The following is a 65,775-nucleotide window of genomic DNA, read 5'->3' as shown; positions in this document are numbered from 1 at the left end:
TCTATCTCTTTCTCTCTCTCACTCCAATAACTGATGCACACCAAATCAATCTATCTATGAACAACCCCCATATAAACACAACACCCAATCCATTCATCTACTATGCCTACCTTGCAAAGTGCTGCTGTATTTGTCAATCTATATTCAATCCTGGAAGTATTTAGCTAGCGCCCTCAGTGGCATGTGTTGCAATTATGCGTTCAGTTGTTGTCGACGACGTTTTGCTGAAGTTATCTTTTTCATTGACAGTTAGTTTGATATCGAAAAAAGTCATATGACGGAAAATAAAAGGCAGAGAAGGCATTTGACCACGAACAGAATAAGCTTCTTCGGCTACCACAATGATACTAGGGAGAATTTTGAATTGTTAATAGGTTGGCGTTTTAATTGTTCTGAGTTCCCGAGTATTCAAGGATTTGAGGTAGAACTGCTGTAATTTTGAATTAAGAGTGAGCGACTATATTATAATGTGGCAATCTTTGGCATAATTAACTTTGTAGACTTACATTTGGCCGTGTTCGGATTTCTGCTATTGAGTTTTCACAGTACTATGTTTATCTCAAATAAAATTTACGCTTTGTTGTGTTTCGGTTGATTTTTTGTCATTAACACATTTTTATTTTGTTTGCATTTTGTAGGTGACGCCTAGGCACTTGTTTACACCACTTAATGCCGTGAAATCCGTCTTGTGTACTTCTTTGGTAACAACGGAAGTTGGCGGCATCCAAATTCCAGTGATTACCCAGACCTTTTTCTGCAAGTTCCCTCGAAATATATCCATGTTGTTTTCACTACATGCAGAGCGCCATGTTGAAAAGGTAAACTTTCACCGAGGTATCTGACGCAGAAGTGATCGCTTTTACAAATCTGCTGAACTTTAAAATAAAAAACACACTAATTACATGTTATTTATATTTTCCTTACGAGGGAAAGCAAATTTAAAATTGTTGTCATGATGCGAAGAATACGAAAAAAGTGAATTTCAGAAGTAAACATAGGAGAAGTTAGGTAACGGGGGATTTCCTTCCGAGGAAAGTTTAGGGGACGGGCATTGATTTAACAATGAATCACGATTGAATATTTTGTAATCGCATACACATGAATCCAAAACATCGCATACGACGTGTGTCGGCACAGATAATATTTTAAAGCCATTCTTGGCATGATATATCAAAATACTTTTAATTCAAAAACATGTACGTTTTATGTCGTCACTCAACCGTTGATACATACATGTATGGTGACGTTATCACTTTGTTTGCTACAAACAAATATGGCCCTGCCACGTATATATAGGTCACCACGTTGAACGTTAAATCATCGCTTTCCATTTAGACCCCGAATATTGAGACTTTGCTCTAACGTAACTTTCAAGCGAAATCAAGTAAACTCTTTATTATATATATATATATACCATAAAATTAGTAGAGTATGATAATTTTATTCATTTTTGTACCGTTCTGTTCGCATAGTGTTTGTTCATAACCTAGATAAGGTTGATCGACAGCGAGGGAGAATTAATTGTGGGTTGTGTCAACATCTACTGACCATGCGCACCTTTTACACTATTTACCGTGCTCCGATCGAATGATCAGGTAGTTGAAATACAACAGAGTTCCGCAAATTATCTCGAGAGCGGCAACTATAGAATAATAATTTAATCTTCCAAATGGCCATGTATACACGAAATATGTTACCCTGTTCTGATTAAAGCTCTTCGAGACAAGGAACATAATTAACCAAAAGGAGTGTTTAATGACATTATAGCACTGGGTGTAGCCGGGACTGCATATCGTTTCATATTTGTACATTACTGTACGTGTCCCTAGTAGACAACCCGGGATCGATTTAATAAGTTGGAACGATTTAATTTTTAACAAGAGAACGACAACATCTTGTTACGTGCAGAGAAAACGAACAAAAGGGTGAACTCAGCAGTTAACGTTTAAACAAAATTTATTACGAAAAAAAAACTAATTGCTAAGTCAGGGATAGAGTACAAGCTTTAAAAGTGTACAGACTACTTATCTCAGCTGGGACGGCAAAGCTCCAGTCTCAGAGTTGTAACAGTCAGTCGGATGAATGAACAGTCCTTTGGCTTGCAGGCTTGAAGCTGCACAAAGTCCACAGTATAAATCCAGCGTTGACAGTGAAGGTCTTGAAAAGTCTTGAGAATGACTACTGCTGGAGTTTAGTAACACACAAGAGACACGATCCCAAAAGTCTGACTGGAAGCTGTGCACGTCCCTTTTATAAAGGCATATAAGAACAATCTAGAACTTTTATTGACATGCTAATTACTGTTCTAAAATTATCTCCCTTACACAACTAATCAACTTTCCAGAACATTCCAAACATGACTAATTGAATTCAAGGTTGTGAGGTCATCAAGGGCAGTGACCTTGAGAATGTTCTAGACTAATTGAACTCAGGTCATGATGAGTGTGGGGTAAATGACCTACATAACACACCCCCTCTTCAAAAAAGAAAATTTTTCAAAGAAAAATCTTTCTTTTACAAATGTAATCTGAAAAGGATTTAAGTACTCAAATTTTGTTTTACTCTAAAGTAAAATTTCTTGAAAGTGAACAACAATAAAATTTCTTGAAAGTGAACAACAATAAACTCTAAATACAGAGAGACAGTCTGCAATTAAATTGTCTCTGCCTTTGATATGTCTAATGTCAAGATTAAACTCCTGTAACATTAAACTCCATCTTAGCAATCTCTGATTTTTGCCTTTAAATTTCTGCAGAAAAACAAGAGGGTTGTGATCAATATAAACCACTATTGGCTGATTTGAAGAAGTAACATAAACTTCAAAATGCTGTAAAGCTAATATCAAAGATAAACACTCTTTTTCAATTGTAGAGTAGTTTCTCTGGATTTGTTAAATTTGCGTGAAAATAGCAAACAGGATGATCTACACCATGACTATCCTCTTGCAATAAAACAGCACCAGCAGCCGTATCACTAGCATCTACAGCTAATTTGAATGGCAAAGTGAAATCTGGTGCAGACAACACTGGAGCACTTTGCAGTATGGCTTTAAGTGTATCAAATGCCTGTTGGCATTGCTCTGACCAAACAAACTTTACTTTCTTTTTAAGTAAGTTAGTCAAAGGCTCAGTAATTGTGGAGAAATTTGGACAGAATTTTCTGTAGTAACCAGCCATACCGAGAAAGCGCATCAGTTGTCGTTTGCAGTTTGGTATGGGAAAACTTGAAATGGCACTGATTTTGGCATCAACAGGTTTTACCTCACCCTGTCCTACAGTATGTCCGAGGTAAGTCACCCTCGCCCAACCAAACTCAGATTTGGCAAGGTTGACAGTCAACATTGCTTTAGCTCAGTCTCTCAAAGAACTTCCGCATGAGCTTGATGTGTTCCTCCCAGGTGTCACTATACAGGACGACGTCGTCAACGTAAGCTGCACACCCGTCTAGCCCGGATATGACGTCGTTGATCATCCGTTGGAACGTTGCCGGAGAGTTCTTCATTCCGAATGGCATCACCTTGTACTGGAACAATCCGTCTGGTGTAACAAAGGCGGATATTTCACGAGCACGATCCGTCAGAGGGACTTGCCAAAATCCCTTCAGTAGGTCAAATTTCGTCACATACTTGGCTTTTCCCACTCGGTCGATGCAGTCATCAATCCTCGGGATTGGGAAGTGTCTGTCTTTGTTAAAGTGTTGACCTTCCTAAAGTCCGTGCACATACGATAACTGTGATCTGATTTGGGAACAAGTATGCACGGCGAACTCCAGTTACTTTTACTGGGTTCAATAAAGTCATTGTCCAGCAGGTATTTGACTTCTTCCTGGAGATATTTCGCTTTTGTTGGATTCAGTCTGTATGGATGTTGTTTTACAGGCTTACTGTCCCCAACATCAACGTCGTGATAGATGACGTTTGTCCTCGTTGGAACATCTTGAAACAGGTGTTTATATTCGTGGAGCAGTTCTTTCACCTGTTGTTGTTGTTCTGGCTGGAGGTGTGCCAACTTTGTAGACTCCAGCTTCTCCAGGATTTCTGAGTTCTGAAGCTTGACCGAGCCCAGCTTTGAGTTTAGAGTATTTTCACTCAAGTCAGTTTCAGTATCACTATCTTCATAATGGCCAGAACTGACTGTACTGACAGGCTTTGTTTTAGTAGGATTATCCCTATCCAAATATGGCTTAAGCATATTTATGTGACATAGCTGTTTTTGTTTTCGCCTGTCAGGTGTTATTATGATGTAATTTAAATCACTCAATTTCTTATCAATTAGGTATGGCCCAAAGTAACGAGCATGGAGTGGTTTGCCAGGAATTGAAGTAGAACAAGAACTTTTGACCTGGTTCAAACTTCCGTTTTGAGGTGCTTTTATCATATTTGGTTTTCATTGACTGCTGAGATGACTCAAGATTTTCTCTGGCTAATTCACATGCTTTAGAGAGTTTTGTACGAAAATCTGACACATATTGCAAAATATTCAGACAATCATCATCGTCTGATAGGAATTTCTCTTTAACGAGCTTAAGTGGGCCACGGACTGTATGTCCAAATACAAGCTCAAATGGGCTAAAACCAAGAGACTCCTGAATTGACTCTCTAACAGCAAAGAGCAAAAAATGAATTCCTTCATCCCACTGCTTCTCTGTGTCAAAACAGTAGGTCCTAATCATGTTTTTCAAAGTTTGATGAAATCGCTCAAGAGCACCCTGACTTTCTGGATGATAGGCGGATGACCTATACTGTTTAATGCCTAGCTGATCCATTACTTGTTGAAAAATACCAGACATAAAGTTGGAGCCTTGATCGGACGGACACATTTAGGGAGGCCAAATAAAGTGAAAAATTTGACTAAAGCTCTCACTATAGTCTTTGTCTTTATATTTCTCAGTGGTATGGCTTCGGGGAACCGAGTTGATGTACACATTATTGTCAGCATGTACTCATTTCCTGATCTTGTTTTTGGTAGGGGCCCAACACAGTCTATTAGTATCCTACTAAATGGTTCTTGAAATGCAGGAATTGGCTGTAAAGGGGCCTTTGGAATGGTCTGATTTGGCTTTCCTACCATTTGACATGTGTGACAAGTTTTACAGAAATGTGCTACATCCTGCCTGAGATTAGGCCAATAAAAGTGACTGAGAATTTTATGATAAGTTTTCCTTACTCCCAAGTGACCAGCCCAGGGCGTTTCATGGGCCAGGCGCAATATTTCAGCACGGTAGGGCTTTGGAACCACAATTTGATGTTTTATAGCCCAATCGTCATCAACCAAAACATCTGGAGGTCTCCATTTACGCATGAGAATACCAGATTTGTATAATAGGAAACAGAGCTATCTGAAGTTTTACCTTCATCATCTACCCTGTCAAACAAAGACAAAATATCTGGGTCTTTGTGTTGTTCTGCAATGAGATTTGATCTAGAAAATGTCTGACTTTGGTCAGCAGAAGTTTTACTGGAAGTTTCAAATCCACGAGGGATAACGGAATGATCCGTGTCAAACACCTGACTGAGAAAGGTGTCATTTAAGTCAACATCTGTGACATTATTTTTGAGAGTATTTTGATTCTCGGAAGTTTTCTTTGACATGGCTCGAGTAATGGCACATGATGGGAAAAGGCCGGAATGTCTTCCTCTATTGGCTCTGGATTTTGATCTAAACTAGGATTATCAGTCACAAGTGGATTAGTAATGACCTTGTCCCCAGCAAGGTCGTTTCCAAGAAGAAGGTGAATCCCTTCAAAAGGCAAAAAAGGCCTAATACCTAAAGTCACAGGTCCAGAAACAAAGTCCGAAGACAAATAGACATTATGGAGAGGAACAGGAATGTAGTCATTGCAATCTACCCCCTTAATAAGAACTTTAGAACCTGAAAATGACTTTTCAGAAAACGGCAGGGTATCTGCCAACAAAAGAGACTGGGAAGCCCCGGTATCTCTTAAAATTTGACAGGGGTAGCGGAAGAGAAATCACTAGAAAGTGATATAAAACCATTATGAATAAATGGTTCGAAAATACCCATAATGCTATCTTGAGAAGAATTGACCTTGACCTCATTAATTGGGGATGAGAGGGGTTTAACCTCAGAAAATGTGTTACACACATTATTAGACTCTAATTGAGTTGATGAAGAAATAAAGCCGGTGGGCTTAGATCCACTTTGACCACTTTGACCTTCACGTTTTCTTTTCAATTTGAAACACTCTGACATTAAATGGCCGTCTTTCTTACAATAATTACAAGAAAGTGTACCGAACTGTTTGTCAGAAGGAGATTGAGACTTGGGATCTGATGATGTGGGAGTGTTACTTGAACTCTGTGAACTGTTGTCATTTGATTTTCTACTCTCCTTTGAAAAATTCTTGGATGAAAAGGAGGAGTTAAATTTACCTGCATTGTTTCTGTATGAAAAGGACTGGGATGGTTTGCTGAGAAATGAAGATTTGTGGGTCAATGAATAATCATCGGCCAAACGTGCAGCAACCTCAATGTATCTGCCTTTTGTTCATTGATAAATGTCTTGATGTCACTCCGATGCACCTTTTAAATTCCTCAATCAAAACAAGCTGTCGTAATTTGTCATAATTCTGACTGACCTTTTCAGAAGAGCACCAACGATCAAACAGTTGTTCTTTTGTTCGAGCAAATTCAACATAAGTTTGATCCTTCACCTTCTCACAATCCCTAAATTTCTGACGGTAAGCTTCAGGCACCAACTCATAGCCCTTGAGAATTAATTCCTTCACAGAATCATAATTTGAAGCCTGCTCTACTGACAACTGAATGTAAATTTCTCTGGCTTTACCCACCAAAGCACTCTGCAAAAGCATAGACCAGGACTCCTTAGGCCAATTCAGACTCTGAGCAATTTTCTCAAAATGAAGGAAATATTTATCAACATCCTTTTCTTGGAAAGGGGGAACTAACCTGAAATGCTTAGTGATGTCAAACTTGTCTGAAGGGAAGAATTTTCCTGACTGTCCAAGCTCTAAACGTTTTATTTCTACCTGTAATCGCTGTTCTTCTAATCGCAATTCTTTTTCTCTCTGTCTTTCTTCCATTTCTAATCTTTCTGCCTTTCTTTTTCTTTCTGTCTTTCTTCCATTTCTAACTGCATTCGTATTTTTTCTTTTTCTAATGCCTGTCTCTCTTTTTCCATTTGTAATTCTTTTTCTTTCTGTTCTTTCTTCTTCATTTGTAATTCTAGTTTCTTAATCTCCAAATTTGTCTGCATTTCTAATTCTAATTTTCTGAGTTCAGAGGAAGACTCAGGCTCATAATCTTTTAAGGCAGACTCCTCAAAATGGCCAGAATTAACTAAATGTTTTGCAATCTTGAACTGTATTTCTCGCTTGCGCATAGATCTTTTGACATCTACTTTAAGGAAATTGGCCAGTGCTATGAGGTTGTCTTTTCTGAGGGAATTAAATGTGTCCTGATCAAGGTCATCCATAAATTCGTCTGGCTTGAATTCCGCCATGATTGAATTTCGCTGAGTTCACAGTATACAGTAGTTTTGAAAAGGCTGTCAAAATGTTGTCAAACGGCTCAAAATATTCGTCTCCCGGACGAGCCCCAATTTGTTACGTGCAGAGAAAACGAACAAAAGGGTGAACTCAGCAGTTTACGTTTAAACAAAATTTATTACGAAAATAAAACTAATTGCTAAGTCAGGGATAGAGTACAAGCTTTAAAAGTGTACAGACTACTTATCTCAGCTGGGACGGCAAAGCTCCAGTCTCAGAGTTGTAACAGTCAGTCGGATGAATGAACAGTCCTTTGGCTTGCAGGCTTGAAGCTGCACAAAGTCCACAGTATAAATCCAGCGTTGACAGTGAAGGTCTTGAAAAGTCTTGAGAATGACTACTGCTGGAGTTTAGTAACACACAAGAGACACGATCCCAAAAGTCTGACTGGAAGCTGTGCACGTCCCTTTTATAAAGGCATATAAGAACAATCTAGAACTTTTATTGACATGCTAATTACTGTTCTAAAATTATCTCCCTTACACAACTAATCAACTTTCCAGAACATCCAAACATGACTAATTGAATTCAAGTTGTGAGGTCATCAAGGGCAGTGACCTTGAGAATGTTCTAGACTAATTGAACTCAGGTCATGATGAGTGTGGGGAAATGACCTACATAAATCTGCACATTTTTGTAAAAACAAACGCACTGTCGCCACATTATTTTTAATCAGTTGCGATAATACAAATAATGATAATTAGTAGTTGTTTTGGAAAAATATAACTCTGTTTGGACCTGATGGAGTGATAAATATTTAATATCTCAATAGGGTATAGCGAGGCTTTGTATATTGTTAAACGATACAATATTGTGTATTTGTATTCGCCGTGCAACAGTATCCAGTAATATATAACCCAAACGATGACTTCGATATAGCTGAAAACTTGATCGGTCGTTGTCGGCCCAGCAGTAGATTCTAACACGTGATTATAGTCATTACGGGTTTTCTTTGTCAGCAAATATCTTAATCGGGTGAGCAATACGGCAAGGGCGCCGCTGCTGAGGTATCGATAGTTTTGTTCCGATGACGTAAATGTTGTGATGCTAATGGGCGTGTTTGGCCGTTTTGCGTTTTATCACTTCTGTATGAAAAGCGATCTGTTCAGACTGTACAAATTTGATTTTTGATATATCGTGTCAATTCAGACGAAATAAATTTACCTCTAGTTGGATAGCTAAATGCTTAATATGCTGCGTATTATGGAGCACAAGTAAATATTGACTGGATCAGTTTAAAACGCACGACTGCATAGGTCACTGAAATGGTTTATTTACCACATGACCTTTAATAAACTTGTTTTTCGGAAGTTGAAACGTCTTTGACAACGTGTACCTTCTTTCGTTGGCGTCAGTCTGATCTCCGATTTGTCTATTGGAGCCGAGATTTTATCTGTAAAATCCGTAAGTGTCTGATATCTAACCCTGTTTGGGAAACTATGTTTATTTTTTCGCTTACTTGCTTCACAATTCATCTTCTTAACGTGTAGTTCTCGACACTGATGGTTAATATAGAGTTATACTGCGTATTCGACGCCTCATTGGGTCTTATTGTCACGAATGCTGATGCAGGTCACTTCACTTGTGATGCGTTCTGCATACTTAATGCTGGCTATACAACCAAACAAAGTGGTGGTTACGAGCAATGGCATGTTTCATATTTAAATAATAATACATGACAGTGATGGCAATATCACGATTCGTGGCCTGCCCAAGAGATGGTGCCCCCGTGAACGAAATGCAGATGACGCCCGTGTAGTCATAAATATCAATGCATTATTATTTTATTACACCGAACATTTGAAATCATCACAAAATCCAGGAGTGTGGACTGATTGGCCGTACGTCGACCTCTGCTGAGCATGCGCTCTTGTGCACTGTTCATTGTACTGGACAAGGAGCAGTGTTGCAGCCAGGAAGTTTAAAGCAGGGGACACTGTGTTCAATAACGTTTATTTTGCCGAACATTGTGCATATTTTGGGGACATGCGTCAGATACCAATCAAATTTTGTATTATTTCAGTATAAATTAGTTTCACGAAACAAAATCCAAGCTACCGAGACCGCGTCGCTATGATTTAATTTCAGACAACTGCAACAGTATACCGTCTCTGCATCAAATCGGAGCTCAGTCAGACGACAACCAAGTGCAGCTTGTCAGTTGCTTTAAATCACAGCTTCCAAAATACTTAATATACGCTCCAAATTAATCATGCAAAACAAAGGCCACCGTCAGTAAAATATATTACAAGCAGACTACACCCATTAAACACAGTCGACTCATGAGTGCGCCGCAGTGGGCGAAAATACGATACAAAGGGTTCCGTTTTTATGCACATTGCCGCCGCGGGCAAGGGCGCGTCCTGTCTGCAACACTGAATGAGGATCTAAGTTCACATTATTTACTTTGCATGTTTTGATAGACCAGTGGAAGTGCTTACACTTCTGTAAATTACTGAGAGTGGGAACTATGGAACCATAAATCTTTTCTTCAGAATGCCCAGGTAAACATGAAATGTGTTGCTCATATCACGATCAAAACTCATCAGCACGAGAAAAACAGTTTCACAACGAGTGATGATTAGCTCAGCACAGAGCAGACTGAGTAGCTGAAAACGTTCTGTTCCGATTGTATCACCCGGTGATAGCGATCTGTTTGCGTTTTAGAAAACGAGCAATTACAGCGTCACGACTCATTATGCGGTGGCAAATATCTCTTTTCGGCGACGCAGAAGTAGATTACACTTAAATGACGCAAAGCTTGATCTCTTTAATCGTCCCGCAAGGGGAAAATCTAAACGATAACCTACGCTTTGTTTGAATAAAATGACACATACTTAGGAGACCTGTGTTGTCGACGTCGTTACGATATTATGGGGGTTTATTGCAATACAAGCTGCCATGTTCTAATTTTCGTAGATTGTGATGATAGGTGAATACAATGAGTCGCTTACTCTGTGTAAAAACGGTGCAGTTTCGTTCCTCTTTTGATCTAAATATAACCAATTCATTACGGTATTATGGAAAACCTCTTTCGGTCGGATTTAGTACATTTGTCTTTGTCATTGTAGTTCCGACTGCTTCGGGCTAAAGGTATACAAGGAGGTCATAATTCACAGCGAATACTTCTGAATACTACCCTCAAAATTTCCAGCAATCTGTCACACATGGTATATTTCTACCATGCAACAAAACTATGTTGGGACCAGGACACGGGCCGCTTGACATGATAATCTACTTTAAGCAAACTGAGATACGTGTCACCTGAGCCAATACAAAAGACGCTATTTACATCATAGGTCGCAGCTACATATTACGTTCTCCTACCGCTGCATCACAATTGACTTGTAGAGAAAGTAAAACGTCCACCCCCTTTACTGTTATTTTTTATTGTAACGTAATACATATACAAAGAAAAACTAAAAAGTTAATTACAGTCTTAGGCATGTGTTTAGCTGCAGCTATCATAACTTGTAAAATTCAAGTTTCTATAAGTAGCAGAAAAGACATTCATGATGGTGTAGGGTACATTACCGCAAAATTAAGCGAAACCCTTTGGGTGTATTTTCGCTTCTAATCAATGAGAGACCACATATACAGAAAAATTTAAATAACCATGCTCTCAATGTTCAGTGGGCGCCCTATTAATTCTATGTTTGTCTTCTTTCTCAGGTCTAGGTGGAGCACCGTTTCATCATCAGATCACGCTATCAAAGTTGCCTGGCACGGCTTGGACGAACGACAGATGGAGTAGGTTGCGCAAATAAAGGTTGTAATTTTTATTAATTATCTACGCAACTTTTTAAAATATTTACGCAATTTTAAAGACACCGAGAACTGTTTTACGGCTTGGTCGGTGCTCTTTTGTGCAGTATTTATGTAATACTGTATTTCCGATACGAACTCTTTACTTACAGGTAATGCTTAGGCCAATCCGTTAAAATCTAAAAATTAAATGCAGACATACAGATTACATGCTCCTTTCCTGCTACTTTTGTAAAGTTAAAAAGGCAAGCATTATGAAAGGGAACATGGGGTAAGATAATTAGTAGGAGTATTTCTTTTGTAAATAGACAAATAGTGACACGCATGTTTCGAAAGTCAAAAGGGAATTGACTTATGTAAGAGAATATGGAGAATTGAGATAAATGTTTTAGGAAATTTCCTTTTGTAGATATCCAATCATTAAACGCAAGTTTCGAAAGTTAGATGGAATCGACTTACAAAAGAGTACACGGGAAAATAATAAATGTGGCGGATATTAACTTTTGTAAATAGACATTCATGAAAAATCAATTACTGTGACTAATTGTACCATTATTTTAACATGCTTGTTTCTATGTATCCGGCAAAATAACATCTGAAAGCCTTTCCTAAATAACATAAAGTTACATTCATAACTCCTTCCATTAAATATGCCTCGACAGTACTAAGCTACGACGTCGAAGGTAAAATGACACTTTCCGCTGTTGCTCCCAACGTTAGGCGTAAATTTAACAAGAAACCAAAAAGTAGTTATATTTATCTATCGGGGAGGGGGTTATGAGATGGTTACAATTTTGTTCATTTTAAATTGTATTCACTGTACAGTTGTGTTACCGACGTGTTTTGTTCATAGTAACCTATATAAAGTTCATCGACAGCACGGGTGGAGTAAAAATGGGTCATATGTCAACCTCTAATGCGCATGCGGAGCTGGTACACTGTTCACTGTACTCGACACAAAAGATGTATTAGGTCGGAATATCCAGATTGAATAGAGGAACTCCTACCAAGTACCAGAGAGGAACCATAGAATAATACTGCTGTGTTCCAAATGGCGGTAATGTAAAACAATATGTGTTTCTCATTAAAACTGTTCGAGACGAATAACACAGTTAACCGAAAGTAGCAATGTTTCATATATAGCGTTCAGAATAATAGAGTAGGAAGGATCACATGTTGGTGTAAATTAGTAAAGGCAGTACATGTCACTATTAGACAAACCAGGACTGATTTGATAAGTAGGAAAAAAACAATCTCGAAAGATAAACGACAACATCTGGACTTTTTGTTCTGCACAAACAAAAAAAACACTTATGTGTGCGTCAAAACAATTTGAATCAGTTCTGATAACTAACAGTAATAAAACTTGTGTTTGTTGTGAAAAATACATGTGTATATCTGTTTGGACCTGATGGAGTTATAAATATCTCCAATAGGCGACAACAAGACTTTTACAAATCAAAATAAAATGTCAAATGTAAATTTACATTTCTTCTTACTGACCTTTCCACAATTATTGTATCGTGATTACTTTATCAAATATTATCAAATATGCCCTTGCCACGTATCTAGGATACCATGTTGAACCGTAAAATGTACTTCCGGATTAGGCTCAGAATATGTTGACAGACGTTCGATGAAAGATAAATTTTGGAATAAAAAATAATCAATCTAACGATTGATATCTCGATACTGTGAGGTTATGAAAATACAACAAGATATATTCATTTTTGCAAAGCTGTGTTTGTAGGTACTTTGTTCATACCTAGAAATGTTTTATCGGCGGCGAAGGTGAATTAAGGATCATAGGTCAACTCCGACTGCCAACCATGCGACCACTCTAGTACACTCACTATTCTCTGTTCTCGACACGAGGGATGTGTCAGGTCAGCAAACTTCTATTGCATGATTTATGTGGCATTGCTATCACTTCCGCAAATTATTTCGAGAGTGGGTCATGGAACGCTAAATTTTCTTTCAACGTGGTAACTGGGTAAACACATGTGACACCGAGCTTCAGTTTATCACTCTCCTTGAATGGAATTATTGAAGGACCAACGATTCACCCGACATTATTTAGAATAAGAATAAATACTTGGTTCCGGATAATGAAATGTCAACAGTCGTTAGGCTTTTATTGTTGTCGTTTTTTGTTACCGGCTTACAATTTGAACACGCTATGTGCATGGTTTTAACTTTTACAGAGTCGATTTTCTTTTGTTATTGACATATATTACCGCCCGACCGATGATTACGCACGGCAGTGTTGGCAACTGCAAACATTAGGCTGTACAAAATGTATCCGTAGCTCACGTATTGCACGCGGTTCAATCCAATCTACTGCATTTCTCTAAGGCACGAAGCAGTATTGGGAGTGGTTCGTATATACTCATAAAATCATGACACAAACTAAGATTTATATCACCTTGGTCAATATACAGACGAACCTTTGCTTACTAATAGACAGAAGGTCGAGTGTTTATATACCAGGGTGCCCTAGTGCAACACCCTGAAACGAGCCAGCTTTCTGTAATACAACAGCTGTTCCATAAATTGGCAGTGACGCTTTAAGCTATACACTCGTCTCAGATACCTGCAGTGTCATGACAAAAATAAAACAGTAAAAAAAACACCTTACAAAATATTTACATGTGGTCAGACTAAAATTTACAGGGGAAGTGTCATAGTTAACGTTAGGAAGACAAACTGTCTAGCGTACTGAATGTGATTGATGTTTAAGATTAAGGCGGACTATTTTATATAGAATTCGAACAGTTATCATTGGGTGGTGCCAGGGTGGCCGTATCAAGTGATAAAAAATCCGCTTATATGAACGTTCGTGACAGTTTCAGAATAATCATAGACACATCCTACTGACTTGCAGCGAGAGTTTTAAATATTTTGATCGTATGACGTCCGAGTTGCAGAGATGTGTCATCCTACGTATTTTTTATCCATGGTATTTATACCAACAAAAAAAACAAACAATCCAATATTAATAACGAGAACTAATTTAAGACAATTTTGTTAGAAATGTACCTGCATAACGCATGTGAAGGTTGTACCATTTTAGGTTAAAACACAAAATGTCATGACACAAATTCTCAGTATAAAAAATATTGTTAATTACACGATTTGAAAATTAGTAACCCACAAAAATGTCAGCCATCTTTACCTTGAGAATATTCTCCGATGAGATGACTAACATATTAGCCATGGTTAATTTGAGAATTGTGCGGTTTGTTGGAAAAACACCTAAAAAATAAATATTGTTAATCGCTAATTGCAAAGAAGGGGTAAGTTTTATAAATAAATCAAAACGTATTTCTTATTTCCTCGTGCATTCTCTATCCATGTAAATGATAGAGGACCATGGTTAAAATGCAAATAATATTAGGTGTGTTCCTCCAGTCAGAGTAATAAACAAGATTGAATAAATACAACAGAACTTCCCTTTCAGTGTTAGTCATAAAATAAAGAAGTGAACAGCTAGTCAGATTAACCTGGTGTTAGAGTTTGCCACCTTCTGTACCAATTTAGTTCTGCGCAAATTGTAAGTCTGCATATTGAGTCTCCTCCTTTGGCGGTAACGGCACTTGTGGGCTTGGTATTGGCAGATCAAGATCCGCGTATGTCATGACGTCACCCGTTTTCACAGTCTGTAAAAAAAAAAAAAAAACACATGGAGAAAACATGAAGCTGAATTGGCCTATGGTTTGCAATTTCTAAATTCAGTATGAATGTCACAGCATTCTTGTTAGTACAAGGACTCCGTGAGCTGGTCCAAAAAACGGAAGTCATGAATGAGCATTCACGTGACGTCACTGACGACGATAACAATGTTTATAGTAAGATTGTGGCTTACAGAGAATCTATATCATTTCATCGGCGCAATTTAAGTAACAGAGCCGACACTTCCTTAAACGCTAGCTAGAATTTCCTTCCGTGACAATTATTCTGATCCTCAATTGTTTTTAAATTCTTTTCTGAAATATAAAGTTTCCGGATCATGTTGAGCTATTGGGTTAATAAGGAGTTGTGGTCATTTTAAATTTCAAATATCGGTATATGTTAAGTAGCTTTAATTTTTTAGTGCCAAACTTTAGTGCAAAACATATTTTTTCGTCTTCCCTTGGTAAATAATTGTTGAAATTTCGTCGAGGAAAGTTTAAGTAAGGTTTTGCTATTCACTTTGGAGGCGAAAATTACCTAATGGCAAAAAATTATGTTACAAGACAAATGTTGACTACAGTGTTTACACCGCTTGTGTTAGCGTTTGAGAGTGAACTGATTGGTCGAAATGACTCAATATTGAAATTCAAAGCGATCCAATCTGAGGGAAAATTAAATTACAAACTCGTACATTAGGTTCAAGAGATATTATCACGATCATAATTACCTCTTTCTTGGAAAGGTCATTTACTTCAGTGTCACTAAAGGCGGGGGCACTGGAATAGCAAAGTTGTTAGATATCATGATTAAAAAGTGAGATAGTTGAGAAATCAGGTTTTGTATGTACGTTCGCTGGCATAATAGTGTAAATTTATGTTGACAGTAACTTAGTGACCACTTTGCCTTCATAATGGAAATGTTAAATCAAGAAACACGAAACAACAATCATGTGACATGTTATATCTAAAAGTATGAAAGTCAAAATGACTCTGTTGAAGTGTCGTTTATATATAGAATAATTCATGGTGTTTTCGTAAAAATAAAAAAATGAACAAAAGTACGGTTTAAAACACATTTCCTAGCACGTTGACATCAAAAGATGTTCTTTCTTGTCTTTAGATATCAGAGAATTTGGTAGAATAGCGCGCGGAGGGGGTGTAAACGTTCGACAAATAAAAATTAGGTTATCCCCTCATCATTTTTGGTCATTAACAGATTAACTCAGCATTTATTCCCAATATTGTCGCCACAAAAAACGGGCTAATATCGACGTCGTAGGTTCGGGTCATTAAAATGTCTGAAATGACGATTGCTCAATTTTTGATGAGCGACAAAGGAAATCACTTGTGTTCTACAAAAAAGGTTCTATTTTCCCTCTTATCATGGCCTCATAAAAAAAGCATGGTTTTCTGTACCTGGAATCTGACCGCCATCGTTATCTTGTGGGGGGTTAACTGCCTGTAAATAATTAACAAATTAAAAAAAAAATATCAAGTAAATGAACAATTATCTATGCATTTTACCATAATACGCAAATAAATATAAAATAAAAAAATGCATAATATAATAATCCATTATACATAATACATAATCCGTTGATAAATTAACGTGGTTCTTCTACAAATAAATCGATCAATTTACCTATCTTAGACAATGTTGACTAATCCATTTATCTATCAATATATCCATTCGCTGACTTCGTATTTGTGTATTCCCTTACAAATTTAAGCATGCTTGATAGTACTATCTGTGCATATAAAATACAACCTGCAGTAAATTTAGAATTAACTAAAGGTTCCTGGCCGGCTAACAGTATGTTTGTAGTTTAACTTAAGGCTTTCTTTTCCTCGCGAATATGTACTGAATGCAATTTTCCTCGATTTGAGTTGGTAGCGATATTGGAATTAATAAGGGCGCCCGTTGGAATACTATTTACCTTCATTTCAAAGTTCGCAAATGAATTATGATCAAAATTGTGCATTTCATGTTTGCAATATCCCAGTGCTGTCAATAGCACTTTGACCTGCCGTGTCAGAGTGTACTGTATTATAAATTAGTCATCTGTACGCCCTGGCTGCATTGTGAATGTTGTTACAAATTGCTGGTCGAATTTATTGCCATGGTGTTCATTCTCCCCTACCTGCTCTTCCCCCTGCTGCTTCTGCGAATCTTGACCACTCTCAGTCGTGCTGATTTGCAATGTGAGCATCCATGTTAGGATAGGTAGAAATGAAAGAAAGCCTAGACAGCAATACAAAGGGAATACAAAAAAGAGAAGTCACAAAAATCTGAAAAGGCCACCATAGTATAGTTCGTTTTTCGTTTCCATTGGTTACGCACAGAGCTAAAGTCTATGCATCATGGGAAAGGGGGATTGTTTTTATTTAGTTGGTATTGTTATCGCAGTCAATAAGTTATTCGACACAGACACAAGTCAAAAGGATATGACTTTATAAAACATTGTACACTGACACGAACACAGTTCGCATTACTGCAAATATGTAGGAATTTACGGAATGTCGGCTCAAAATGTCCTGCTATTTTTCGAGACATTATCAAGTTTGAAAAGCACGACGACTGAAATTTCAAGCAGGGCGCTGTGTCAGACACTTCAATACTTTGCCACTTAAAAACCAGCAAAAGGGTCTCTGATGACGAATCAATAAAGTGTTCAAATAAAGGTTCCGGTAGTTTGGACACGTCATCGTGCAAAACTGCATTTAGGAATTAAATGACTCGAGCCGAAAGTTGATGGAAAAATAACACGTCCAACATCACATGATTGACTGTGGTGCATTGCTTACATTGGCGAGACTTCGTAAAAACCTGATTTTTGGTATACGGGTATAACTATGGGATACAAAATTTTGATAAAATGTCCCGTGTCCTAGATGACCTTTGCCTCAAATTAACATATATATTCCATTAACCAGTAAACCACAGTGCTACATCCTTCTTATTTTTTATGACAGAAGACCTAATGACACCACATAGTGTACCTCATTTAATATGCACATATCTAATTCTTGCACAAGCCAGTAGACCTAGATGTCTGATTTTTGGTATATAGGGTTAAATGTGTGATAAATTTTTTAAAAAAAGTAGACGTGACCATGATTGCCTTTGACCTCAATTTCACAAATTTACCGTAGTCTTTTATCTTTTTGCATATTTATTTCTCTTATTGCCCCTGTGCATCAAATTGTCCTTAAACCCGGTCATTGCTGCTTTGCAGCTATATTTTACAATATTATTAGTATACTCACTGACAGAATCTCTTGTCATGGTTGGAGTATCAGAAGTCTGAATGAAAAAGCAAAATGTAATAAACAAATGTTAATAGGGAAAAAATTCTCACTGGACTAGTAAATAATTTATTATCAAAGCTAGTCTACAAATATATTTTAAATGTTTACTAAAAACTATTCTCAGTGCAAAATTTTGAGTGTCGTTATGAGCAACAACTTTCCTGAATATTTATTAGTTTACAGATTAAAATGTGTATTATTCCCATCGTAAAACTCTATGGGGAATGGTATTTTCGAATTTTTTACAAAACATCGCGGTGAAATGCTCTATACACGCTTCAAAGTGTGCGCGCATAAGCAGCTGGACATGGAAAGTTTCTAATAATGTGGTGTCTTAACATATTTCTTCAAGGTAGATTTCACCTTTACTAATTAGTTCACAGTTCAATTATGACAAACAATAACCAGTTCCTCCGTACGTCACTTACCATTTCCTTGTTCTCTGCCACTTTATCTTGATCAGAATCAACCTTCTCCGTTTTGTCAGTAGAAACACTTTGTTCGGCCTCGGTGTTTGCAAAAAATGTCAGTGGTTCTAGGAGAGATCGTTCAAAAGAAATATGATACCATATGAACAAAAGGTTGCTGCACATCGTACAGTAAATGAGTGACGAGTGAAACATTTTAGAATAAAAAGTAGAACATTCACCAACAAAAAGACAAAGATTCTGTAATAATGCTTGACCCGGGTTGAAGTGTTTAAGATGTCATTTAATGCCATGATTACCTATCCAACCATTAACATAATATAAACTTACCAGCGAACTCTGCAAAAATGAAAACGATATACAAATGATTTTTCTATACTTGATGTTATTTAACAAATTTCTGATTATTAGAATGAAGCAATACCGAGAGATCAGAGTATTAACAGTTGCTCAGGCATCAGAGCAAACAATAAACTTTTATTGTAATCCTTGACTAATTCAGACACTCTTACATTTCACCACTATATGCAAGAAAGCCACAAGAAATTCCGTCTTACCTCCAGATAGCATGGTGTCGCTTTCGTTTGACAATCCATCCGGATCATGTCTATCGAAATCACTATCCAATTGGACGCCATCGTAGGTACTTGTCCTATTCAAAGATTAGATCTCTAGTTCAGCAATTAACGTAAGTTGTCTTGCTTTTTTACGGGCAAAAGTTTGGCTATTCCGATGCTATAGCTGTGGCATAGTATTTCATTAAAACGCATAACAGAACTGTGTGGTTACCTTGTCTTCTTTCTATATTGTCGGGGGGGGGGGGGTCAGCTAGCAGATACATAATATGATTTTAATGAGATTATTACTATTTATAATTATAAACGTGCACTGTGTAAGTTGTTGTTACTGACAATGGGGAAAAAACTACCCTTAAGTGAAGGCACATTCGTTTTGTGCACTATAATTGACATTTTCTGAAAAATTAGGTATTGGAACAACAATCTCGATTAAGGAGAAAAAATATAACTCAACATCATAACTGACTGACCTGAAATGAATTAATGCAAAACATAAAAATCAGAGCGTTATAAAAAATCATATATATCGCCATTATATCAGCAAACAAAGAACACATAACCCTGAACTTTTATTTGCATCGTATGCATTGTGTTTCGTTCATTCAAGGAAACATTAACGGTAATGCATTTGGCCTTGTAATTCTTTGTCTATTCTTCAAGTACATCATCATGATGAAGGAAGCTGTTGTCTTCGACAGCTCACGCTACCGTAAAACAGTTGATCAACTGTGTGCTACCCTTAACAATACTGGTAACGGTAAGGGTTACGCTTAAAATTTCTAGGCATTCGATAAGAAAGAAAGGTCAACATACTTATACTTTTATGATCTTGTTTCTTAGTTTTCCGACACAGACAAACCGCTATGGCTATGATAAGTAGAAGGAATAGAAAACCAGCGCAGGCTGAAGCAATGATGATGATCGTCAAATTCGATTCTCCTGTAGTAAAATAAGATTTGACCATTGTTACATACAAATGAATGTCGACAAACTGTTAAAGCAACATTTAGCTGATATGAGAGAGAGAGAGAGAGAGAGAGAGAGAGAGAGAGAGAGAGAGAGAGAGAGAGAGAGAGAGAGAGAGAGAGAGAGAGAGAGAGAGAGAGAGAGAGAGAGAGAGAGAGAGAGAGAGGAGAGAGAGAGAGGAGAGAGAGAGAGAGAGAGAGAGAGAGAGAGAGAGAGAGAGAGAGAGAGAGAGAGAGAGCAGAGGAGGCTGTTGCAGAACAAGCGAGAAAGAGCGAGCAGAAGACACTATCTGCCTCTATCTGTTTGAATTTTGTCTTCATTGCACTACTGCGAATTTTGTTTCCTTTAACAACCTACTCGAATTTGCTGATTTTAAACAAAAATGGGCACTGACTGTAAAACGGGTAACAACGTATTATATCATTCATACGTTGTGAAACCTACCATTTCCCTTTTCGTTAATGGTCATAGATTGGTAATGGCTTGGTTTCACCCAGTTGTAGGCCTCACATATGTAGGTACCGAAAGAGTCACCGCCAATCGTGACCGTAAGCGTACTTGTGATTTCACGTTCCACGTTTTCAATTCTGATGTTGTCGTCGTCATTGGACAAGGTTTCGTTTCTGTTGTTGAACCATCGAATCGTCGGACTTGGATTTCCGTCGGCTGTACATTCCATGCTTACGTCATCTCCCACACTCGCTTCGTAAACGCGGGATTCTTCAGAAGAGATGCGAGCCGAGACTGAAAAAATATACCACGATTTAAGTGTCTTTACTGCGACAAACGATCAGTCTTACAGTTCTTCTTTGCTATTCCTTAATAAAAGTGGTCCATTGTGTCTTTCTATGTGCAAGTAGCACATTAGCTGAAAACGCAGTGCTGCCATTCTCGAGGTAGGTAGAAGAAAGTCGCATTTGATTATAACGCTCACAGAACGTTTACGTAACTCCCAAATTTTATGTTCAGCTTGCTGCATTTGTACAAAATATTGTCCAATTATTGACATTCTTGTTATGTCTTATTGATTAAAGAATGACAAAGAACGAACAACCAAATTAAACAATTTAAAGAAGTTTCTTGTCCCTTTATTCACCGACCAACGTTTAGTATAAGATTAAAACATAGTCTCGCAATATGGTCGTACTTACAAAAGACTATAATTTGCAACACGTCAGTAGAAATGTCTTCTCTCTGGTCGTAAAATTGTGTCATAGCGTTGCACTTGTAGTTTCCATCTTGTTCTCTGGAAATACTGGTGAGGTTGTGATACAATGCTGATCCATTAGTCTCTGCAATGGTTTCGCCTTCAAATGTCAGGTTGGTTTTGTAAGGGTTCGGGTTCCCATTGACAGCCTTGCAATGGATGGTGACGTCACTACCTTCCGTGATGTTGTGCGACGGAGTGGTCATCATTGTGACATCTGACAAATCTGAAAGGAAGAGGTATGGTAACATATAGTTAGAGTTTGTCACAACACAAAATTTTCCGATAAACGCCAGTATTTCACTCAAAACTTTAATTATACTTTACACTGGCGTTTATTGTAAACTAATGATATAATTTTTCAACGAAAACTAGCTCTATCTGTGCATTTATATGTGCTTAAATCGAAGTAATTAAATGTTTTAGGCCGGATAGGTTGTGTTTTTAACAAATGTTAAATTTGAATTTCATCCGAAAATACAAGTTCTCGATACATATGCCTCTGAGAGAAAACCAAAAAAAAAAAAAAGAGAGAGTTATCAGTTGCCAAATATGCGGCTTGTATTCAATATGGGTATGTTATACTGTCAATGAGGTTCTGCAATGAAGTCAAAATATTGAGACGGCGGAGTGCATAGAAAAAAAAAACATTTACGCATGTACACTTTCAGACCAGGAACTTCGTAGAAAAACGCTTGCTTCTTGTGTTTTTCTGTACTTGACGAAGATCGTACTGTGCGATCGTGTACGCGTATCCGTACGCTTGTTAAGTACATATATTGGTTGCGCATGCCAAATAATCGGTATTTCCTGTCAAACTTTGCGCTATGCGCTTCGGGCCAATCTTGGCACTTGCTCAGCGCTTCTAATTAGGCAAGCCAATCCACATACGCTCATAGTAATTAAAAGCACTTAGGCAATTAAAACAGTTGTTTGAAATATACATAAATTGTACTTACGGCCTTGTTTTAATCAGGTTGCGGCTACGACGACGAAGACGACGACCATGGTGATGATGATGACGATAATGATGATGATTATGGTGATGGTGATGGTGATGATAAATGAATGGCCAGACACACAAAGTTTTATTAATGCATTACAAAAAAAAAAACGTTCTTGCAAAACTACCGACTTACATTGGACTGTGAGTTTTGTAACACCGCTATCAGTGGCATTAGTTTCATCATAGAAAACATTTGTGGCAGTACAGGTGTAATTGCCAGAATCGGATCGATTCGCTCTCTTGATGACGTGAGTACCTTCAAGGCTTGGAAGTAAATCACCGTTTCTTGTCCACTCGTAAAACGAGGGCGATGGATTTGAATCTACTTCACAAGAGATTTTGACATCAGAGTCGTGTTCGACACAAAACACCGTACTTTCGTTTACAGAAGGCGGGTCTGCAAGACAATAAAATGCGGAAATGAGTTGTGTGTTATTAGTACGGTCAAATTCTATTTGCACGACCTACCCTCAATAAACCATTATGTCAGTTTTATGGACACTGTACACTGCAACCTGGTGTACTAATGCTGTGATCAAATTCGGGGTCTATGTTACCAGTAAACAAAATGAATTCCAGAAAAACCGGTCAAACTAGGCATTTAAACGTTTGTTTTTTTAAATATCAAATTTTATCCATGATTTCCAGCTTTGCTGAAACTGATAGCCGTCGTAAAAAATCCCTAAGCTTATGACAAAAGAGCTCCTATTGTATATTTAGGGGCCCAAGCCTTGTGTCGTAGGCCCCTATTGGTTTTACTGAAGTTCAATATTCTTTTTCTTCTTCTCAGGGGACAAGGCCCATCCGTTGTATCTTTAATGTATGTTGTTTATTTCTTCACGATTAGTTTGAGAAAATAGTCAATGAATTCTGATCCGTGAGAGGTAGGACTGTATTATCTATTCATAATTGGGCGGCCTTCGAACTTATTTCCGTGTTGGCATCATTTTGTGCACTCTTAATTTTAGCATGAGGTACCATATTGACAGTGGTGTTAGTATTTTACTGTTAACTGGAATAATCGCCATGGCTAATCAATTACATAACAAAAAATACGATTAAATGAAATATGGTGCCTTCCGTCTACATATTCCATATAACTGAGCTGGAATGGTCGATTTAACACAAATGTGGTAATAAGTGAACATCCAGCAAAACGAGATTTCTAAATTCAAATTAAAATGAGACCAATAATACAATAGGGCTATTCAACACACAGCTATTTATAACAAGATTAGAACTAATTTTGGATAATTGGATGGTAAAGTAATGTCGGTTTAATTTGCCAAGTTAAGCTCATCCGCTTTTCTCTTTACTTGTTTTTAAGAGTAATTTGTAATATTTCAATACTCAGCTATAGAGCACCCAACCCGTTTGCGAAAATTTGAAAAAAAGAGTAAACATATTTACGATTTAATTGAAAATATTCAATAAGAATATTTTGAGTACACGTTTGGAGTCCATACTTCTTTTCTACATTAAAATGCCTTTCATTTGATATATATGATGCGTATTTTAGTAGTGTTATTACACTTGTCATCGTCGTAGAAACAAAATGCAAATCTTCAAGTGTAGATTTCTTTCTGTCCCTTCCTGTCTGAATAATTCTGGTCAATATCTCCTTCACTGCTCAAAATGATTGTTTTGCACATGACTTTCTCTGGATGCCTTCTGATCATTGCCTCTTCGATTGTGTGCACTTTATGATGATGACGACTATGGTGAATAGGAACGTCGCAGCTCCCATTGCAATTATGACTTTTACTATAAACGAGCATGAGTCGTACGGTGGACCGATTCTTGCGGTTACCGAGTCAACTGTCCCTGATTTTTGGTACACAGGAATATCTATGGTAGTAAATATTTATGACAAAATGTCATGTGATCTTTATGACCTTTGACCTCGAATATACTTATATGCCTATAAATCAGTAGCCACAACAGCTATGAAGCTAATATTTGTAAGGAAACTAGACCTAATGAGTCCACATAATATGTCTCATTAAATATGCGCATATCTAATTCTAGAGCTCTAGTTTCTGGTACACAGTCATATCTACGGAAGCAAACATTTTTGACAAAGTGTGATGTGACCACAATTACTTTTGACCTCAAATATACTTAAATGTCTTTAAATCAGTGGCCACAACAGCTATTAACTTCACATTGGGTGGCAGGGTAGATGTTATGGTGCCACATCACATGCCTCGTTATTTATGCACATATCCAATTTTAGGTTTGCCGATAAAGCTAGAGTTCTTGTCTTTGGTACACAGGCATATCTATGGGAGGAAATATTTTGAAAAACATGTCATATGACCTCGATGACCATTGACCTTAAATATACTTAAATGCATATAAATCAATGTCCACAACAGCTATGAAGTTCATATTTGGTGGCCAGGTAAAAGTTATGGTGCCACATCATACACCTATTAAAATTATGTACATATCTAATTATAGGCCAACCAATAGAGCTAGAGCTCTGATTTTTGGCATACAGGCATAACTATGGGAACTTATATTTTTGACAGAATGTCACGTGACATCGATGACCTTTGACCTCAAATTTACTTCTATGTCTCTTAATCAGTAGCGATAAAAATCTTCTTCTCCAGAACCAATTCATCACCAATTGAACTCAAACTTCACATGTATCATCTTTCATGTAAGATCTTTCAAGTTTGCTAAAGAAATTTGGATCAGTCTCTTGGTTTGGCCACGATCTTGGATTTCTTAAAAATCCCAATTTAATCTTTAAAAATCTTTTTCTCGAAAGAAAGAAAACACCGATTGAACTGAAATTTTACTTGTGTCATCCTCAGTGCGAGCTCTTTCAAGTTTGCAAAAGGCAACTAATCGGTCAAGTGGTTTGGCTGCCATATATGATTTTGCGAAAATCGCAATTTAATCTGTAAAGGTCTTCTTTTCCAGAGCCAAAACACTCATAGAAGTGAAAGTTTACTTGTGTCATTCTTAGTGAGAGCTCTTTCAAGTTTGTGAAAGGCAATCGGCACGGTCACGTGGTTTGACCGGCATATTGGATTTTTCGAAAATCGCATATTAATCATTAAAAATCCTCTTCTTCAGAACCAAACACTGCATGAAAACCCAATAATACTTACTGTATTTGCATGGATTATTGCCTATATTTTAGCTGAAGAGTGCATATACAGACGAATACAGTCAATAATCCATTTCTTGTATTCAGCAAGCCTCTATTCATGTGGATTCATGTGAATTCACGTGTATTATTCTATAATACAGGTAACTCATTAGTGTGAATTTATCTGTATTATTGCGTTTTCATGCAGTGAAAACATTGACTGAACTGAAATTTTACTCGGGTAATCCTTAGTGTGAGCTCTCTCTGTTTGCGACAGGCATTTCGATTTGTCAAGTAGTTTGGTAGCCATATTGGATTTTGCGTAAAACATATGATTACGATTGAAACCTACAATAACTATGAAATGATATTCAAAATCCTTCTTTACAAGAACGAAAAGACTTTTCCAAGCTTAAATGTTGCACATAATATCATCAGTACAAGAACTTGAAGCCATGTTAACCACTTGGGCCCCGCCAAGGCTGCTTCCAGCTTTAATCTTCTTCTTGTTCTTCTTCAGTAACTTTTTTGTCACTCTTGATCTCAGAAACCGTTAAAGGTAAACCTCTCAAACTTGCAGGGATAATAAGTACTAATAAGTACTTGTGCATGTATATTATCCTTAAAATTTTGATTCATCACGTGACTTGGCGGCCATATTGATTTTCCTAACACCTGAAAATTGCTTCTCCTGAAGACCTTAGGGTCTTGTCAATTTGAAATTTTTTATATATCATGCATGAGCTAAGGTCTTTAGAATTTGCAAATAAAATTGCCTGCAGTCACCTGACCTTAAACGCCACATTAGATTTTCGAAAGATACTTTTTTAATCTTTTAAAATTTTCTTCTCAAGAACCAACTCACCAATTTAACTGAAAGTTTACTTGTATTATCCTTAGTGTAAGCACATTCAAGTTTAGAAGAGTCATTTGGTTTGGGCACTTGGTTCGGCCGCCATATTGGATTTTGCGAAAATCACAAGTTGATCATTAAAAACATCTTCTCCAGAAGCAACACACCGAATAAACTGAAATTTTACTCATATATATCTTTCTAATTTTGAGCATTGTCAAGTTTGTGAAAGGCAACTGGATCGGTCAGGTAGTTTGGCTGCATATTTCATTTTGCGTAAAACATACTATTAACAGCAAAACGTACAGTAACTATCTGGTGATGTTCAAAATCCTTTTTACAAGAACACAAAAAGACTTTTCCAAGGTCAAACTTTATATAATATCATCAAAGTAAGAACTTGAAACCATGTTAACACTTGGGCCCCGCCTAAGCTCCTTGCAGCTTTAATTCTGAATGATTTCATAAATCCGGCTACGTATGTATGAATGTAAAATGAACATAAATAGCACGTCATTCTGTAAGAGAAAATTTTTAAGAGAAGGCTGCCAGATCTGACCACGATCTGTTCCTGACAACTGTTGCAATCTCGAGGAAATAACACATATCGGCCTTCATGGCGCATATTTGTGTTAATGTCTAAAGTAATTAGGCTAAAGACATACATCAAGATGCCTTACAAATTAAAAGCTCGTCAAGAGGATATCGGAAAGTTCTCGTAGATGGTGTGGAAGTCCATGAATAAAACAAACACAAGGCGGAACCAATCACCATGCAGCTTTGACTTACATTGTACGTCGATAAAAACATGTTCCTTCCCGTTTCCAGTCGAGTTGTCCCAAAACGTATTATACGCAGTACAAGTGTAATCACCATGATCGTTTCGTTCAACGGATGTAAAGTTTAACCATGCACAATCGGCGTTTGAATCGTTCCAGGCAATCACGTCGACCTCTGGCTTAGAGTCCGCTAGGCAAAGGACACTGAAGTCGTCCCCCTCGATGACCTGGCTTGAGTTGTAGAGGCCATAATCGCGGAGTTCAATATCCGGGTTGTCTGCGAAATAAATTCACAATTACAGATGTCATCATTCTATTGTGATATCGTGTTTTAAGTAATTGCATGTATGTAAGCTATGCTACCGTACCACGGCATACCATGCAAACTTTAAACTTTAAAACCCTAGAATACGAAACAATGAAGATCTAAGATTTTCTCAGCTTTGAGCACATAAGTAGTAACTGTGTCACAGGGACAATATGTGTGTTAGAAATGCTTACACTGAACGTCGAGTGTGATTGAATCGTTTCCGTGTCCATTCGAAGCATCCCAAAATGTATTTGTTGCTATGCAAGTATATGTCATCCCGCTTTCTTCTCTCTTAACATCAAAAAGATATAGTGAAGCGCCTTTGTTGATTTCATATCCACTTTGATTCGTCCAGGAGAAACTGGCTGCTGGATTTGCGACAGAGGAACAATTGCTTTTGTATTCTCTTCCTTCGACAACTCTGCCGTCACTTTCGTCATTGATTGAGGCAACTGGTGGGTCTGATAGAAAGAGAAGCCCAAAAATATATGTCAATCCATCAAGCTACCAGAGCAATCCATCAATTACTGTTCACATGCATCGTGAATAAATAATGTAAATACAATATCGCTAGTTTTCAATCGGGTTCGAAGCCACATCATACGGCATCATTCACCTGGCGGAGAGGCCATAGAGAGAACCACTCGGCTAAATCCCCACTGTAAAAAGAGTGGTTCAATAGCCGGCTAAGTTGTTACATTTTTCTGACTGAGACCGCTCCGCAGTTTGTAGAGTTTGTGAAGCACTCACGCACGCATGCTCAACGTACATACAATTGTTGACATTGAATGCCAATTAGAAATTTACTAATACAGTACATTCCCTGCAACAACATACGTAAACTGTAAAACCTACTCTATCATATTATATCTTAATTTTAACATGTATCTTTTGTGAAACACTGAAACGATGCACACTGTCAAAAGTGAAGAAACAAGTGACGTTAGTCACCGCGATTTCTGTCTTGTTTTGCAAGACTTCTGTTGGCTACAAATTTGAGTTTTAGAATACTGCACACATGCAGGGCATCTCTATGAATGCACTAGATTCTCCCTGACTCTAGTGCTGACATTTTCATGTTATATTAAATATGTTTTATTTTGCCTAAATATTCTCGCACACCAATAGAGCACGACTACGAAGTCATGGACATTCAGTCAAAGACATTTACTCGTGAGTTTTAAGGAAAAACACACGCCTTGGCAATATCAACGTATTCTTGCCTCTCTGGCAAAAGACAAGAAGAGAAAAGCACATTGTCTATTAAAAATACGTTAGATAATAGTGTAGACAATTTGAAATTTTAATTTACAGTGCCTTGCTTATTCCCGTGAAACGTACAGAATTTGCTGTTAATTTCCTTTAAAACACTCCTGGCCACCAGAAATCAATCGCATTTCAAGTTACTGAAAGATGACCCATTCAGGAAATGTTGAGCACAAGGTAGTGTTAACATCGTTAATCTTTATTTTAGTATTATTGACTTTTAAGGTGATACTAAGTGAAAAATTGAACAGTTGTCGAAATAAAGCTAGAATATTCTAATTCCCGCCTATAATATCCGAAAAGCAAGTATTGAATCTCGGTAGACAAAAAAACTCTACCAATATGATGGATTAGTTCTGTTGTCGCAATTTAATAGAACTGTAATTAGTTTGGTTTCAAATTATTGACTCGTTATCATTTTTATAGATATGACATGCCTGCAAATTGAACAAAAGCCTCAGTGTGTTCACTAACATTAAGTCTCCCTAAAAAAAAGATCACGTAAAAATTCTTCTTCTTACACTCTACGTCGACATTCATGATAGCAGTACCAGTTCCACTACGTCCATCCCAGAAAGTGTTTGTTGCTATGCAGGTATAATCGCCTGACTGTTTCCTCCTGACGTCTTTGAACTCCACCATTCCATCCGGAGAAACAACAGTACGATGGCTATCGAACCATGATATGTTATTGTACGGAGGATTAGAATCCACGACCTCGCACTCGGCTTCAAACGAATGACTTTCAATGACCCTTCCTGTTGTACTAGCATTGCCTGTAATTGTCACATTTACCTCCGGAATATCTATGAAAAAAAATTAAAATGAACAATCCATAACGACCAATCAACATCGTATAATATTTTTTTTGTTTTTGAATCATTACCTAAGCGAACGAATGTTCGAAAAACCACTCTAAGTTGACAAACGAAAGTGAATCCAAAAATTGGATTCTACTTCTCTGCTCTTGCATGACAAGCAAGCATGTGATTAAATTTGTCGATTAAGTCTATAATTCCAAATATGTTGCAATTTGGTCAGATACTTGACTATAATTGCGCAGGAAGGGAATTTAACGGATTCGTTTGCATTTGTGCCGACGTTATCAAACACAAACAAATGTAATGAACAGTGATATTTCCTATGTAACGGATATTATATATATATATATATATATATATATATATATATATATATATATATATATAATATATATATATATATATATATATATATATATATATATAACTTATATATATATATATATATAACTTATAAAAGGATGAAAGCGTTTGATGATAAAGTAAATATTTTTGACCTATATAATTATAAATTCACTACTTACATTGCACAAATATTGAAAATCCGATCGTAGCATTTCCCATCGTTCCATCCCAGAATGAATTCGTCGCTTTACAAGTATAGTTACCGCTTTCATTACGCTGTACTGCATTGAATTCAATCAATTCGTTTGAGCCGACCTTTGCTCCCTTCCAGTCAAACCAAGATATGTTGTTGGGCTGTGGGTTAGCGTCTGTGATTATACACTCGACTGTGAATGAGTCTCCTTCAACAGCCGATCCATCTTCGCTCGCATTCCCATGGATTTTCACATCTAGCGACGGAGCGTCTAGAAATCAAGTGAGTAAGAATTACACATATGCGGTCTGTTACGGCAGCTTCGGCGCTTTGACGTCACTTCCTTTTCATAAATGTTGAGGGATAAAAAAACGTATGTAAAGAACATATGAATCAATCGCCAACACAAATTGTGCTTTATTGTGCAGCATATAATTACAAAACCGGATGACAACCGGTGGTTGTAATCAGGGCAGTTTGCTTACTTACATTGCACCTCTAATATTAACGAAGTCCATCCCTCACCCATTCGTCCATCTGCATATTCATTACTTGCTATGCAAGTATAGTTGCCGCCAAGTTCTCTGGTAAGGTTTTCCAGCATCAAACTGTTGGTATCATATATTTCATTATTTGGACCACGCCAATACAATTCTTTGATTTCCGGAGGATAACCAATTTCTTCCACCTTACATTCTGCCGCGAAACTCTCTCCTTCAAAGACGACATTCCTAGATGAACTTGTTATGTTGACTTTCGGTGGATCTGAGAGTAAAAACCGTCATTTAATTTAAACCAAATTAATATCTGGTCAAAGAAAAACTATGGGACATGTTTCTCCAATGGACTATGAAACTAACTAACAATGGATGTATGAAACTAATTCACTGCTGCTGCTGTAGTCATCGTTGTTTGACTTCACAAATGCTGTATCAATGTAATATCGAGGTTCAATAAATATTTCAAACATCCCGCCAAAAACCTGCCTTTAACTAGGTATTGCTTATCCAAATAGATGTGGCCCTCCATGTTTTCATAGCAGACAAGTTACTCCAAGGGTAAACTGAGAAATTGAAACAATTTTAAATCGAAAGAACCAGTTTTATCTGACTACAAGCTCTCACATGAATCAAATGGGGTAATACGGTGTTCAACTTTGAAAAGATCTTTAAAAATAATTACATGCTTGTAACATTTCTTTAACAAAATTAGCTGAATCATTTCAATGATTACAATGCGCAGACAATTAATATTCATGACGTGCTCTGTAAATGTTGTGGCTGTTTTTGCACGCCAAAAGCTTATAGCACGGTGTTCTATGGCACAAATTGGTTTCAACAACTCATGTAGTTAAAATTATGTTTAGTGCGTAATGGTGGTAAGAGTAACATTTGAAATAAATAACCATGACGCACATTGTACGATAATAAGTTTATCTTCTCCACACTTTGCGACCTCTTCAGCCGAGGGCAGAATCGATTCATGATGTATGTGACAGTTAACTGTCGTTCCGTTGTCTTCTTTCCGAAAAACAGGATGCCATACATTGCTTAATGAACTATTTTCCCTGGTGACTTCTGTTTCATTTGCATACCATACAAGTTCACCAGGTGGTATTCCATTTTCAACACTGCAGTTAAACGTGGCTTCTTCATCAGCAACTACGAAGCGTGATGGAACGAGTTCGCAAAATGGACCCGAAGCTAGGAATAAAACAAATATTATACAAAGAGTACCAATCGAGATATTTCGAAATTAGTGGTGTGATGGTACATTTGATCCTAACGGTTTACCAAACAATTAAACTTCTTCCATGTGAACAAGCATTAACAACATATATATTTTAAACGTAACACCATTATTCTAGGAAATTAAAAATATGTGACGATACTATTTGAATCTAATTTTACATCCTTCTGACCGTCCTCATGAATGGCTCGTCAAGTCTCGGGAATATTTTTATCCGATAACTTGCCAAGAAAACGCGTCAGTGGTTTGGTAATCATTGCAATTGTCTGCCGGTATTTCCTGGCTGTGCCAGTCCTCCATATATATTTTAACCATGTATGAGAATAAAACTGCCTTTATACTCGACTCATTGTTCGATTTCGTCAGGATTGACTTATATTTTCCAGAAATGTATTATTGAAAACAGGAAAGTTAAAATAACTTACTTAGCACATGTAACATGGCTTCTTTGCTCACAACAGGATCTGATCCGTATATTTCACAGAGATGAACGTAGTTGATTGAAGTAGTAACATTTGCAATATAAAGGTTATACACGTAGAATCCACTGGTCTGATTTGTGATGAGTTCATAAGCATCGTTGAACACGACATCCCCAAGTGATATGCCAATTGGTCGATTGCTGTCACTCAGATAAGCCCATGCAGCATTGTTGATATATTCAGATAGAGTACAGTTCATTTGAGATGGGTAGCCAACAAACGATATGGTATCGATCGGCCCATTCGCAATTTCTGTGTCGCAATTTCCTGCGAAAAACAAATCTTGCAACTTAAACACATTGCGCAATACGTAAAATTTAGTGGTAAGCTGTGACACAGACTCAACTGCCTGCAGTGGCTTAACTGAATAGGACTCACCTAGAACACTAACACACAACAAAATGAATACAACTGGAGCTGCTTGGTCTTTATAGAAGTATGTAGACTCCATTACCACACCGGACTTCAAGTTTGAAGAGGAAGCCTTTAGTGAACGATGATGACAGCCAACACAGAAGAAAATGTAATACGGAAATATGTACGATGGTTTTTCGTTGAGGGCGCTATTGTGATTAATAGAATACGTGATGCTTGTTTACCACTATCTCATTCTAAATCTCTGTTATCCGTTGGCCAATAAAACGTGGCATTCATATTCTGTGTCCAAAAAATCTTACGCAGTACTATTATTTTGCACGTGTTAAATTTAAAAGCGTTGTATTTCTTGTGGTAGATATGCTCATCAATATGTAAAGAGCTTGCCCAGGGCGTGATAATGTTTATACGAAAACACGCCATATGTATGAGAGGGCACACTTTCACTTATGTTTCACTTATGTCAGATGACATTTAAAAAAGCATTATCAAATAAAATGAAGTACGCATTATGGATTTGAATCATTTACCTTGGGTAGTTTGTCAGAAATAGATATATAGTCGAGTAAAACTTGTAAGAAATAAATATGTACTTTGACCAAACTGCTTGATGTAGACTCCAAGTACTTTGAAGCTCTAAGAAGAGGGTCATTCTGTTTGCCCTTATCATAAAGGTTTTATTTATGAGATTTAGCTTAACCACATAATAACTAAGATGACTCACAAAAGGAAATGAAAGGGCGGTGGTCGTCGGAGCGACGCATGTGCAACTTTCTTGTTTACAGAGATTGTATTTTATGCACTATATATAGTATGCATCATGTCAAAATAGCTGCAACATTAATTTTTTACAATATACATTAAAGAAAACATGTTTTAACTTTCATCAATCACCAACGTAGCTTAAATAAAGTGTTTTTTACTGTGTATTTATGGATGTTTGATAATTCAGTTTAAAGTACTTAGTCAGACTAGGATGACTAAAGGCTGATATGTGTGCAAAAAATTGGATTTTAGAATTTCATCGAAATAATGATTTACCATACATGGTAGTCTATGAGGAAACTATAAAGATTTTTTTTCCAATTCAAAACTATCTAGATCTGTGTATTTATGGATGTTAATAATTCATTTAAAAGTACTTAGCTAGACTAGAATGGTTAAAGGTTGATATGTGTGCAAGAAATTAATTTTGGAATCCATCGAAATGTTGATTCACCATACATTGGAGTCTGTGAGAAAACTATAAATATTTTTCTACAAAGCTAGACTAAATTAATTTGTGCTTTTATAGGTGTTTGATAATTGATACAAATGTACGTTATTCAAATAGGGTATTTGAAAGTTCAGATGTTGACAACAATTATGATATTGGAATTTCAACTAAAAGTATAATTTCACTTCTCGTGGTACTAGTAGTCTTTAGGTAACTGTTAAATAATTTCACAGACAAAACTTGCTTAATCTCTAATATGTAAGTAAGAGGAATTATCCATTGCCCCCAGTGAGCTCGATTTACAATAAGACAACCATCAGAGTTGCCTAGTCAATATGTTCATGTGACAGATAAGTATACTTTTGTTCAGATTTACAGTTAAATCACTTCAGAGAATGAAATCATGCAGCGAATCATTGTTATTTCTTAGAATATTTTATAACACTGACCCCCCGCCCTTTGAGCTGTTTGAAAAATACATGACCCCCCCCCCCTTTGCAGTTTTTTAAATTTAAGATGTCCCCCCCCCGGATTTTGCCGGCCCACCCCCGGCCGTAATAACTGAACGCTCCCTAACGCTTTCAAAATATAAGTTTCCTAATGCAGTGATGACTATTGTAAAAAATCGATCATGTAAGGATGTAATCTATATATTGAAGCTTAGTATAATAATCGACACTCGTAAAGTTTTTATCATAACAAAATCAACAAAAATAAATCCCTGAAATGTATCGTTTGGGCGCGGCTCATATACACAGAAAATCACAAATCCTATCCGTACAATGTGATTTGCAAAACATAGGGGCATATTACATTGCAAGTTTGAGCAAATCTAATGTTGTCATGTTAAACATAGCAACATATATTAAGGTGGCATAGATACAGGATATATGCAATTTTTCAGTCTATGTTAGATACTAGCTATGGCGAGATTTGTTTTAATCAGGGACCAACAATATTCCTTCCAAATTCATCCAGTTAATGAAGGGAAGATGAATATCCCTTATTATGAATAGATAAAATATTTTATTTTGTAAAGCTGAAGCTAGAATATCTCTTGCTATTCGGGCTACTTTATGAGATGACGCAATCAAAACGATAGTATTATAGTCGTGAATGGTTAAAAATTGGGAGTCGCTTGGTCATTTCCTTTCTCGAAAAAATTGTATACAGTAGTGCAAAATTAAGTATAAAAGCTGATGTAATACTTTGCATCGCTGGAAATTTCAGGACATTGTAGGGAAGGAAAATAAGGAATTTAATAACAATGGAAGACGTGCCCATAGCGCTTTTCGAATGATTCAGCCTAATGATATAGTGTTAAAATTCACGTTTTCAACACCAACGAGCCCTCTGTGTTGTATAGCTTGCAAGGGCTAACAAAAAAGAGAAATTTCAAAAATATCTGTCCTTTTGCTTGAAGTAGAGTGTTCTATTATTAATTTGATTAAAGTTGCTAGTCGAGCATTCCTTATATGATATATTCTGCAGTGTAAAGTAATGTAATGTAATGTAATGCAAAGCAATGTAATGTAAAGTCATGTTATGTGCTGTGCTGTAATGTGCTGTAATGTAATGTAATGTAATGTAATGTAATGTAATGTAATGTAATGTAATTTAATGTAATGTAATGTAATGTAATGTAATGTAATGTAATGTAATGTAATGTAATGTAATGTAATGTAAATGTAATGTAAATGTAATGTAATGTAATGTAATGTAATGTAATGTAAAGTAAAATAACGTAGTGTAATTCGGCATAATGTGAGGCATGGATTGTAATTTTATAGTGCTATTTACCGATCTTACACAAATAATAGTTGTCATCCAAGAGGAATATAAGATCGATGCCATGACCGAATCTCCCTGTCACCAATTCTTCATGATAGCCTCCCGTCCTCTCTAAATGTGTTTCAGTGTGTGTTTTGTCAGTATGTCTCCATTCGTCTCACTCTACCACCCCTGCCAACCCCCCTCTCTCTCTCTCTCTCTCTCACACACACACACACACACACACACACACACACACACACACACACACACACACACACACACACAAAGAATACTTGTTAATAAGTCAAAATCTTTATTCTCCATGGGAGGACATTGTTCTGTAAGGACTTAGTCATAGGGTATAAAAGTGTTTGCAATGTAATGAACATAATAGCAACAAACATACCCCTTGGCCCGAAACATTATCTTGGCATAAAGTTTTTATACATGCATTGAATGGCGCAATTATCGCAGAAGAAAACATTAGCGACGAATTTAAAATCACTGCCCAAACTGATTTAGCGATCCATCGATATTTTAGTTTCAAATTACGTTTATCGCTCGGCAAACCGGATCGGCTTAATTGTAGGTTTAATATTTCAAATATCTGAGCAAAGAATTGTTTATTGCCGAATAGTTGCGTCAGTTTCTTTTAAAACCACTGAAGCATTCAATTTACTGTAACGACAGGGCAGTCATGTCGACAAATTTAAAGGTTGATGACTTGGCATGAACATTGCTTGCTTCACGCAGGGTAATTTACACCGCTCACTCTGATATCATAATTGATATTTGTATCTGGTACTGTATTTTTTTAATCGAAAATAAAATATCAGATCAACATTTCTGAATGTAAAGTCCAGATATCAGCAACTATGCTGAAATAACCGCAAATATTTCGAATGACGACGGAAAACGGAAGGTTTATCTGAAGGGATCGATCTCAGTCTGTTTGTAGGTAGGAAATTGTCCTTTATTGGCTCTCAAATGATATATTTTAATTTAGTGAAATTGATGTTCAGTTGTGGATGGTCAGACTGAAGCATTGCAAAATTCAAATGAAGATTTAAGAGTTCAGCATTGTCATTGAAGACTTCAACATAAAAATGGTAGGATCACCCAAAGAAATATGTCTTCTTGAGAACTGTTTACATGATAGTAAATAAGATAAAAGGGAGACAATCGTCAAATGCTTGATACAGAAAGACATAATCATAGAAAATTCCAATAGAGATAATAACATCAATGGCACACCGACTTTGTCCCATACATGCCGAAATCTGGTAACCAAACTTGAAAGTGTCTATTAAGAATGTATCATAAGCACGGTGATAAGTACAAGAAATGCTTTATCTTGAAACTTGATTTTTTGTCTGTTGCCGATTGGTTCATATTTATCTCTGGTTCATATCTATCTCTCTAATACACTAAACATAAACTTCGTTTAAGTGTATACCCGCCTATTTGATTCGTGGTATAAAAATGAAATTGATGAATAGCAAACTTCAGTGATGATGGATAAATATGTAAAACCTTAATGAAAGTGGACATTTTTTGTACGCAAAATTGGCGCACGCAACCTTGTTGCTATTCATATGTACGAAATGTTCCAGGTGTTTTTTTTTCAGTGACATCAAGCTTTCAGTTTTCGAAGCAATGTCACATTTGCTTCTGATTTTTCTGTAGAATAACATGATGAATATAGTTATTTTGCCTAAAATTTAAGCTTCTAAAAATAGACTACATTGCACTTTTCTCTAATTTTGGTCATTAAATTTATATTAAAACGCTCAAAGATATTGTTTATCCATAGGCGCTTTAACGGTTAATTCCTTGGCATATTCTGAAATTACTACAATCTCGTTTGGAAAAATAATGTAGCAGCTTTAAATTCTATATTTCATTTTTCTTGACATTAACATAAAGGTAATTAATCTCGTAATTATGCTACCTGGGTTCAACTTTAATTTATGCACGAACATGAAAATGTAAACTTCACTTAAGTTTATACATATCTATAGACCTGTTAATAAATAATAACAGTGTAATCGCGGTTTCTTTTGTTTGCTCACATGTTAATCTGTCTTACCCCTTTGGCTAAATCATTGATTATCTATCAATAGAATAGTTGATGGTAATGATACAGGAAATATTTCAGTGTGACTTTTAACGTTGTCTGCTCAGCTGTTTATGCCGCAGAGGACGACAACTTGCGGTTGTTGTCTAAGACTATTCGATTTTCGGACAGTTTGCAAATAGATGAACAACAATAAATTCATCTATTATACCAGAATGACTTGCTATCATTCAAAAGTGTAACTGATCATCATGGGGTTGTACATTTTAAACAGTATTGCGAGGTGGTACAATTAAGCACATTAGAGACTTCGCGATCCTTGAATTGTTAAAAAGTCAAAGATGGGCACCAATATGAATGCCACTGTCATATCTCAATATGTGAGCCCGCTGTTTTATGTATTCGTGCAGCTTTAAACGTCCACAGAAATAATTTTTGTGTTACACAAATAGAATAACCATTCATGAAAGACATATAATGAATGTCAAAAGGAAGATTGCCATCAAATTGTGTCAATAACAAATATCGAGTTATGTGTTAACACAGAGTGCATCATCACGACCGATTTTGGTGTAAAAAGTATTCTACGAATTCAGAATTTAAGTAATATGATTGGTATAACTTACAGCAGAAACTAAAATACACGCAATAACAAGTAATGTCGCCACCAACACAAATATCTACGCAAATCTAGACTTAAAGAATATCTTTGATGCTAAATTTCTGTGTCACTATCTGCCTTAAAATCATTCATTGAGATTCAGAATTTATACGAAAACAGACATGAGCAACAAAAAGGTTCCATAACAAATACGGAAGGTTATTATTAATTGCAATGAATCTTTGAGTTATACAAGTTCCATAAAGTTAGGTTTCATGTATTAAAACTGTGTCTTCGGTCATCGAATCTATAAAATCTTCCTGTGATATCTACAACGGATACAAATGGCAAAGATGGCCGCCAAGGTGGTGTCAAATTGTGCATTTTTGAAAATATTATGGCATTCACAAAATGTTAACACGAAAAACTGCAAAACAAGATGTTCTTTTGAAGGCCCGAAATTTTGATGAATCTGTATTTTGCAATTTATATTCATTCGACATTGTCCCACCTTCAGACACTACCCTTGGTTTTTAATCAACACTATTTTTTCATAACATATACTTCCAAGAAATAATACTCCTAATTTAATTCTTTTATGCTGGCACATCCTAAAACAGGCATCAGTCATGACGAATTGCATCTAATCTCAATTGGTGGCCCTGGGTAGAAGAGCCAATACCAGCCTGCCAAATTGAATAGGCATCATTACAGCCCATATCAACAAGTGAATATCAAAGTTCAAGGTGAAATACGCAATTGAAACAGATATTCTACTCTCAAATATTTATGATGCCATGTCATATGCCATTTCAAATTGTAGGTGCTAATTAAGTTCGCTAAAAGCCAATCAACACAGCTTTATTGGTATTGGCCAGAAATCCAAATGTTTCAGAACATTTTTGATAAAATTATCTTTATTTATCAGGCCAGCCGATATAACCAGTTATCTGTATGTGCGTTCTACGTAAAGCTCGCTGTTAAAGAAAGTCCCTACACACCAGTTTTCAATTGCTTTCATGTAGTCTCTTTACTATTAACAAGTAACAGGATATTAGTTCCCTTACAGATACTTATAAAATACCGTTCGACATGATTCAGTACACAAATTCCTCGACTTGGTTATTTCTAATTACGATGACCATGACTTAGTTCTACTTATTATTCATATCGGTGGTACATCGATTTAAATACACGAGAGAGAGAGAGAGAGAGAGAGAGAGAGAGAGAGAGAGAGAGAGAGAGAGAGAGAGAGAGAGAGAGAGAGAGAGAGAGAGAGAGAGAGAGAGAGAGAGATGTCACTGATCGTATCCCTAGTATGTTAACTGTAATTTGAAAAACAAGGTTGCTGCAAAGCAAAATCATACATGTATGCATAACATTATATTCCCTTACACATTACACCACATTATTTCATATTAAATTACATTAAATTCCATGACATTCCAACCCATTACATGACATATCATAAATTTGATGACATGATATGACACGACAAGACATGACATTTCATTTCATGGCATTGCATTGCATTGCATTACAGGCAATCCAAAATGAGATACACCCCACTAGCAACACGTTCTAAAACAAACAAAAATGACAGAACACTTAACTTCTCAATCAAAAGCTTTTCTTCCCTTTCGACATGCAGTCAAAGACAGAATCTTCCGCAGCCTATCTTCACAGCGTCCTCTAAAAATAGTGTCGAGGAGATGTCATAGATGATTAGTTTCGAGTTTATCTTCTCTCCTAATTTCATTGAATTCCTTTGTTGAGAATGATTACCCCTCGATTTTGGCATTCTGGTGGTAGTTTTTAATGTGTTGGTAATCTTAACCTTCACGTATTATCGTTCGACGGTTTATGTTATCGTTACTGCAGTAAATTTTACAACAGTTAGCACCCTAATAACACATTGTAGATTATAAATGTGCAATCTAATTTCGTTTTGATCACGTACTTTCATCAGAATGTCGCCGTTCCTCGTAGCGTCATTGTCGCAGGTAGAATAATTCAAATTAGATGAGGTAATTTGATGCAGAGCCTATTTAGCTCAGCCGTACTTAGAAAATTATAATAATGCACTAAGTAGAGATCTGGACGAGGTCACGTTTACATGCATGTTATGATAATACATTGAGAATGTGAAATCTTTATTCGCTGTAACCAAAGGTGCATTTGTTTTTTGGGTTTCTTTTTTGTTTTTGGGGGGTCGGTTATGGTGGCAAAATGTAATTTTAAAATACGTTAAAATACCCATTTCATCCCTTCAACAAAGATTATTTGAATGGTTCGAAGTACTGTTCAGGGATATCATTGAGAAATCAATGTTATAGTGCTGAGTACAAAGTCCTACCAAATTACACACGATGCGTTTCAAAGTGTTCATACTAGTCCAATTTAATCATTCTCAGGGTGGAAAAGAACCATTCCATCATTATGGATACTCCCTTTGAGGTGGGGCATGCAATGGCCACATTTATGCCAAACTCAGCCAATCTGTGGTGTCTATTTATAATATATGGCATGAAAACATATGAGATTGGACAAAATAGGAAAAACCGGTGTTTACGTTGTTCTTTGCTGAAACCTTTCCATTCGGTCTTCAACATTTCGAAGTTTCTGTCCGACGAAGTTCCACCTCTTCTGCTGTTTACAAGAGCAGTATAATATGAAGTGTCACACCAGGGATTCTTATCATCGCTAGCCATGCATGTGATGATGTAGAACACACATACAGCTGTGGCCCAGCAGGACAACATCGTCAGTTTTTTTTTTCAGACATACCCCCCTAACCAATGTTGAAATACCACGATGAACTCTGTGTAAATTTGCATCCACAATCTTGTTTTTATTAAAATAATAGAATAATTTCGGGACCAAATTTTATAATTGACTATTGTTGACATTCAAAAAAGTCTGAATGAACCGATTTGCATGGTAGTTTGAAGAAAATCATGACCTATACTGCATGAGTTGACACATGATATCAACGATGTTCGACGACTGAGATATCATTATTGTAGGATCAACTAAAATGTTTCAAACACTGTCATCTCCCAGTGCCCTCATCGGCGAATTTACTGTTTCTTTCTCTTTGCCTTCAAAGGAAAATATTGATCACATCTCTCAGCATTTTACAAGTATTTCGAAAATAAACTCTATTTGCTGCCTCGTAAAGGTATGTGACCTCCTGATAATAGTGTCAGTTACCATTGTTGGGAACTACTGTGCCATGAAAGGTGACTTGACTTATTTTTCTCAAGGACATTTCCGCGTTGCAGTGTAACCATGAGTAGCCTAGAGGCTGTGCGCACTGAGCTGAGTGGAGAGGTACAGACGGCCAAATAGTTGCTTGCATGGTCTTGTATTTACTATTTTTTAGATATTCAAATAAATAAACTTACTTTGGCGTCCAACGATATTTGGTGTTTTTAAGAGATATCGCTCAGCTAACCTCCTGAACGGATGCATTGTTGGTTCTATTTTAAATATCTGTGCAAGGTAGTGTTCATTGCAGAAATGTTGGGTCAGTTTATTTTAATATTACTGACCCATTTATTTAACATTAACAACATGTCATCCAGGTCGACAATTTTAATTGCCGGTAGCTTCGTATAAAAAAAGATTTCTTCGCGCCATTTACCAATTTATTACGAAATGCATAATCCACAATATATTTACATGAAAGAGACCAACGAAAATTAGACAGCAAGACCGATATACGTATAATCCGAACATGGATGTTTTGAAATTTCAAGTTTTTGAACTAACAATTATAAGTATGTTTGCAGTCAGTAAACAACACGGAAGCTGGTCGGCTGTCGGATAAATATCACTAAATTAGCTCTTACTGGGTGACAGCGCTTTTTGTTTGTTCAAGAGGTCACCTTCCCGGGCCTGCAAATCACTCTAATATACAATGAAATCTTATTCGTATAAACTTAGGCGTTGAAGCACTATCTGAAGCTACTTTTGACTTTTCAGAGTTACGAACACAGCTTTCGTTTTTAGAGGATCGTTGTTGTTTTCCACAGCTTGTTCCTTATTCACATCTGACAAGTGTTCCAATGTCAATGGGTTTTTTTCACTTGTTTGGCCTGCTTAGAAATGAACGTCTTCATGTGAGTAAACTTGTCTATGTGATTAAACGCACGACAAGTTGGACCTTTTAAATGTAAACGTGTCATTGAAATATTTCTGACTGTAGTTATCAAAATATTCAAAACCATTATGAAATTCATGTACTTTCTTTCCAGGTAGGATAATTTTAACACCTTTGGACAATTTGCCGGAGTCATTACCAACAACACTTAATCATCTTAAAGCTTTCAAAATTATCAGTTTCATAATGCAGTGTCAATTGTAAAAAAGCATCGAAATTATAAGGACGTAACCTTTTAATTTAACTTTAAGCATAATAATCGAACCTCGTACAATTTTCATTATCTAAATGTTTGGCGCAGTTCATTTTGTGAAATTCAATTGTGTAAAAATCATAAATCTTATTCGTGCTATGTGGGTTGACAAACATAGAGGTAGATTACATTTTATGTTTTAGCAAATCTAACATTGCCATGTTAAACAATGCAACATATATAAAGGTGGCCTAGATATATTTTATATGTAGTTTTTTCAGTGTATTTAGACACTAGCAATGGTGAGATTTCTTTTAATCGGTGGATAATAATAATACCCTCTATATTTATCCGGCTAATAAAGGGAAATGAATATCTTTTATTGTAAATTAATATAATTTTAATTTGTACAGTAAAAGCTAAAATATAGCTGGGTTTAATGAAAGATGGTTTGATGGTATATTTTCGGATATAAAAAGTAAATCGTTACAAAATTATCCATGCGTCCTATAGTCATTTTTTTTTCGGTTCTGTATGTGCACCCTATTAACAAAAATAGTTTCAATTTTCTACCAAGTACAACAAATATGATTGCGATAAAGAAAAGAACAGTAATGGTGACACAGACAGCGATAATAATAACTACCGTTCTTGACTGTCCTGTATGAAAAGAAGTAGAACAAATATCAATGAAATGTCAAACTGTCATTCATTAATGGGAGATACAACGAATTACGGACAGACAGACTGACAGAAAGATAGATAGACGGACAGACAGACAGATAGATAGACAGATACTGACACACAGACAGACAATTAAAACGAGAAATAAGAGGATGCGAAATAAACATGGGGTCAGACTGTAGCAATTGCAGAAAAATCAAAGACACGGTGGCGAACATGAATTCTCGCTTCGTATAGAGTCACCGACTATCAATCACTCTCAGTTTGTTTCCTTATCATGCAATCAAGGAAATTTACTATTGTCGTTCTACTGACTTTATGTTTTTGCCTTCATGCCCTTCTTTTCAAATCACAAAGTTTAAGAGATCAGTTATATTTTTCCAATTGAAAAGTCAAGTCATATTAAACGTTTGAATGATATCGCCTTTGAGGTGAAGGATCGGGTATCGTACCATGGTCAGCTGTCAACATTTCTTATCACATATTCACTCGTTGCAGACAGCGGGGATTAGAGTCAGTCGGGCCTGTACCCCCTTCAGTTTATTGGGTATAGTTAATGCTTCAACGACTTCAAATTTCGTCTCAAATGTATTTCTGTGAAATACTCTGGTGTATAATTGTTGCCAAAATGTTCCGTTGAAATGTGAGGCTACGGTTTCGATGCAAAATATTTTCCTCTAATGTAAAAAAAAATATGTTCAATGCAGTAGACGTGGGGTCATAATGTTTTTTACTCGTCATCTTGTACATCACACTGGTCGCCATTCGGGCTTCTTTTCAAGATGATGCATTCGAAATGATATCGTAATAGTCTGTTTCTATGGAACTTACCTATTTCGTTAATGGTCATTAACTGGAAGTCGCTTGGATTTATAAAGGTGTAAGCTTCACATGTGTAGATACCGAAGGAGTTACTACCAATCTTTAGCGTCAACACACTTGTAATTTCACCAGCCTCGACGTTTTCTATTCTGCTGTTGTCGTCACCGTGAGACAAAGTTTCGTTTCTATTGTTGAACCATCGAATCGTTGGACTTGGATTTCCGTCGGCTGTACACTCCATGCTTACGTCATCGCCCACACTCGCTTCGTAAACACGGGATTCTTCAGAAGAGATGCGAGCCGAGACTGAAAATAATATACCATTAGTACAGTGTCTTTTCTGTGACAAACGAACAGTGTGAAAGTTTTACTTTTTGTTTTCACATAGTAAAAGTTGTCATATGATTCTTTCTACGTGCCAACAGATTAATTGACAACGCTGTGCTCGCACCCTAAAGGCAGGCAGAGGTTTTCCAGAACGTAACACAAATAACGCTTGATAATTGTTCGTTCATTTTGCTGCATTTGAATAGTCCAACAAATACCAGTATCGGTATATCTCAGTCATTGATGAACAATTAAGGTGGTTGGAAAGGCTAGAGCGTCAGTTATAAATTTCAACAAAACTTTTAAAATATAAAAGTAGTCAACATTCTCTGTGGAATATAAAAAACTAGACATTTGGGCACAAGAGGCATTGCAGAGTTATAGCCTGTTAAAACTTCTGAAAAACTGACCAAATAAGAAGAAGTTGGGGAGTCCTTAGTGTATTAACTATGGTAGAGGTCCCCTAGCTTTTAATAAAATGTTTGAAAAGGGAAAGTCATTATTTGCTGTTTTTCAGGAAAGTTTGACAAGGCGGTGCTGGCATTCAGAGTGAGTGACTGCTATTGTAAATGCATTTTTAGATTCTTTGAGTGTCAAAGAGGTGTCAAAAGTGAGATTAACCAAAAAACTGCTCTATGACTTCAAAAGAGGGGTGCAAATATGGCTTGTTTTCAACATTTTTGACAGAATAACAGTTTTCCTACATAATTTTATACCAATTTAATCCAACTTTGAAATGAGATATGGACATGGAATTTTTACAGCCTATTAACAAGGTTACAGATAAGATTTTTACGGCATAATTTTCCTGTATTTGAAGTACTTTTTGAAAAATCACATTTTGAAATTTGAAAGAATTTTTAATAATTTTTTGATATATAAACCCATGTAAAATCATAAAAACAAATTTTATTTACAAATCCTGCCGTACAAATCTACAATAAATAGTGTCAACATATTTATAACTAATTTGGTAATATTAATACCATCCAATTATTATGAAATGAAATATGTAAAAAAATATGAAAAATTAAAATTTAATATTTACTGGTGTCATATTTCAAAATCATGGCTGCAAATATACAATTTTATATTCTCTGGAGAAAATATTAACTAAGGGAGATATCCTGAAAATTTGAACTAAATATCTTGATTCTAATACTCGAAACTTGACATTAACTCTGAGAAAAGAATTGGTGCAAAAATAGCCTTTCCAACCACTTAAGGTGAAACAAAGAAAACTGGACAATATAAAGATGACGTTTCCTATCCTTTTATACAGCGACCATTGTCAAACAATCACATATGACAAATCTCAATTAATTTTCTCTACTTATTACTCAAACTGGTAGGGAGGGGCCTACAATCGCCGTCCAGTAAAAAAATTAAACATGGAGTCTCGTAATACGTGAGTACTTACAAAACACTGTGATTTGTATTTCGTCAGTAGACAAGTCTTCTCTCTGGTCGTAAACTTTTGTCATGGCGTTGCATTGGTAGTTGCGATCTTGTGTTCTGGAAATACTGGCGAGGTTGTGATACAATGCCGATTCATCCGATTCTGCAATGGTTTCGCCTTCAAATGTGATATTGATTTTGTAAGGGTTCGGGTTTCCATTGAAAGCCTGGCAATAGATGGCGACATCGCTTCCTTCTGTGATGTTGTGCCATGGAGTAGTTGACATTGTGACGTCTGACAAATCTGAAAAGATGATTAAGGTTAACATCTAGCTGGAGTCGTTCATCGTAAAACGGTATTTCAAGCCAATGAATCTTAGTCTTAAACCCTACACTCAAATAGTATTATACAGTACATTGTCTTTTCCCATATACGCGGTGCATTACAGACACGGCCGGTGACATGATATTGAGATTGTTTTACGTTTTTATGTTTAATTTTCTATGGTTTTCTACGGCGCGTTTTCAAAAAAAAATATTGAACAGCAATATACAGCAAGTGAACAATTGAAGTGTATTCCATTTTGATAAACTTCACTCTCGTCTTCATTCCTCCCTCGAAAGCAGGCTGCAGGAGAGCAAACACTTTCTCCTTGAGATCGTATCATGAACCTGATGAAGTCACTTGTTTCCTTGTCCTTTTGCATTTTGTTCAAACAAATGTGATTAAAGACAGATAAAGAGATGGCGACGTTCAAATATCGCTCTTTGCAGCAGCCGATCGGGTTACGTTTTATAAATGCTATAGTCGATGGATCGGCTGTTCTTGCTGATGCACGAGATTTGAATATTGTCTCCTTTTAGTCTGAGATCAATCAGTTGGCATGATATATTTTCGTTTAGGACAAAACACGCTCTCTGATGTTAAGGGTCACCGCCTTCATGTCGGCACACAGTAGGTTGCATACATTCAAAATCCAGTGACTTACATTGAACTCTGAGTTCTGTAATACCGCTGCCAGTGGCATTAGTTTCATCATAGAACACATTTGTGGCTGTACAGGTGTAATTGCCCGAATCGGATCGACTCGCTTTGTTGATGACATAGTTGTATTCACGCACGAGCAAATCGCCATTCCTTGCCCACACGTAAAATGAAGGCGACGGGTTCGAAAGTACAATACAGGATGAGATGACGTCTAAGTCGTGTTCGACACAGAACACGGTCTGTTCGTTTACAAAAGGTGGATCTGCATAACAATAAATGTGGAAATTTCAAATGAGTTGTGTGTTAGTTAAGTCCAATTCTATCAGCACGACCTGCAAACTCGAAGTCAAGAAAATGACATTAGAATTGTCATTTTTTGTGGAACTTTTAGAAGGGATTCAAGACGAAAACCGGATATGAACTAAAAGTGCTCTCGTGTTTCACTATATTGCAGTTATGTGTAAATTTGAACCTATAGCACATGTTTTTAACCTCATTGAAAGTGTTATGATCAACATAATGAATAATATTAATCTCAGATTAATTTTAATCCAAGTATATATCCCCAATCAGGAAAATATATAAAATATGCAAATTAGGATTTAACTGAAATGTTCTAATTAAATAAGCAAATTAGGGAATGCTGAAGTTAAAATGTTAAATGACTTTCAATTATGTCGTATCATAGTATCTTAATGTAAAAAGCCATTCGTCAACTTTGCTCTAGTCTTAGACAGTACAGGGGGAAGATGGTCTAGTGAAGACAGATAAATATCCCTAATTAGGAAAGCTCATTAAATATGCAAATTAGGAATTGGCTGTAGTAAAAAAAATTAATGACTTTCAATAATGTTGTTTCATACTATTTTCAATGTTCACAGCAAGTTTCATCTACTTTGGTAAAGTCAGTTCATATATATATATATATATATATATATATATATATATATATATATATATATATATATATATATATATATATATATATATATGCATCACTAATGACAAAGTTGATTAGATATGCAAATGAGCATTAATTAACTTCATACTACCAAATCCTTTACAACACAGTTAGATATCTGTCGGATCGATATATGCAGGTTTTCATCACATTTGATGCAGTTATTTCGGAGTTATATTACTACTTATCAAACTTCACGAAATATGCAAATGAGCTATTTATTTACTTGATACTGCTCAATGCTCCTCAGTACAATTGGATATATCAGATCAACATCTTGAGCAAGTTTCATTTAATTTAATGCTCTAATTTTGGAGTTATATCACTAATAACAAAGTTAAGTAAATATGCAAATAAACCCTTAATTTACCCCACACAATTAAATGCTTTGCACCACAATTACATATCTGTCGGATCATTATCTGCAGCAGATTTCATTACATCAGGTGGAGTAATATCGGAGTTATATGACTAATTACAAAACTTCATAAAATATGCAAATGAGATATTCATTAACTTGACACTGCCCAATGCTTCTAAGTATAATTAGATATATACCAAGTCAATATTTGTTGCAAGTATCATAAAGTTTGGTGCAGGAATTTTAGAGTATGTCACTAATAACAAAAGTTCATTTAATATGTAAATGAGCAAATAATTAACATGACCCTGACAGTATCATTATAATGCTCTGAGAATGTTACCTGTGGAAAGTTTTATGAAATTTTGTGCAGTATTTCTTGATATATGTCTACACTGTCATTACCGTCTCCATAGGGAAACCATTTTACGGAAAAAGGATATTGCATAACTTCATTAATATGCAAGCCACACTAACCAAAATCTAATCAGTTCTTGCAAGTAGCATATGCTAACTGTCTATTAAATCTGATTAAAATCTGTTTAGGTACTTTTGACTTATCTTGTAAACAGACAGACAGACAGACACACACACACACACACTAACACACACACACACGCACTCACACACAAACGGACAGACAGACAGACATCGCTATGACATTAGTCCATATGTTCACACATGTAAGCTAAAAACGACCGTATTAAGATATACATCGGAAAAATTACTTTAGATTACAAACTTGCCTTTGAAACATACGGTTGCCGCTATTGCTATTGCTCTGATACGTTATTGTAAGAATATAACCGTCAATTATATTTCTTTAGTCCGAAATCATACCTTACAACTGTGTGTTTGAATTTTCAAGGGATTACCCTTAGAAAAAAAAAACATTTTGCGCAAGGAAAAAACTAAATTTTTGCCGTACTTCTTGTCGATGACTTCTAAACAAGTTGAAAAATACAGTATCAACCAATACTTTGATTGATATTTGTGTACAGATTTGATGATGCCATTCCCGTGTGTTCCCGTTGCACCACCAAAGTCAATGTTATTATTATTAGTATTCAACGAATCTCAAAATATAAGCCATGTAAGATATCGTTTTTTTAAAGTACATGTGGTTTCCAGGCTCATGATTATTGCTTCCGACAAAAATAATCACAAGTAACTTAAGTTATATCATTGTGTCTTATTATGAATAATGCAAAATTAGCATGTAGTATAAATAATGCTCAGAAAAGCGAGAAAAATGCACAAAATGGATTAAATTGTTTCTTACACTCTACGTCAACGTTCATGATTGTGGTACCGGTTCCCTTGCGTCCACCCCAGAATGGAGTGGTTGCAATGCATGTATAGTTTCCAGACTTGTTCCGACTGATGTCCTTAAATTCCACCAATTCATTAAAGGAAATCACATTGCCATCACCATCGAACCATGTTATGTTGTCGTGCGAAGGATCGGAATCTAGAACCACACACTCGACACTAAACGAACGGCCTTCAATAACTCTGGCTGTATCACTAGCATTGCCCGTGATTTGTACGTTCATTGAGGGAATATCTATGAAGAAAAACGAAAAAAATAAGTATAAAGTCTAGAAACAAAAATAGTTTAATTAATAGGGGAAATATTTTTAATGCAGAGTCACTAATATACATTTGAAAAATATTTCCCAAATAAAACTAATATATTTTGGATTTCATGGCCTTTGTAAACCAGTCTACAATCAATCAAATCGACGTTGTACACAATTTAACAATATTTAGCAAACAGGTTACGGGGAGTCTTTTTGGTCGCACACGGGGACAAACATCTACCCCGGAAAATTTGTGTCGGACATGACTGCAGAAATTATAAAAAGCCACAACGTCGAACGTTTGCCATATTTAGAAAAGGGATGCAATTATATGCACTTGACCCTCTATTATCATTGTGATAGTATGTCGAAGCAAAGAACGAGCATGCATCGATATTGTATTACACATTAAAATTTTATCTCATCATCTACTATTCAACATTTACGCCCCATCTGTGTCTGATTTAACTATAAATGAGCCAAGACTTACATTGCACGTACAGTGAAACTCCATTCATGGAGTTTCCTGTCGTTTCGTCCCAAAATGTACTAGTGGCTTTGCACGTGTAGTTACCCGCTTGTTCTCGCAGTACTGTATCGAATTCCAACAACTTATGTTGGCTAACCTTTGTTCCCTCACCGTTGAACCAAGATATGACTTGTGGCTGAGGCTCAGCATCTTTGACAATGTACTCGGCTGAGAACGAGTCTCCCTCAACTGTTGTGCTGTTTGTACTTATGTTCCCATGGAACTCGACAGCAAGAGATGACCTGTCTACAAAATGATGATCACGATTCTAATATTAGCGTTCTTTTAAGGCAATGTGGTCAAAAGGAGGCCGCGTTGCATACAAAGTAAAGATCAAATGCAGGTTTCAATGTATTTAGAAGCACACCGACGGTCAAATACAAATTTAGTTTTATGACATGCGTCCTATATAAGCTGTCAAAATAAAAGAAAGCCTATTACAGTAGCTAAGCTGACATCGCTCCATTTATATATATTACAGATCATGGATAGGCCCATACTTGCACTATAATATAATGTATGTTCAAACAGGATAATTTAAGATTAGTCAGTTACATTGCACAAGTAATGAAAATACAGTCGTGCCGTTTCCCGTCGTGCTACCCCAGAATGTACTCGTAGTGTGGCACGTATAGTCACCAGCTTGTTCACGTTGCACTGCATCGAATTTCATCCGTTTGTTTGAGCTGATCTCGTTTCCCTCCAAGTCGAACCAAGATATAGCTTGCGGTTGTGGGTTAGCCTCTATGACTGCACACTCGACTGAAAACGAGCTTTCCTCAACTGCCATGCCGTTGATGCTCGCATTACCTGCGACTTTTGCGGATAGAGACGGGATATCTACAAAATAATGAACAAAATTGAAATGGATTATTCATTACAGCATTGCCGATTTGATCTCACCCACATGTACCTTTTCGGTTATCGAAGTTCAAGATGTAGGTTTTGATAAATGTAATGTGAAAATCTTGGAATCCCTTACAACATTAAAATGTATTTAACAATGAAGCGGGTAGATAAAAAGTGCATGATATAGCCAGTGTAAAAAGGAATGTTACGTTACTCACATTGTACTTCTAACGCTAGTGAAGCGAATCCATTCCCAAGTCGGCCATCTGCAAATTCATTACTGGCTATGCAAGTGTAGTTGCCTCCATGTTCCCTTGTTACATTTTCAATAACCAATTGGTGGTTATGATATATCTCGTCACGTGGACCAATCCAATACCATTCTTTGATTTTCTCAGGAAAGCCGACTTCTTCCAAATCGCATACTGCCACGAAACTTTCTCCTTCAAAGACTAGAGTTCTAGTAGTGTATGTTATATTGACAGTCGCTGGGTCTAGATATGAATCCATTGATTTAACCAAAACAAGACGAATTTATATCAATGAAACTCTTTCGCAGAAGACATATAAACTATGTCACGTGTTTTCCAACACACTTCAAACACGCTACGCTTATAATAAAACTCGGGATGTAATTTTTTGCGCGCATAAATCTCACTGAAACAATTATTTATGATCATTGCATGTCCATAACATCGACTTATGCCTTAGCATTTAAACACAGAACAATGTGATTATTTGCAATGTTAACAACGGCAATTCAGAAGAATATTTAACGCACGGGCCGCAAAGAATGGCTGTAAGAGGAAAGGTTATGAGATTGCCACATTGCATTGTTATTGGTCGTTAATATCCTACAAATCAGACATCAAAAGTATATCAAAGTATTGATATACTTTGATGGCACCATTTGATGGAAAATCGAATGTTATTTACTCAATTTAACCATTCCTGAAATTAGAGCCTTTGAAACCTGATGTAAATTGCTGCCGTCAAGAGGATCCATAAACTCGTTTTAAAATTACCTTTCAAAACTAAGATAAAATATCGCATATTAGCTGCACTGAACTCACATTGTACGACTACAACAATTTCTTCTCCACAGAGGGCGACTTCTTCAACTGAAGGTAGAATTGATTCATGCTCTAAGTGACAGTTTACCCTTGTACCATTGTCATCCTTCCGAAACGTAGGGTACCAGGCATTAATTGTTGAACTGTTTTCTCGAGATTTCTCCACTCCGTCTGCATACCAGACGAGTTCACCAGGGGGAATTCCGTTCGTAACACTGCAGTTAAATGTTGTAATTTCATCAGCAACAACATATCGTGAGGAATAGAGATCACATGCCGAAACCATTAGCTATCATAACATATCAGAAAACAAAATAAACCAAAAAAAAATATTTAGGTATCTGTGCCAAGAAAATGAAAAGATTAACATTTTTGCTCAAAATTTTTCTCAGGCGAATTTCCATTTCTTTTGAAATCAAGAATAAATATCAGTGATCTCCATCTTACACATTTTGGTACAAGGGAAACAAATTATGCTAAATTAAACGATATATAAAATTTAAAATTGCCCATTTTTGTATTTATCTCTACATGGAAAAATATCATGAATTCTACAGAACTAAGGCGATGAAAACGTTTTTCTGCATAAGCTTTAAAATAAACCCCGACTGGTAGACATTATAATCAGAAGTTAAAGTTTTAAACAAAGCGCACTCTATCTGGCCTCATCAATACTCGAATTAGGTGTCTAATTTACCATAGTAGATCAAATGTATTTTTCTTGATTTTTGAGTGAGTGAGTAAGTTAGTGAGTGAGAAAATATTTTAAAAAAGGAGATTCGCAGTTCAGTAGCTGTAGTGTAGTTCAGAAAAAGAAATACAATACGTAGGGAAGTTCAGGTATAGTAGGCTACTTTTGGTCTTTTCCGGTAACCGTGGGCTACAGTCAACGTAGCTGAGGCATTATAGCTATGATGTTGTGTGGACGCCTGTATACACGTTCCGTTTAGTCTGCGGTACCCCTACCATGGAAATATGGTGTACGGACACAAATCACCATACACAGACATAGGTACCTGCAAAGTTTGCCAGCACCAAAGATTTCATGTACAATAAAAGAAGGGCCCCGGTAACTACTCGGGCGTCCACACGTGTGCCTGTCCACTCTGCGCGGTAGGTCTACAATACAGCTACGGCATAGTCATAGTTGAGCACTTCATACTAACACCGACTGAAGGGCTAATTGCTGACCATCGCGCATTGGTTGATACCTTGACAGAAATATCACTTTAAGTAATACTGGTAGTACGTAACCTCTGTGGTTTTATTTTTTGGTCAGGCGTACGTCAGTCCTTTACGTCAGCCGTACCAACCATGTCTAAAGTTGTGTGCAGGAAACCTGTCATGTAACATGGCGGCCTGTGTCACGTGATTGCTTGCATTTTAATTTTAGTAGACCAAGTGAAAACATCCTACACAAAAAATAAAGTAGTTTTTCCCCTTATTTTTTGGATTTTCTTAAAATTCAATGTGGCCACAAGGTCACATACTAAATTGAAGTCGAACTGTACTATGTACTAATTCTCCCCACACTCCAACAACGTAACATTTTGCATTGGTTGGAGAAGTAGTTACTGAGGTTATGGAATGACAAAAAATATGGGAATTACAGGAAGTGAGTGAAACAAGAAGAAGAAGACGACGACTACAACAACAACAACAACAACGAAGAAGAAGAAAAAGAAAAAGAAGAAGAACAGGTGAAGGAGGAGGAGGAGACAAATCAGTACCAACGCAAAGTTTGCTCGCCCTTCTAAGAATTATAAAGTCGTAACAATACCTAGATCGAATAGCCTAGCTGTTTGGAAGTCGTCGTCGTCTTCACTTCCCCTTATTTCGCATATGTGTATCGCATCCATTCTCAACTCCACCTCATTAATGTAAAGGTTGTAAAGGTACTGGTCTTTGTCTTGATTTGTGATGAGTTCATATGAAGTGTCGAATACAATTTCACCGCTCGTTATTGACCTATATCTAGTTCCATCGTCATAACCCCATGCGGCACTTGCAGTGTTGTTGTATAAAGTGCAGTTTAACTGTGAAGTGTAGCATTTAAATGAAATTGTGTCGATCGGACCAGTTTTGATTGAAGAACATTGCCCTGGAAGAGAAATGTAGACGACTGTCAAAACAGGAAATATCGAAAATTAGTATTTCCGCTAAAGACAGCTATACCAACTAGTTCAAGAACAACAGTGTTTGATAACGTCAACTTACCCACAGTTACGAGGCAAGATGCAACGAAGATGAATGGAATAGCCAGGTGTTCATTAAGAGATTTAGACGACATGATACTTTCAAGAAGTCACCTCTACCTAGGTTTGTAAGATCACATGCTTCAGTAAGTACAAACACGGAAGCTATACAAGACAGTGTCGTAACACCGCAATGTATACATTCGTGGGGGCGCTACTTCCTACAGTATAGATTTCATTTTATAAGGTTAATCACAATCCACTTGTGGCCGTGTACTATGGAAAAACAGAACGGTCTGTACGCTTAATTTTTGATTAGGCCTATTCTAGGAAAATTCTCATTAGTTTCAAACACTGCTGACGTAGAAGGAATAATATTTCAGTTTGTCTAGGCCATATATTGTTTTAATAAATAAGGCAACTTACATTCTTTCCGTAGGGGCCAGCTTACAACTTACAAGCAAATATTACGAATATGTTTAAAAAAAAACGTTATCATCACTACATTAGTATGTCAACAAGATAGCTCAACGCGGCTTTGTGTCGGACAGGTCGACGGCTTGAGGTTAGTTTTCATTGACCTGGTGAAGCCCGATGAACTCATAAAAGAAATTAAGTATGAACTTATAAAAGAAATTTAGTATGTACAAGCCGCGACGGCGATGTAAATAAAATATATTTTGTTTTTTTATTTTTTGAACCATTTTAGAGTAAAATTCTTCAAATTCGATAAGTAGTCGCGATATCGATGCTTTGCGTCTCCGTATTGTGTGGAATCAATTGTACGAGCGCGCGCGTTCTGAGCCCATGATGAACCCTCGTCCCAACTTCGCAATCTTAAATAACAACATTGTCCACTTGTATGTAACTTTAACATATTGTAATGGGGTTACAAACGGTGTGCTCGGGTAAATGTTTGCGGGGATAATACCTCAGGGGTAATAATTACCATATTTGGGTGAAATAATCAATAATATGCTAATTTCACCCTTGATGTCTTATAACCAAAACCAAATATCCTCGCTTGCCGTTTATAATCTCGATATAAAAGACGTAAAAGAAACAAACTTCGCAGAACTTTCAGAACGCACAAAGACAAAATGTTCGTTAATACGCAGAATGTTGTATCTATTGACGCTATATGTATTACTTATTTGTGTGTAACGTTTTTGATAACTTAACCCATCTAAAACGTTCACATATGACTCGCTGCTCCAAAGCTACTGATGTCTTCACATACCTTTATGTCAGCGATACGTACCTAGCAAGGCGTTGGTGAAGTGACCACATCGAGACACAAGGCGGAGGTACAACGTAAATATTATTGAAACGGAATAGGCTAGGCCTCCCCAAAGTGTCATGTTGTGTGACGGCGGTATTAATCGTCGCCGCTATATGTTCTTCAAACGACAATGACGGCCTTAAATTCATTTGACTACAACGCCTAGACCGATGGCTTTATTCTTTTTTCCCTCATAGATGAGAATGACACAGTGTGTGAAAATGATGAAATGATGAAATATCACGTGAAAAATTAATGGAACCTATCTTGTTGTGAAGGATGACGTAAGTAAAAATGATATATAAACAAACAATTGGCATCATCTCACAATAAGGTACTGTAAATGACAAAGGAATGTTGGAGATCGACGGTAAAAGATAACGAATGTCAATTTTTGTTTTGTCGCGTTTTGTCGCAAATGTAGCGTTTTGTTTTAATTATGCATGCAAGGAATCCAGCGCAAGGCTGGATTCAGAAAGAAAGAGACAGCTGGTCTTATTACTGTTTTCATGAAAATCAATCAAGCCTTAAAGATTGACTTACACTTGTTGGACGCTTCAGCCTCTGTTTGTGTATCCAAAGGGACACTAAGCAGTGCTGCTTTTTCTGAGCAATAGACGCTCGGTAATTTATAGCAAGGATTAAGAGAGTTCATAATAGTATTGAAAACAAAGACTTGACATGTCACTTTGATAATAAATATATGACTTTTGATCCAGACAATGATTAATTCCCCTCTTTTACCTCTCGCTCGGAGTGCAAAAGAAAATCAATGTACATGCCATGAAATAGAGGGCGCTTTGTGGAATATACAATATTAATCTCTGAGTCATTTACAATCCTTGTCTAAAAGGTCACACCAGTTAGGACATTCCCTACATGCATATTGCACATGGTTTTAATAGATAAAAAATTGGTAATACGATATGTACCGAATATATACAAAGGATGGACTCTAAGAGTCAAATATCTAGACACATTTGTCTTGCAAGTAGTAAAAGGTAAAAATATATCGAAATAAATTTTATTACAAAGTGTAATAGTCCTCAGTATAAAGGCAAATTTTATTTAATTTAATCTGAAAAGAGGAAATTGAAATGAGGACGGAGCCCGGAGGCGTCTGAGTGGTGCATAAAATTTAATTTGAAATAAAAGGTAGATTCAAGAAACTGTCTCAGAATAATATCGTTTATAAAAAAAAAACTCAAAAATTTCCGCAGAAGCGAAAGAGGGGGAAGATTAAAATGTATGCAGGACTGTACGATTATTCTACCCAATAAACTTTAAAAACATATCTCTCAGAAAAAAAAGTTTTTGAACTTTGTCTAAACAGTGACTATGATATTGGCAGTTGGGGACAAGACAGTTGATCTTGTGAGACAGATGGTACGAGTTTGTCAAACTCCGACAACTACAACAAGTTGTCTGAGGTAATAATAAAAGTAAAATTTTGTCATACTTAATAATGACAATTTTCTCGATTTCCCTTGCGGCGACATATTTTCGATTGAACATAAACCTATCATAATGAAGACTCGACCAGAAAAACTTCATGCAGTGTAGCCCCCTGCCTCTAATGCAAACATGCAGATTCACAACACCAGGTAAAAAGTCGAATCAAGTCTTCTTTTATTTTAATAAGTTTAATACTGAAAGCTTAAACTCTTTCTACGTTATTGACTGCCTGCCATGTTGCCCTGTTTACATTCGCTTGTAATGAACAAGTTACCGCTTGAGTATGAATAACTCCGCACTACTCATCATTACTCAAGAAGTAAGTTACTATCGATGACATGGCTTCGGCACTATTCCCACGGGGAAGTTCACGTTGATGAGATGCTTTGCGAACGATTAAGTCTCTAACCGAAAGTACTAAGGGGAAATATTTTTTACCTTAAAAGTTGAGTGTTATTTTAGTTGTTTCTTTACAACCTCGAGTTGCTAATTGGGTGTTCCTCATATTAAATGGCCTATTTGTAATAAAAATAAATGTAATGTAATGTAATGTAATGTAATGTAATGTAATGTAATGTAATGTAATGTAATGTAATGTAATGTAATGTAATGTAATGTAATGTAATGTAATGTAATGTAATGTTTCAGGTGCACGATATGCACGTTTATTTGCATTTCAAGGCCTCCGGCCCATATACAAAGGGGTTTTTGTAGCAATATACACTGTCGAAAGTATTAAAGAATGATACAAAGCAAGCAAAACAAAAGGTACTAAACAATATGTACAATAACACAGATTGCAGAATTAAATATAAAAAATAGAAATAACAACAGCAGAAAAGATGGAGTATGTCATGTGATGTTACGGGACTTCAATACTGATTCTCTTAGTTTAAAAGCTTTGTAAACAAACTTACAAAGATTGAGTAATTTTGTTGAGTCCTTCTCATTCATAATTTTTACAAACTTATGAAAATTGGTTCTTTAATAACATCACTTGGTAAATAATCGTAATGTAATGTAATATATGTGAAAATAAATTCTAGAGACTGGATCAGGGACAGCCTTTCTATGTTGTCATTCGAAGCGTCATTCACTCCCTCCCTTCCTCTCAATCTCCCCTCTGTCTGTCTGTCTGTCTGTTCGTCTGTCCCTCCCCCTCTCTCTCTCACTCTCTCTCTCTCCTTCTCTCTCTCTCTCTCTCTCTCTCTCTCTCCTCCCCTCTCTCTCTCTCTCGCTCTCCCCCCCCTCTCTCTCTCTCTCTCTCTCTCTCTCTCTCTCTCTCTCTCTCTCTCTCTCTCTCTCTCTCTCTCTCTCTCTCTCTCTCTCTCTCTCTCTCTCTCTCTCTCTCTCTCTCTCTCTCTCTCTCTCTCTCTCTCACACACACACACATTGTAAACTTTACATAGGACGCAAATGTAGGTAATTGGTGATATCGACTGGCCTGACAATGAAAGTAAATTTTATAAACCATGTCCTGAGAAATTTTGACTGTAAGAACTATAACCGAAAGAAATTCTAATAATGTTCCTCGACATAATTAGGGACGGACCATTAGATCTTGGGAGGGGGTGGTCAAAAACAGAATAAAAAAATTTCAGAGCAGAAAGTTAGGAAAAAAAATCTTCAAACTAGTTCGCAAAAAAAATTAAATGAGAAGACAAATGCGAAAAAAAAAATCTGAAAAAGTCTTTAAAATCTTAATTTTTTTTTAGATTTTACCGACAGGAAGCAGCTTTCTGTATTTTTTAGTACATCCTCCAGGCACATTTTTAATTTTAATTTATACATTCAGAGTGACAGTGTATCCCTTATACTGGAAGTTGTGATTATCTTATCTTTTCAGGACTTTTGTATTCTGATCACCTTAAAATTATACAATTGTAGAGCCTGTTTTCTACTTGCTTCCTGTGTACAAACCAAGCAGGGACACTGGGTAAAACATTGAAACTATGGTATGGTTGTCAGAGAGAAAGTTGTATTTGCCTATTAAGATCAAGGTAAACAGATGCAGGCCACATCAGGTTCATTTTTTTTCACAGCATTTTATTGCAATGATGAATGCAAGAATGGGTTAACAGGTAGAAAACACGTCAATAATGATAAAACAACATATCAAGTCATTATGTATTATTTTGCTTTTAAAAAGGCATTTTCAATTCTTTTTTCTCAAAAAACAGCCTCAAAAAACAACAGCAACACATTTTTTAACATTCAACAATACACTACGTAGAATGCCATCTATCCAACAAATCCCAACACAAAAACACACAAAAGGGTTGAACTTTGAAAGTTTCTCGATAGCAAATACTGAATAAATCTGCATGAATAATCGTTTGTGTGTAGCAAATGCTGAATGACAATTATCTGAAGAATTTTTCCACCACAAAAAAGAGCGTGATTTAAACAAATCTTAAGGGACTTATGTAGCAAATTTCAAAGAAATTGGACAAGCCCTTTTAGAGAATACAGATTTTTTGACCATGAATGGCATAAATTGCCCTAAAAAGACAAATATTGAAATTTCACCACATCTATACACATCCAATCAATTTGGACATGCTGCTACAGAGAAATAGATGTTTTGATCAAAAAAGGGCAACTATTGCTCTAAAAACACAAATATGCAAACAGCTTCTCTGCTTGTCAAAATCAATTGTAAATCATGAGATATGCATGATGTTTGGTGGAATGAATGTAGGCATTTCACCACGCAGTAGAAAGGGAAGCCAGGAAACCAAAATAGTCAATTTTCAAAACTATAGGAAGCTACTGAGGAGCAAGAAGACCATGTTTCAGAGGAAATGTGTAATCTGAAAAAAATGCTCCCCAAGTGTCACCAAATAACACCATTTTAGTCTCTATTTTTCAAAAGCTCCAACAGCAGCAGGGGGACACCCCCTCCTGACCCCCCCCCGCCCCCGTAACCGCTTGCGCGGCCTCTTGTGACGCTTCGCACCACATCTTTGCCCCCTTTATCTTCAGACAGCGACGAACTAAAAAATATTATAAATCTGAAAATTTACTGTGAAAAAAAATTCTGCACAGCTAATCTCAATTGGGAAAAAAAAATCACAATTTCATTGTGATCACCCCCTTCCCAAGGTCTAATGGTCAATCCCTTAAACGGTGTGTCATGGAAAATTTGCGACAATGTTGAAACTCAAAATCACATGTTTAAAGTATTGCAAAAGTCATCAGAAAACACCGAGTACAGCCAGTGACTTGATACATGATATTTGTAAATTTAATAAATTGTTCGTTGATGACCTAGTCACTGAGAAATGACATAAAATACAAAAACAAAAAAAGTACACAAAGACTCACCTCTTCAACCGCAGTATTATTTGGAAGCATGAAGTACATACGTGGCATCTTGAATGGCGCCACCAGGACCAAATTAAAATAACATCACCAAACTTACGTAGGCGTTCAACGATTCTCGGTGTTTTTAAGGTAGTTATGGCTCAGCTAACCCCCTGAATGGGTGCAATTCAGGTTCTATCTTAAACATATATGCAAAGTACTGTTAGCTGCAGAAATGTCGGGTCAGCTTCTTTTGAAATCATTGACCCCTCTATTTTACTTTAACAGCAGGGCAGTCAGGTCAACAATTTTAACGGCTGGTGGCTTGGTATGAAAACAGCTTGATTCGCGCCATTGACCAATTTGTTACAAAGTACCGAATCCACAAAATATTTACATCAAAGAACCCAACTAAAATGAGACAGCAAGATCGATATACGTATAATAAGAACATGGCTGTTTTCAAATTCAAAGTTTTCGTGATAACAATTATAAGTATGTTAGCAGTCAGCAAACAACACAGAAGCTGGTCGGCTGTCAGATAAATATCCCTTAAATAGCTCTTACTGGGTGACAACGCTTTTGTTTGTTCAAAAGGCCCCCTCCAGCAAAGCATTCTGTTATACAATGAGATTTTTAGTAGCAATTCAGGCGTTGAGACACTATCCGGATCTACCTTTGTCTTTTTGTCGCACACGGTACCCATAATTTCAGAGTTACCAACGCAGCTGTCGTTTTATGAGGAGCGTTGTTGTGTTTTCTCAAGATTGTGTCAGAACTGACAATCCAATGATTGCCTGAAACAGTATGTACCAGACCATCAATATGTATAAAATGATGATTATTAAAAAGGCACTCCCACTTGGTAACATTTTTAAAACACATTTTTTTAATGACAACGGTCGATATTTGTCGTGGCGACTACGCGCAGATCGCGAGATATCGATAAAACCATGTCATTTCCCAAGCGTATTTTTCACATCCCGAAGTTTCACGATCGTTTCTGATTTTGACCCGAAATCCCCCAAAGGTTTGTTGTTGTGCAGATTGAATTTACTTCCCACTGCAAAGACTTTATATATAGCATTATGCCATTACCTCAGGTAAGTTTTGTAAAACTCCTCCTTAGTTTTTGTCGTTTTCATTATTCTTAATCAGTTGTACTATATTTTTAACCAATACCACATAAACATCAGTTTTTACGTGTCAAATATTAGCCCCCTCCGATGACTACGTATTGTCGTCTGCCACACAGTGCGCCGCGCGCGTGGTATGCGTCTATGCATACCACTCCGCGGCCGCTATGTATCAACCGCACGTAACTATGCTAGTCACCTATGCGAATTATGATGGAATCAAACTTTGTTTTCCGTTTTTTCTCCGAGTCAGTAAGACTCAGCTTTCTCCCACGGGCATGACCGATCATCGACGCCAGTGGTACTGTGGCATACAGCAGCGTCAGCGTAGACTAGTACTCCATAGCTTAGTTGACAATGGCCCCAGTGCCGAACGTTCGATGTTCGGAAGCTGAATTTAGGTGGGCCACCGGAATTTAAACTTTTACTTTTTTGAAGACATGTTTTTATCGATATCTCGTGATCCGCGCGCAGTCGCCAAGTCAAATATCGACCGTTAGCATTAAAAATTTGCTTTAAAAATGTTACATAGTGGGAGTGCCACTTTAAATCACAACTACAAATGTAGACACGTTTTGCTATTCGTCAAAATCAAAATCTCAAGGTATTCGCTATAGGAAATCAAATTCAAATTTAAAAAAAAGGTTTATATTAGTTGTTCCAAAAACACTGAGAACTTCTTTCATTAATCTTTTTTCTGGTTTTTTTTTGTTTTGTTTTGTTCGTTTTTTTAGGTTGGGGAAGTTTTCGAGGTAACTGTCTGTGATCTTAAATAAATATTGTAATACAAATTCATCATTAATTTTAGAATCAGTTCGAATCCTTAAAAGATCCTACTGAGTACTTACAATGTCAACTTCTGCTCTGACAGACCGTTCACACAAAAACGCCATTTGAAACTTTTGTAACTCTAAGAGTTTTAGCCTTGAGTTGAAATATAATTAGACATCAGCAATAAAGTGGTAGTGTAAGTGTAAGCAGAGATAACACTCATGTATGATTCCTGACTGTCATAATCAAAATAACCAAAACCACTCCTTTCCCCGCAACTTTGCTTAATTTGGTAACGGTGTGCAAAAGTACATTCTGAAAATATAAGCTTTATTGATAAAATTCATGTACTTTCTTTCCAGGGAGGATAATTTTAACACTTTTGTACATTAATTATCCTTAAGCTTTCAAAATAGAGCAGTAAGTTTGAGCAAATCTAAAGTTGTCATGTTAATTAAACATGGCAACATATATCAAGGTGGCCTAGATATATTTTATAAGTATTTTTTTCAGTGTATATTAGATACTAGCTATGGTGAGATTCTCTTTACATCAGAGAATAACAATTTTGCCCTCTATATTTATCTAGATAACTAACGGGAATTGAATATCTTTTATTGTAAATTAATATATTTTTAATCTGTAAAGTAGAAGCCAGAATATTGCTGGGTTTAATGAAAGATGGTTTGTTGGCATATTTTCGGCAATAAAAAGTAAATCTTTACAAAAATGTCAACTTGTCCATATAGTCATTTCTTTCGGTTCTGTATGTGCACCCTGTTAACACAAAAAAGTTTAAATTTTGTTCCTAGTACAACAAATATGATTGTGATAAAGAAAAGAGCAGCAATGGTGACACAGATAGCGATAATAATAACTACCGTGCTTGACTGTCCTGTATGAAAAGAAGTAAAACAAATAGCAATTAAATGTCAAACTTTCAATCATTAATGGAAGATACAACGAATTACGGAGACAGACTGACAGACAGACAGATAGATAGACGGACAGACAGAGAAATAGACAGACACTGACACACAGACAGACAATTCAAACTAGAAATAAGAGGATGCGAAATAAACAAGGTGGTCAGACTGGCAATTGCATGGAAATCTAAGACACGGTGACGGACATTTATTTTCGCTTCGTATAGAGTCACCGAATATCAATCTCTCTCAGTTTGTATCCTTATCATGCAATGAAAGAAATTTACTATCGTCGTTCAACTGACTTAACGTTTTTGCCTTCTATGCCTCTTCTTTTCACATCACAGAGTTAAAGAGTTGTATTCGTCCAGTTGAAACAGTCAAGTAACATTTAACGTTTCAATGTTATCGCCCTTGAGGTTTAGAATCGGGATTGTACCAAGCTCAACTGTCGAGAGATCTTATCACATATTCACTCGTTGCAGACGGATGGGATTAGAGTCGGTCGGGCCTGTACCTCCTTCAGTTTATTGAGTATAGTAAACAAGATTTCCGTTTATTTAACAAAAATGTTGTTCAATGCCGTAGACATAGGGTAATAAGGGTTTTTTATCCGTCATACTGTCACACTGGTCGCCATTCGGGCTTCTTTATAAGAGGATGCAATCAAATGATAACGTAATAGTCTGTTTCTATGGAACTTACCAATTTCGTTAATGGTTCATAAAACTGGTAGTCGCTTGGTCTTACCAAGTTGTAAGCTCACATATGTAGATACCGAAGGAGTTACTACTACGCATCGTGACCGTCAGCGTACTTGTGATTTCACCCGCCACGATGTTTTCTATTGTGATGTTGTCGTCATCGTTGGATAAGGTTTCGTTTCTGTTGTTGAACCATCGAATCGTTGGACTTGGATTTCATTGGCTGTACATTCAACGCTTACGTCTTCGTCCACACTCGCTTCGTACACAAAGGGATTCTTTGGATGAGATGCGAGCCGAGTCCTGAAAATAATATACCATTTCAGTGTCTTTTCTGTTGCAAACGAAACAGTTTGACAGTGTAACTCTTTGCTTTTACATAGTACAAGTGGTCATATGAATTTTCCTATGTGCTAACATATTAGTTGACGATACGAGCTCGCGACCTCAAGGCTGGAAGAGGGAGATTGATGCTTTCCAGAACGTTCCATATAAATAACGCGCTCGGTAATTTTTCGTTCATGTTGTTGGCATTTGAATATTTCAACAAATACCAGTATTGGTATATCTCAGTCATTAAAGAACAATAAAGTGCGTACAAACAAAACTGGACAATATAAAGAAGATGTTTCCTATCCTTTTATCCAGCGACCAACGTCCAAACAATGTGTCAAGAGATGATTTTTTGTGTCGCCAATTCTGTATTAATTAAAATATTGATTTTGCTAAGCTTGTAAGTGAGCCAGAGGTCAAGTTGTTTTAATGTATTAATGACAGGTGGTTTTACTCTGCTAGGATTGTGTTGTACTCAGAGGATAATTATGCCGATGAACAGGTGGTTGTACTCCATAGACATTTGCATTTTAGGATGTGTACACTTTGTTATCAATTATTTGCCTGTGATGTGTGTGCACATGGTGTCGGAGGTATAAAAGACAGTGTTCGTGGATTTAGGGGCACTCCTATCTACTCCAGCTGAAGAGTTCAACCTGCTGCTCAGCCTAGCCAAGTAACAACTGGGAAGAGGAACACTGTATTGGGACAGCCAGTTTTCTGCACAATAAACCCGACATTGCTGTTACAAAGTGTTGAAACACGGCCAGCCACTGGAATGTGCATGCAGCGCTCAGCAGTCGCCAAGCAAGTCTCCCTTTGCTAAGGTGCTCGCCGATATTGCTGATATCCAAGACGAACAGACTGTTGCCCTTTGAATAATTCTGAGTTGTGAGTACACCCCTGTCATCGCTGAGTCATATAACGCTTTAGTTTTTTGTGTGTAGTTAATTTTGTACTCAAGTAGTTTTTGTAACTTTATTTTTTGATATTATAGGTCATTTTACCAATTCAAATATCATTTGCGTGTGCTGGTCTTTCTCTTTATCAATACTCTGTCCCTTCCCACACCTTTTCGGCCGGTTTGAAATTTTGCCACAGAGTGTTTAACCATCTTATGACACAATGATATATGACAAATCTCAATTATTTTCTTACATTAATAACTCAAACTGGTGGGGAGGGACCTGAATCGCCGCCCAGTATAAGATTGAAACATGGAGTCTCGTTATACCGGAGTACTTACAAAACACTGTGATTTGCATTGCATTAGTAGAAAAGTCTTCTCTCTGGTCGTAAAATTTTGTCATTGCGTTGCACTGGTAGTTGCC

The 65,775-nt window shown here is 36.6% G+C and overlaps 2 protein-coding genes and 2 long non-coding RNA genes across 4 annotated transcripts; all 4 read right to left on the bottom strand.

Annotated features, from left to right (window-relative positions):
- Positions 1 to 14,821: 14,821 nt before the first annotated feature.
- On the bottom strand, positions 14,822 to 17,144 carry LOC139126107 (uncharacterized). The gene is made up of 4 exons (XR_011550472.1): positions 17,105 to 17,144; positions 16,380 to 16,422; positions 15,692 to 15,740; positions 14,822 to 14,951 (listed from the first exon to the last, which is right to left on the bottom strand). It is a non-coding gene; the product is annotated as an uncharacterized lncRNA (long non-coding RNA).
- Positions 17,145 to 18,229: 1,085 nt separating this feature from the next.
- LOC139126100 (uncharacterized) lies at positions 18,230 to 19,365 on the bottom strand. Its single transcript, XR_011550470.1, has 3 exons — positions 19,258 to 19,365; positions 18,701 to 18,807; positions 18,230 to 18,267 (listed from the first exon to the last, which is right to left on the bottom strand). It is a non-coding gene; the product is annotated as an uncharacterized lncRNA (long non-coding RNA).
- A 1,971-nt stretch (positions 19,366 to 21,336) lies between these two features.
- Positions 21,337 to 30,659, bottom strand: LOC139128984 (B-cell receptor CD22-like). Its single transcript, XM_070694665.1, has 7 exons — positions 30,620 to 30,659; positions 30,117 to 30,401; positions 29,293 to 29,577; positions 27,697 to 27,966; positions 27,206 to 27,472; positions 22,591 to 22,854; positions 21,337 to 21,677 (listed from the first exon to the last, which is right to left on the bottom strand). Exons 1-7 carry the CDS (start codon positions 30,657 to 30,659, stop codon positions 21,337 to 21,339), a joined length of 1,752 nt encoding a protein of 583 aa, XP_070550766.1.
- A 1,631-nt stretch (positions 30,660 to 32,290) lies between these two features.
- Positions 32,291 to 50,912, bottom strand: LOC139128976 (B-cell receptor CD22-like). Its single transcript, XM_070694658.1, has 7 exons — positions 50,894 to 50,912; positions 50,376 to 50,660; positions 49,585 to 49,869; positions 46,982 to 47,242; positions 46,015 to 46,296; positions 44,277 to 44,573; positions 32,291 to 32,628 (listed from the first exon to the last, which is right to left on the bottom strand). Exons 1-7 carry the CDS (start codon positions 50,910 to 50,912, stop codon positions 32,291 to 32,293), a joined length of 1,767 nt encoding a protein of 588 aa, XP_070550759.1.
- Between the last annotated feature and the right edge of the window lie 14,863 nt (positions 50,913 to 65,775).

Source organism: Ptychodera flava, chromosome 3, assembly GCF_041260155.1.
Source record: "Ptychodera flava strain L36383 chromosome 3, AS_Pfla_20210202, whole genome shotgun sequence".
NCBI lineage: Eukaryota > Metazoa > Hemichordata > Enteropneusta > Ptychoderidae > Ptychodera > Ptychodera flava.
This window is presented reverse-complemented; position numbering and strand designations above follow the sequence as displayed.

What these genes read in the sequence shown, in the direction of transcription:
- LOC139128984 (XM_070694665.1), bottom strand. Translation starts at nt 30,659, where the DNA reads ATGGGTGAGGGATGGACTTCGTTAATATTAGAGGTGCAAT. An exon ending in CATGAATGTCGACGTAGAGT is followed by an intron (nt 27,967 to 29,292) that starts GTAAGAAGAAGA and finishes TCTTTCTATCAG; the next exon opens with ACCCACCAGTTGCCTCAATC. An exon ending in AATCACACTCGACGTTCAGT is followed by an intron (nt 27,473 to 27,696) that starts GTAAGCATTTCT and finishes TTTATTTCGCAG; the next exon opens with ACAACCCGGATATTGAACTC.
- LOC139128976 (XM_070694658.1), bottom strand. An exon ending in AGTTTCACTGTACGTGCAAT is followed by an intron (nt 49,870 to 50,375) that starts GTAAGTCTTGGC and finishes TTTTCTTCATAG; the next exon opens with ATATTCCCTCAATGAACGTA. An exon ending in TACAGAACTCAGAGTTCAAT is followed by an intron (nt 46,297 to 46,981) that starts GTAAGTCACTGG and finishes TCATCTTTTCAG; the next exon opens with ATTTGTCAGACGTCACAATG.